This window comes from Thamnophis sirtalis, unplaced genomic scaffold (genome assembly GCF_051295495.1).
Source record: "Thamnophis sirtalis isolate CommonGarterSnake01/CBP01778 unplaced genomic scaffold, rThaSir2_p1.2 scaffold_7, whole genome shotgun sequence".
Lineage (NCBI taxonomy): Eukaryota > Metazoa > Chordata > Lepidosauria > Squamata > Natricidae > Thamnophis > Thamnophis sirtalis.
The window spans coordinates 29,298,699-29,358,339 of NW_028261387.1; the positions used below are offsets into that span (position 1 = coordinate 29,298,699).

At 41.0% G+C, this 59,641-nt stretch overlaps 1 protein-coding gene across 3 annotated transcripts; it reads right to left on the minus strand.

Moving 5' to 3' along the window:
• Nucleotides 1-491: 491 nt before the first annotated feature.
• On the minus strand, nucleotides 492-39,901 carry PRKAA2 (protein kinase AMP-activated catalytic subunit alpha 2). 3 transcript variants are annotated; one of them, XM_087719616.1, is made up of 10 exons: nucleotides 39,726-39,901; nucleotides 31,965-32,106; nucleotides 29,919-30,012; nucleotides 25,570-25,714; nucleotides 21,859-21,946; nucleotides 21,174-21,398; nucleotides 19,076-19,577; nucleotides 3,863-3,989; nucleotides 2,398-2,636; nucleotides 492-2,172 (listed from the first exon to the last, which is right to left on the minus strand). In XM_087719616.1, the coding sequence occupies exons 1-9, from the start codon at nucleotides 39,826-39,828 to the stop codon at nucleotides 2,401-2,403; spliced, it is 1,662 nt and encodes a 553-aa protein (XP_087575742.1). In that variant the 5' UTR covers nucleotides 39,829-39,901; the 3' UTR covers nucleotides 492-2,172; nucleotides 2,398-2,400. The 3 variants fall into 3 exon arrangements, with proteins under 3 accessions (XP_087575742.1, XP_087575741.1, XP_087575743.1); XM_087719615.1 differs by having other exon boundaries at nucleotides 492-2,636; XM_087719617.1 differs by lacking the exon at nucleotides 39,726-39,901 and adding an exon at nucleotides 33,059-33,622 and having other exon boundaries at nucleotides 492-2,636.
• Nucleotides 39,902-59,641: the final 19,740 nt, after the last annotated feature.

Sequence of the window (59,641 nt, forward strand, 5' to 3'; positions counted from 1 at the left end):
AGCAGCAGTCCCCAACCCACTTTGCGGGGACCATCACCAGCCCACGGCATGCCAACAACCTGCACAAAGAAGCAATGCCCCTTCTGTAGTATGCAGACAGCATGCAAAACCACACCCCCTCTTGTCCATGAAAAATCGTCTCTCCACAGAACCAGTCCCTGGTGCCCAAAGGTTTGGGGGCTGCTAACGTACAGGATTACTCTACAAGTGAATGAAATATGCTGTGTGTGTCAGTAAACTTTTCTTCTCAAAATCTGCCTAAAATTAGCACCTAGTCAGAGGTGGGTTCCTACCGGTTCGGCCGAATAGGTGGCAACTTGGCGGCCTGCCACACCCCCGAACCAGTTCTCTCAATGGCGTCATAGGCGCCACCATCTTGTTTCTGTATGCGCAGAAGCATTTTTTTAGTACTGCACATGCACGCTCAGGGATGCAGGGTGCATCCCTGAGTGAATCAGCAGTAGCAGCAGCCGGAACCCACCCATGTGAATATTGTTATAGACAACTAAAGCTACAGAAGCATTTAAATACTAGTTAGCTTTTTAAGCAAGAAAAACTTGTCTTGAGTGCCCTGTTCTTTTTTTCACTTTTCTTGACTGCTGCTAATGTTCTCTGCTATCCTTTCTCTGAAAAAATGTGGCTAGCCTGCAATTACCTTGCTTTATCAGTTTATTACCCTTTTTTTCTGAAAGAGAACATTAACCAAAGGAACTCACCCCTGAAGGAAAACATTTTTTTCTTCCTTTCCCCACAATTCTGAGTTTTATATTGCGGCTATAGACGTTTTGATCTGTTGCTGCCATGAGATTAATAAATATTACTAATTTAAATATGCAAACCTAGCATTTTGATATATTTGATGCAAAACGCAGCCTGAAATGATTGATGGGAAAACTAATAATGAGATAAAAAGCAGAGTGCAAATTTTGTTTATGAGATATATTAGATGGTCTGAATCTAACAAAAGCTGGATGATGAACAGCAGAAAGGGCAAAGTGGTTATGAAAGGCTGCGTTGAAAAGAATTCCTTCAATGAAAATGGAAAGTCCTTAATAAAAAACAACAACTTTAATTAAAACTGGGGAAATGTAGCTGCTGGATAGTTTGCAAAAAGAATTGGTAACCCTGACTACCATCCACCACTCGAAAGAATTGTATTGAAGTGATTTCTGAATTTGAATGGTTTTCAACATCTAAGTTTGGGGGATTTCATATATTGAATCATTTAGTTTAATTCATCTCTGAGGATATTTTCTCTACTTGGGTGAAAAACAGATATAACGTACAATCCAGCAGCAACAAAAATGTAATAAAAATGTGTTGAGATCAGGAAGAGGTTACTTACTGCCTAATAACTGAAGTAAGAGATGTCTCTGCATTATTTGACACTTGCTACCTCTAATAAAAGCAGTTGCTTTATTTAATTTTACCACAATGTCACAAGAATTGCTTTATAATGAATCATCTAATCTCAGATTTGGAGACATCTGATGCTCCAGGTGCTTAGCTCTATATCTCTGTTTTCGAGTCAGTAAGTCTTGAATGCTGTCCTATGCTATTTAGGAGGTAGACTGCAATAATTATTTCAGATGAATCCATGAGTAGGATATAAAAGCGCTATTGACTTCCATGCATTACAAAAGCATTTCCATAGCAGAAAAAGAATATATGAAGTTTGGCCAAAAGGCTTACCATAATATATTTCCAAACTTAAATATCTGTCTAAATTATAATTATTTAAAATCTGAGATTTAAAAAAATCAAAATTCCACTTTTCTCTGGTCTACAGTCCTACTCTATGGGTGATTTCTGAATGTTATAATACTTGGAAGAACAGCAGAGACAACCTTTTCTTCCATGAGTATAAATCTAAATTAATTGGATCTAGGATTCTATTGCTTTTGTTTTCTAAAGTAAGTTTTATTTATTTATTTATTTTTAAAAAAACCTTTTGATGGTCAAGTTTTCAGGAATATTATTGCACTGTTCATTCAACATGGCATGAATGTTATGAATTCTTCAATTGTAGAGTTTTTCAGATTTTTGGCAGCAGTGCAGCATCTGATTTTGAGTGGCAGCGAGTAGAGTCCAATAGCTACCAGCTTTTGGCTGAAGTCTTCAATCTTCACTTCTGTTAAGCACTAACTCCACTGCTCATCATTTCTACCATACCTATGAAATAACACCAACAATCCCAGATTACTGGCAAAAATTCAGCAAAATCTGCAGATAGACTTACCTAAATCGAACACCTTTGTCTTCTCTCCTAAATACCGTATTTAAAGTAATTTCTGGGTACAGAATCTAATATTTGTATGTTCAAAATGAGGCTTTCTTTGCCAAATGGCATTACCAAGGCCTATGCTCATCCACTGAAATCAAACCTCTGAATTATACCTGTCAGCCAGCCAGTGCAATAATGAGACTGGCACACATTTCAAAGAAATCCAGTGTATGGCTCCCAAGACGTGGTGTCACAGAGGACATGCTCCCAGTCAAAGAACCAGTAGGGGATCCGGGAAGTGACTGGCAATCAACAGTGGCGGAGTCAAGACTTAGTCTTGGTCTGTGCAAACGAGCTGCTGAGCTTGAGCGTTGAGGTGTAGAAGAACCCGATCTTTGTTCCATGACATCATCTTGAAAATACAGAGAAATGATTTAAAACTTCTTGAGCTGGCAGGAGGCTAAAATTCCCCTCTACTCTTTCATTTTACTTCTGACTTGGCTTTTCTGATGGTGGACAATTCACTTAACAAAAGCTAGTTTGAAGAATAGACTGAGGTAAGCTCCTGCTCTTATTTGATACCTCCTCTTCCCACTCACCATCACCATTGTCACCCTCCTCTTCTTCCTCATCCCCATTTCCATGAAATGGAAGCTGCTTCTACAAGCAGCCTCCTACGCAATCTCCAGACTTCTCAGACCATGTGTCAATAGTCTCATGTAATTCCCATTCCTCTCCATAAGTCCTATACTTCTGATGTCTTCTTGGGAGGAGGAGAAGAAACTGTTCTGCCTTAATGTCCATTCTACAAGAGTAACATGAGAAGAGGTTTTTAACTGTATTGCTACACTTACTTCTTTCAAGTCATGCTTTTCTTCAAACATTTCACCATAATTACCCTGTTTCCCCGAAAACCTCCCCAGATAATAAGCCCAATCGGCTTTTGAGCACACATGCGCTAAAATAAGCCCTACCCCCTAACTATTGAAACTGGACTGAATTTTTAACAGATTTTGATCCCTAGTTTACAAATCTGGGAAAGCAGTGTGTGAATCTTTTATGAAACAATTTTATGAACAAATTGCATGCATATATGTTTCTCTAATTCCGTTCAGCATCTATGATTTAGACATCCCACCGCATTCAAGAAAGGGGGGGGGGAATCACAAAGGGGTAAAAAGAAAACCAAGGAATTGAGGTAGTTTTTGGAGATAATGAACTGAAAGTGATACTAATGATATAGTTTCAACTTGTAGAAACAAGAATAATGGAATCATCTGGGTGAGGGTGGGGAGGAGGAAATTCATCGCTTGTGGAGAAAATGCTATTAGGAGTTCAGAAATGGTCTGTGATCAGAAAAGGCTTGCTAGACTATTTCCTGCTGAGGGATTATTATGAATCTTGAAAGAAGCAGAAATCTTTCTTTTTACCCACGTGTATCATTAATCTGTCACAGTGAACACTAACTGATGACAAATGGACTGAAGAAGTGTGGCTAAACAACAATTGTTCTGACTAGTAGAATCATAAAGTAGATATAAAGTGTGATGGGGGCGGAGAGAGAAGATGGAGCTGTTTGGGTTTCTTTTTTAGTCTTCCTTCAAGCTTGGGAGTATTTGTACAGAATTTCCCACATACCATCAATGCTTTTAAAGTCCAACAGATAGCTGCGATTGTCCACCTGATAGAGCTGCAAACTCATTTTCACATAATTTCCTGTAACTGGATTCTTTCTACGCACTCGAAGGTGATAGGCATTCACCACCTAAAACACATAATTACCATTTGAGAAAAACATAATTATGGAAAAGGAAAAAGAATTTTGCATAAAACAAAGGAATGTAATCTCAAGACATTTCCCTTCTGTAATAAATCCAATCCAGTTCAGTGGGATATACCTTTCAGGAAATTTTTTTAAAAAAAGCATGTTAACTAGTTTAATCTCAGTATTGCAGTTTGAGAAAAAAAATATGAATAGGGTTTTCCACAATTGTGCAAAAAATGATCAAATAACCTTTCCTTACAGATATTTTTACAAAAGTCTCTTAAACCCTCTCAGAACCTGCTTTCGGGTTTTTATCACTAATATTTTCTGTTTTAGGCACTGCTAGTATACAATGAAAAATGGTTGAGAAAGATAAGTTATTTATTCTATTTGAAAATTCTCCAACCAGCTTGCTTAATTATAGTTTTGTTCACACCGAACTTTAGCATGTTGCTACTCTGTATTGAGATAAAAGTTATTGGTAGTTGGGGGATTTAGAAATTTTATAGAGATAAATTAGACTGACAGACAAGACAGATGAGAGGGAGACAGAGAGAGACAAAGACAGACAGACATAAGAGGAGGAGGGAGAATGAGAATCCCCAAGGTGTTTTTTTAGGAGGCAACTGGACTTTCTGGTTTTTCTTCATCCAGGAAGCTTCTTCAGCTCTGAAAGAAAGAATAAGAACCAAAAAAAGAACGAAAACACATCAAGGAAGCCTTCAGAACGTGTGGCTATCCCAAGTGGGCCTTCATAAAATCACATACACAGAGACCCTACAGGAGCTCCTCCACAATACATTGCAGGCATATTGGAAAAGCTCAGGAGGATCTTCAGTATCATAATATACGTGCACACTTTAAACACAAGAATACACTATGGCAGAAGCTTGTCCACCCTAAAGTCATTTTTTTTTTTAGTCATTTTATTGACATTTATAGGCCGCCCTTTTCCCTAAGGGGACTCAGGGCGGCTTACATTTCATAGGAGGGGAGTGTAAGACAGGACACAAAAGAAATGTGAATAAAGGAAAATAACCAATAAAACACAACATTCATTCAACATTCGGGCGGGGCGAGATTAGGATCTTATCCCCAGGCCTGACGGGATAGCCAGATCTTGAGGGCTGTGCGGAAGGTCTGGACGGTGGTGAGGGTGCGAATCTCCACGGGGAGATCGTTCCAAAGCGTCGGAGCTGCAACCGAGAAGGCTCTCCTCCGCGTAGTCGCCAGTCGGGACTGACTGGCGGATGGAATTCGAAGGAGGCCTACTCTATGCGATCTGATGGGACGAAGGGAGGTAATTGGCAGAAGGCGGTCTCTCAAATAGTCAGATTTAAAGATAAAACACCCAGACATAAACTGAGCAACATCGTATATGCAGTACAATGCAGTGAGCCCTGTACAGATCTGTACATTGGGGAAACAAAACAACCACTTCATAAGTGCATAGAAGACTAGCACATCAGGACTAGATTCAGCAGTCCATCTGCATTTAAAAGATACTTTTGAAAACAGCAAAGTCCACATTTTGGACAGAGAGGACCGATGGTTTGAAAGAGAGGTCATAGAAACCATCTATGTCAAAATTGAACAACCCTCTTTTAACAGAGCGGGATGGATACAATATCATCTATCTCCAGTCTACAACACAGTCATTTCAACAGTTCCAAGAAGGCTCCATACCAGTGGTGGGTTTCAAAAATTTTTGGAACTTACTCTGTGGGTGTGGCCTTCTTTGTGGGAGTGGCTTGTCGGCCATGTCACCGAGTGGGAGTGGCTTGCTGGCCATGTGACCGGATGGGAGTGGCCAACTTGGAATATGTGATGAAACTCACTTAACAACACTCTTGCTTAGCAACCAAAATTTTGGGCTCAATTGTGGTCATAAGTTCCCTTTCTTTCTTTCTTTCTTTCTTTCTTTCTTTCTTTCTTTCTTTCTTTCTTTCTTTTATCTCTCTCTCCCACTTTCTTTTTTTCTTTTTTTCTTTCTTCCTTTCTCTTTCTCTCTTTCTCTTTCTGTCTCTCTCTCTCTGTGTCTGTCTGTCTCCCTCTGTGTGGATCTGTCTCTCTCCCCTTCCTTCTCTCTCTGTCTCTCTCTGTCATCCTCTCTCTATGTCTGTCTCTCTGTATCTCGCTATCTCTCTCTCCTCCCTCCCTCATCTGTTACTCTGTGTGTATGTGTGTCTGTCTGTCTCTCCCTCACTCTGTGTGTGTCTCTCTCTGTCTCTCTCCCTCCCTGTCTCTCTATCTCTCTCCCCTCCTTTCCTCTCTCTCTATCACTCTGGGTGTGTATGTGTGTCTGTGTGTGTCTGTCTCTCACTCACTCATTCACTCACTCACTTAATCACTCACTCTGTGTGTCTCTCTGTCTGTGTGTCTCTGTCTGTCTGTCTCTCCCACCCTCCCTCCCAACCCGCAGATGGGCTCTGGAGCAGCAGAGCCTCTTTCTTCTTTTTAACCAGGTGATCTTTCCTAAGACATAAAAAAGAACCTTAATTGCAGGCTCAACAAAAGAAGCTGGAAAGAGATACTGAAATCTGGGACTGGAGAAAAACCTTTTCTATCCCCTTACCAGCCCATCCGGGAAGACGAGTAACACGAGGGTGATCCCTCCCCCCGCGGATGGGTTCCAGACCAGCGGAGCATCATCCTTCTTTTTAACCAGGCGGTTATCTTCTTCTTAGACAGGCGATCTTTTTAACTAGGAGATGTTTAACCAGGTGATCTTCGGCTGCTGCACAAGCACACGGGCACGCACTGCCCTTTTCTCTCTGATAGCCGCCTGGTTAAAAAGAAGGAGGAGGCTCCGCTGGTCCGGAGCCCATCTGTGGGGGGAGGGATCTCCCTCGCGTTCCTCGTCTTCCCGGATGGGCTTTGGACCAGTGGAGAAGAAGCAGCGGGGGCTGTTACGCTGGAAACTCAAGTCCCATTAGCCCCAAAAGCCTCTTCTGGATGTCTATTGCAGTTGTGAGGAGCCGAGGAGAGCGTGGAGAAGGTTCTCAGTGCTTCGGGAAGCCGGGAAAGCGGCTGGAAGAGGCGAGCGGCTTGGTTTAGCCTCCCTGGACGTCGCAGCAGCAGCCCCAAATGCGCCAATCTCGGCGTTTTTCATATTGGGACGTGCTGCAAGAGGGAGTGAGTGAAGACCTTTTCCAGCCGGCGCAAAGGACTTCCCTGGACTTGCTTTGCTGAGCAGGGGTGACGGGCCCACACCTCCACCACCAGCAGTCCGGAAAAGGTCTTCACTCACTCCCTCTTGCAGCATGCCCCGATGCGAAAAACGCCGAGATCGGCGCACTTGAGGCTGCTGCTGTGACGTCCAGGGAGTCTAAACCAAGCCCCGCGGCTCTCCCTGCTGCTTTCGCGCCTTCCCAGAGTGCCAAGAACCTTCAGGCTCTTCTCCGTGTTCTCCTCAGCTCCTCGCAACTGCAATAGATGTCCATAAGCGGCGGGGGCTATATGCTCAGAAAAGCAACTTCGAGAAGATCCTTTGCTAGGAGGCAGGTTCTAGGATGCCTGCCGCCACCAAAGGACCTTCCCGAAGTTGCTTTTCTGAACATGGGGAAAACGGACGGTATTTTGTCCCTTCTGTCTCCCCGTTGCTCAGAAAAGCAACTCCGGGAAGGTCCTTTAGTGGCGGCAGGCGTCCTAGAAAGAACGTTGGTCTTACCTGAATGTGTCTTTTGGGTGATGTGGAGGGACGGGTCACGGCAGGGTCTTATCACAGCCTGATTGGTCTGTTAGACTGAGAGAAAACTTCTTAGCCTTCAGCTATCCCATTGGCTCCCAGTTTCCTCGATGGCGAAGTGTCCTTATCTGCGAACAAAACAAACAGAGACCCCAGGAGAGACCTCCTGGCCCTCCCCAGGACCCTAACTCAACTAGCTAGGGTGGGAACGTGACCCTTCCTTCCACATCACCTAAAAGACACGTTCAGGTAAGACCAACATTCTTCTTCCGGTGATTTAGAAGGAGGGGAAACGGCAGGGACATACTTAAGCTACAGTCCCAGGGAGGGAAGAAGAAAGACCCGGGGAACGGGCAACTGCCACCTGTTGAAGGACCCTTCTACTGAAGGACGCCTCAGCCGAGGCATAAATGTCCAGCCGGTAGTGTCGTATAAACGGAGTCGGAGAGGCCCACGTGGACACTCGGCAGATGTCTTCAAATGGGGCCCTGGTGGCCCAGGCCGCAGTTGTGGCGGTGCTGCGCGTAGAGTGGGTGGTGATACCTGCAGGGGAAGCCTGACCCGATGCTTCGTAGGCAGTCATGATGACCTGTCTCAGCCACCTCCCTATGGTGGATGAAGAAACCCCAGTCGAAAAGAAACAAACAAAGCCTCAGACCTGCGTATTGTCGCAGTCCTTCTTAAGTAAATCCGCAGAGCACGGCGCACATCCAGCCTATGCCAGAGCCGTTCGCGCTCATGGGACCGATCCGGGCAAAAATTAGGCAGAATAACCTCCTGAGCCCTATGGAATGGGGTATTCACCTTCAGGAGGAATGTGGGATCTAAGCGGAGGACCACTCTGTCATGATGGAACTGACAGAGGTCGTCCCTAGAAGAGAGAGTACCCCACTCGGATATACGCCTGGCCGAGGTGACAGCTACCAGGAACACCACCTTAAGGGTGACTAGGCGCATATGAACCATCCTGAGTGGCTCAAATGGTTCCCCTGTCAATGCTCTGAGGACCAGTGGGAGATCCCAGGTGGGGAATCTATGGACCGGTGGCGGACGAAGGTTTGCAGCCTCTTTTAGAAAGCGCTTAATGAGGGGCGCATGGGTGAGGGTATGAGAGCCCTCCCCATCCAAAACCATGGCTAAGACTGCCACCTGTCTGCACAAAGTGTTCTGGGACAGACCGTTCTCGAAACTCTTTTGCAGGAATCCAAGACGACGGAGATTGAGACCCTGGGGGGATCAAGGTCGTGGCTAGAACACCACTTTGCAAACGCCTTCCAAATGGAGTTGTATATTCTGGTGGTGGAAGGCCGCCTAGAAGCTTCGATGGTGGCAATGACCCCCTCGGACAGATTAACGCTCCTCAGGAGTCGCCGCTCAAGTGCCAGGTGGTCAAATGGAGCCACTGGAGCTCCGGGTGTACCAGGACCCCCTGACACAAGGCAATTTCCTCCCGAGATATCCTCCAGGGCGGGGAGACTGACAGTTGGATTAGGTCCGCAAACCACGGTCTCCTGGGCCAGTAGGGGGCAAGTAGGATGACCTGAGCCCGTTCCCTGACTATCTTCCTGACCGTCCCGGGAATGAGGGAAATGGGAAGGAATGCCTAAAGTAGGCCCGCTGGCCAGTGGCTCCTGAGAGCATCCGTGCCCTCTGCCTCTCAGGACCAGAACCGGGAGAAGAAGCGCAGTAACTGGGCGTTTCTGGGTGTCTGCTCAGCCAGTCTGCTTGGTGATTCGCCTCCCCGGAGATGTGCTCTGTGGCTATGGAGGCTAGGTGTCGCTCCGCCCACATCCCCAGCCATAAGGCCTCCTGCCACAAGGCCCAAGAATGTGTCCCCCCCCTTGGCGATTTACGTGTGCCTTTGTGGCCACGTTGTCCATGAGAAGTAGGATGTGTTGGCCCTGAAGTTGAGTGGAGTGCTAGCTGCGCCGCCTTCAGTTCTAGCCAGTTTATGTTGTGGCGAAGATCCGCGGCAGACCACCGACCCTGGGCCATGTTGGAGTCCATTGCTGCCCCCCAGCCGAAGAGGCTCGCATCCGTTGTTACGGTTACTCTGTCTGGCTCCCAGAATGAGCCCCCCCATTGTACCGCTGGGGATAGCCACCACAAGAGGGATGAGCGGACTTCTGGTGTCAGGCGTAAAGTGTGGTTGGAATTGCTTAGGTGCTTCTTTTGGAAGGGGATCAAAGCCCACTGGAGTGGACGTAGGTGCAGCCTGGCCCATGGAACAATCCCTATGCAGGGTACCATCTTGCCAAGTAGCCACCCAGAGCAGGTGGCGAGAAGTGACAGATGTGGCTAGGGAGCTAGAGAAAAACCTAACCGTGTCTAAGGTGGCATCAGCAGAGTATTGTGAGGCCGCCATAATTTTGGTGATGTCCTGATCGAATCGCTCGTCTTCTATCGGGATACGGTTCTGGAGTTGGCACAGCCACATCACCGTAGTACGGTTAAAGTACGATGCTGCGGCCCTAATTGCCCAGGCCGTGGCATTAAAATTTTTCCTGAGGGTAAGCTCCGCCCATTTATCTTCGGGCTTCATCTTGTCCGCCGCGTCCCCTGATACGACCGGGGAAAACGAGACAAGAGCCGCAATCGGAGTGTCGATCGCGGGCAACTGCAGGGCCTGAGTTAATGCCTTCTCCATGTTATAGACGCGACGATCGTTGCTGCCAGTGTGGAGAAGTTAGTGGGGTGAGACCAAGGCCCTTTGAGTACCTCCAGAAAAAGGGGAGGAGCCAGAATCTCCTCTTTATTGACGGCGGTGTTGGAGAACATCGCCATGTCAGGATCCCTGGCAGGTGGAACAGTGGGATCCCCGGTCCCTATTTTAGTGGTCTTGCGTGCCTTGGGAAGCAAGGTCTTGAATGCTGCAGGTGGAAGAAGGTTAGAAATCAATTGTAAATTGTAAATTTAATGAATTTATATGCCGCCCAATCCCGAAGGACTCCAGGCGGCTTACAAAATACAGGACTAAAAAGATAAAAAATTAAAAATAAAGAAAGAGACAAACAGATTAAAAAGCAACACATCATACACTCAATCTAGGTGGGGCTGGACCTCATTTGTGAGGTCAATAGCCCCAGGCCTGTCGGAATAGCCAGGTTTTTGTGGCCTTTCGGAAGGCCGAGGAGTGGGAAGGGTCCGGATCTCTGGGGGTAGATCCTTCCACAGGGCCGGAGCAGCTACAGAGAAGGTCCTCCCTCAAGGAGTCGCCAGCCGGCATTGTCCGGTCGACAGCACCCGGAGAAGGCCCATCCTGTGAGATCTTATCGGCTGTTGGGAGGTGGGTGGCAGGAGGCAGTCTCACAGATATCCGGGTCCAGGGCTTTAAAGATGATAACCAGCACCTTGAAGCGCGTTCGGAGACCAATAGGGAGCCAGTGCAGCTCGCGGAGGATAGGTGTGACATGGGTGTATCTAGGTACACCCGATATCGCTCGCGCGGCTGCATTCTGGACCAATTGTAGTCTCTGAACACTTTTCAGGGGCAGCCCCATGTAGAGCGCGTTACAGTAATCAAGCCTTGAGGTGACAAGGGCGTGAATGACCATTTGAAGTGCCTCCCGGTCCAGGTAGGGCCGCAACTGGTGCACCAGGCGAACCTGGGCAAAAGCCCCCCTGGTCACAGCTGACAGATGATGTTCTAGTGTCAGCTGCGAGTCCAGGAGGACACCCAAGTTGCGGACCCTCTCTGAGGGGTTAAGATTTCACCCCCCAGGCTAAGGGATAGAATATCTGGACTGTCCTTGGGGGGCAGCATCAATAGCCACTCGGTCTTGTCAGGATTGAGTACAAGCTTGTTCACTCCCATCCAGGCCCTGACAGCCTCCAGGCACTACAGTTAGTCCAGAATGCAGCCGCACGAGCGATACTGGGTGTACCAAGGTACACCCACACTACACCTATCCTCCGCAAGCTGCACTGGCTCCCTATTGGTCTCCGAGCACGATTCAAGGTGCTGGTTATTACCTTTAAAGCCCTACATGGCCTAGGACCCGGATATCTACGAGACCGTCTTCTGCCGCACACCTCCCTACGACCGATAAGATCGCACAGGGTGCGCCTTCTCCTGGTGCCATTGGCTAGACAATGTCTGCTGGCGGCGCCTCGGAGGAGGGCCTTCTCTGTTGCCGCTCTGGCCCTATGGAATGAACTACCCCCAGAGATCCGGACCCTACCCACTCTCATGGCCTTCTGAAAAGCTATCAAAACCTGGCTATTCCAGCAGGCCTGGGGCTGTTGACCTCTTGACCGAGGTCCAGCCCCGATTAGACTGGGTGCATGATGTGTTTCTTTTAATCTGTTTCCTTCTGTTTGTTTTTAACCTTTCTTAAAATTTTATTTCTGTAAGCCGCCTGGAGTCCTTCGGGATTGGGTGGCCTTTAAATTTAATAAATAGAATAGAAATAGAAATAGAATAGAATAGAATAGAATAGAATAGAATAGGAGAGACATCCCTGGACCGAGTCCTTGAGGAATAATGAGACTTGGCATGGTAAGAAGGTTTATCCCTCTGCGCAATGCCATGAGTTTCAGGATGTTGCCTCTGGGGATGTGGACAAGGCCATTCGAGCTGTAAGTGCCTCCACCTTTATTCTGGACCCGTGTCCCTCCTGGCTGGTTGCCAACAGCAGCGAGGTGACACATGGCTGGATCCAGGCGGTCATGACCGCCTCCCTTCGGGAGGGGCACTTCCCCGCTGCACTTAAAACGGCGGTGGTGAGACCCCTCCTGAAGAAACCATCCTTGGACTCAGCCATTTTAAACAATTATCATCCTGTCTCCAACCTCCCCTTTATTGGGAAGGTTGTTGAGAAGGTGGTGGCCTTCCAGCTTCAACGGGCCTTAGAGGAAGCTAGTTATCTTGACCCCTTCCAGTCCGGCTTCAGACCTGGTTACAGCACAGAAACCGCTTTGGTCGCATTGACCGATGATCTCTGGAGGGCCAGAGATGGAGGCCATGCATCCATCCTGGTTCTCCTTGACCTCTCAGCGGCTTTCGATACCATCGACCATGGTATCCTTCTGCGACGACTGCGGGAGGTGGGGGTGGGAGGCACTGTTTTGCAGTGGTTCTCCTCCTACCTCTCGGACAGGTCGCAGTCGGTGTTGGTCGGGGGGCAGAGATCGTCCCTGAGGCCCCTAACATACGGGGTGCCGCAGGGTTCGGTCTTATCCCCCCTACTATTTAACATATACATGAAACCCCTGGGCGAGATCATTCGGAGGCACGGGATAAAATACCACCAATACGCGGACGATACGCAACTGTATCTGTCCGCCCCGTGCCAACTCAATGAAGCGGTGGACGTGATGAACCGGGGTCTTGAGGCCGTTAAGAACTGGATGAGCGCTAACAAACTGGTACTCAACCCGGACAAGACCGAGTGGCTGTTGTGTTTCCCTCCCAACAATTTGGCCAATGTTCCAACACTCAGGCTGGGGGGTCAAATTTTATACCCCTCAGATAGGGTCCGTAACCTAGGAGTCCTCCTGGATCCACAGCTGACTTTTGACCATCAGTTGTCGGCTGTGACCAGGGGGGCATTTGCCCAGGTTCGCCTGGTCCGTCAGTTGCGGCCCTACCTGAACCGGGAGGCTCTCGCAACAGTCACTCGAGCCCTTGTGATCTCTAGGCTGGAATACTGCAATGGGCTCTACATGGGGTTGCCCTTGAAGTGCATCCGGCGACTGCAGTTAGTTCAGAATGCAGCCGCGCGAGTGATAGTGGGCGCACCGCGGTTCGCCCACATTACACCCATCCTCCGCGAGCTGCACTGGCTACCTGTCGATCTCCGGGTGCGCTTCAGGGTACTGATGACCACCTTTAAAGCACTCCATGGTAGTGGATCTGGGTACTTGAGAGACCGCCTTCTGCCGATTACCTCCCTCCGACCGATCAGATCGCACAGACTGGGTCTCCTCCGAATCCCATCTGCCAGTCAATGTCGACTGGCGACTACACGGAGGAGAGCCTTTTCTGTTGCAGCTCCGACCCTGTGGAACGACCTCCCCGTCGAGATCCGTACCCTCACCACCATCCAGACCTTCCGCACAGCCCTTAAGACCTGGCTCTCCCATCAGGCCTGGGGATAGGTTCCCAATTTACCCGCCCGAGTGTTGACTGTTGAATGCAAGTTGTGTTTTATTATTTTATTCTGTTCACATATTGTTTGTCTTTTGATATTGCACCCCCTTCCCTGCGATTGTAAGCCGCCCTGAGTCCCCTCAGGGAAAAGGGCGGCCTATAAATCCTAATAAAATGTCTAAAAAAAATGTCTAAATGAGATATGGCAGTTGAGATCAACCTCTTGATACTCTCTGGGAGGCGTTCTAGATCCTCCATGTCCTGATAGGGATCTGGATCACATTGATGAGACCCAGGACAGTCACCTCTAGAGGAACCCTCCAAGAGGTCTTCAGGTTCATGCACCTGAGGTAGGGGGAACCCTGGCAGGGAGTAAAGGGTCCCCTCCCTCCTAGAACTGATGTAAGATCTGGAGGGGGAAGCTGATGGGAAGGAAGGACTGAAGCAACCCCGAGGAGAAGGTGAGTGTCGTGGATCGGGCCCTACTGGGGACCTAGACCTGGATCGGGGCCTGCTGGATTGGGCCTGTTTCTCTGCCCTAGCAATTGACTTCTCCAAGGCCTTTTGCCTTCTAAGCTCATCCTTTTCAGCCGCTCTGGATGGTCTTGTGCTAGCCCATGGCTTAGGTGCAGTAGACTGGGACCTGGGTTGGTCTGGTGTAGTAGACCGGGACCAGTGTTGATCTGGGAGGCTCTCCATGCCCATGGGGGTTAGGGTGTCCTCCGCTGGCAGAGAGTCGGCCCTGGCCGCCATTTTGTGGCACTCACGCGTCCTGAAGAACTGCTCCAAGGTCGACAGTCTCCAGCCGGTTCTTCTTTAAGACGGTCTGGCACAGTAGACCGGGACCTTAAACATGTCAGCAGACTGGGACCTTTCTTCAAGCTGGCTTAGGTGCAGTAGACTGGGACCTGGGTTGGTCTGGTACAGTAGACCGGGACCTATGAGGCACGGATGAGTGTTTGGGCTAGGCCATGTGTCAATTTATAAAATGGCTGCCGGAGCTCCATTGGAGTTTTTAAAATGCTCCGCTTCGGCGCCGCTTGAGAGGCTAGCCGCTGGTGGCTCACTAAAGCCCCTGACGAGCTTCTGCAGACTCGGAGGGAGCCTGCGACGAAGGAGCGGCTGGAAAATCACTGTTAGGCTCATCTGGGTTGCTGGTAAGCGCGAGGAGGTCACGTCAGCGTGCGCGATGTGCTCGGCACCCCCTCGCCTCTTTCGCACCAAAAGCCTCCAAATCGAGCCGTCTGTGCTGTGGGCTCTTCCGTGGCTGCGAACGGCCCCCAGCACCCCGGCAATGGCCCCGGGGATGCAGCCGAATTTATTCAATTTAAGTAATTTAGACAATTTAGAATGGCCAATAATACGAATTTAAGACAGGAATTGTAGAAATATCACTAGTAAAAACGTTTCTTACCTAGAGAGCCAAATCAACAGTCCTAGGACCAGAAAGACTGAGAGGAAACTGGGAGCCAATGGGATAGCTGAAGGCTAAGAAGTTTTCTCTCAGTCTAACAGACCAATCAGGCTGTGATAAGACCCTGCCATGACTCCTCCCTCTACATCACCGGAAAACCTGCCTGCTAGCAAAGGACCTTCCCGAAGTTGCTTTTCTGAGCAACAGGGAGACAGAAGGGACAAAATACCATCCGGCCGGGACTGGTATACATGGCCGGGGGCGGGGCAGGCTTACTTCCGGGTCCTGTCACTAACCGGTTCGCAAGAACCGGCGGGGACTGACAGCAACCCACCCGTGCTCCATATCCATTTGCACCACTCGGGTCACCGATAAACCTCCAAGTGGCCTCAATGACTCTCTAAAAGAATGTAAATGATCAGGTGTCTGCAAGGAGTATAAATCTTTTTATTCCCCACCAACCACTCAGACCTGAAGAAGTTTCTTGGATAAGAAGTGAAACATCTTCAAAGAAAAACCAGAAAGTCCAGTTGCCTCCTGAAAAACCACCTTTGGGACAACCATGACCTGAATGACTGAGAATCTCCATAGACAGAGAGAGAGAGAATAAATAAAAAGTTAAGCTTTCCTGAACAGATTATTGATTCTAAGACTTAGCTCTCTAGGAAGAAAAACTGTACACCAAGATGTAAAATATTATTTGGGGGCAGTCTATGCATGCTATTAAATAATGTCAGGGGAGAAAGTCAGGAGGAGCAGAAATAAAGAAATATACTGCCTCTGTTCAGACTCTTTGTCCATGAGATTTTAATCAATTAGACAATAAGTTTAAGTTATGTTCAAGGTTTATTCCCATGTGATACATGATAATTTTGAACATATAAACAGCCTGATTCTTCATTAGTAGTTTTCAATGAAGATATTAATAACTATAGAAAAGGGATTCTTCTCCATTATGTTTATCAGGCAGTGGAACACAAATGCTAGTGAATGGATTGGCCATCTCCTCTGCAAAAGGAAGCTATGATGCTTGGAAATCCGGATCAGCTGCTAAGTGCCCGGATTGCGTGTGACCTTTGAGGTGCTGCAATGGTCAGAATTTTGAGACCGGCTGTATTACGAGTATTACTCGTTTGAATGGTCACTGAATGAGTAATGGTTAAATAAGGGCCACATATATTTAACCATTCAAAACAAGAGATAGGCTTGGCACAGTGGTGGCAGCATGTGTGTGAAAATGGGATGAGCTCAGCCTCTACCATCTGCCCTGCTCAACGCCACTAACCCTGAATGTCTCAAACAAAGCTGCTGCCACCAAACAGCCCATGGCAGTAGCAGCAGGGGCTGTGAAAATGGAATGCACTCAGCCTCCACTGCTGCCTGCCCAGACCTTAATTGGCCCAAACACCACCTTTGTTGCTGAATGGCCCACAGGGGAGAAGTGTATGAAAATGGGGCACCTCCAGCTACTGCCACTCTGCCCTCTGCCCACCTGGCTCTCCTTCCAGCTGCCATAACAAGTTGTCCCCATCGCGAATTGACCGTATTGAGTTATCCTGCAACAATTTGGTGGTAGTGAGCTGGCCACGCCGAGCTGGCCATGCAGAGTTACCCCAGACCCGATCATATGGGTAAAAACTCACTTAACCACTGTTTTGCTTAGCAATGGAAATTTTGGGCTCAATATATGTATACAAGTAGTGCTCAACTAACAAGTTTGTTTGGTAACGATTTGAAGTTAGAACGTCACTGAAAAAAATGATTTATGGCCATTTTTCACACTTACGACCATTGCAGCATCCCCTATGGTCATGTAGTCAAAATTCAGATAGCTGGCAACTGACTCATATTTATGACAGTTGCAATGTCACAGGATCATACGATCCCCTTTTGTGACCTTCTGATAAGCAAAGTCAATGCGGAAGCCAAATTCACTTAACAATCATGTTACTAATTTAACAACTGCAGCAATTTAGACAACAACTGTGACAAGAAAGGACATAAAATGGAACAAAACTCATTTAACAAATGTCTCGTTCAGCAACATAAATTTTGGGTTCAATTGCAGTTGCCAGTCAAGGACTACCTGTAGATCATAAAATTTATAAAAGTAGGAGAAACAGGAACCTCAAAAAAGATCTCTGCCTGATGCTGACTTTACGTGTCAGAAGATTGCAAAAGCATCACCCCAGTATACTGTAACCATCCTAAATACATGCCAGTTGCCAAGCATCCAAATATTGATCATGTGGTTGTGGGGATGCTGCTATGGTCGTAAGTGTGAAAAATTGTCATAAGTGTTCTAATCCCAGCCTTAGCAAGTAATCAAAAGCTACTTAAAGGTAAAGGTTCCCTCGCATATATATGCTAGTTGTTTCCAACTCTAGGAGGCAGTGCTCATCTCTGTTTCAAAGCCAGAGAGCCAGCGCTGTTCAAAGACGTCTCCGTGATCATGTGACCGGCATGACTAAATGCTGAACCACACAGAACGCTGTTAGCTTCCCACCAAAGGTGGTTCCTATTTTTCTACTTGCATTTTTACATGCTTTCGAACTGCTAGGTTGGCAGAAGCTGAGACAAGTAATGGGAGCTCACTCTGTTATGCGGCGCTAGGGATTCGAACTGCTGAACTGCCGACCTTTCTGATCAACAAGCTCAGCGTCTTAGCCACTGAGCCACCATGTCCTTTGATGATAAACTGCTTACTCGCCAGTAAATACAAACCCCTTTTCAAACAGGGTAGGAAGTCTTTTATTCACATGGATAAACAAAGAAAAGCAAATGTAATTAGTCCCAGCAGAACCTGGTTCTGGCCTAGAAATCCGAATTGCTTGCTGTCTCCTAAAAACGACAACCAGCCACTCCCAAACCCCTACTATTTTTTCCCCAGCCAGGGAGAGGCTGGCTATCGTCCACATCTGCTTTCCTTTGCTCTCCTCTCTTTTCTTCTCTGCTCATACACACATCTGGGATGGGCCCCATCTGTTCCTCCCCCTCATTCAGCTCAGGCCCCCGAAGACAGCTGCCTCTCCACCTGGGGGAGGACAAAGACTACCTTTAATATACTATATTTAATCTGTTTTATGGGCATTATACTGCAATGTGCTCTACATGGGGCTGCCCTTGAAGAGCATCCGGCGACTTCAGCTAGTCCAGAACGCGGCCGCGCGAGTGATTGTGGGTGCACCTCGGTTCGCCCACAAAACACCTATCCTCCGCGAGCTGCGCTGGCTACCTGTTGATCTCCGGGTGCGCTTCAAGGTGCTACTTGTCACTCATAAAGCCCTCCATGGTAGTGGATCTGCGTACTTGAGAGACCGCCTCCTGCCAATTACCTCCCTGCGACCAATTAGATCGCATAGATTGGGCCTCCTCCGAGTTCCATCCGCCAGTCAGTGCCGACTGGCGACTACACGGAGGAGAGCCTTTTCAGTAGTAGCTCCGACCCTTTGGAACGATCTCCCCGTGGAAATTTGTACCCTCACCACCGTCCAGACCTTCCGCACAGCCCTTAAGACCTGGCTAGCCCATCAGGCCTGGGGATAAAGCTAATTTGTCCCCACCCGAATGATGAATGAATGTTGCTTACTATTTTACTTCTATGTATTGTTTGTGTCTATTGTTTATACCCTCCCTTCCTTATTTTATGTAAGCCGCCCTGAGTCCCCTCAGGGAAAAGGGCGGCCTATAAATACTAATAAAATCAAAATCAAAATCAAATTATGCCTTAGCTGATTTTTGACTGTAACCAATAAAACTAAATTAAACTGATACAAGCCTCCCTGGACATATCCAAAGGTAGCATTCACATGCTTTAAATTAAAACGTACATAAATACATAAAGTTGCTCATCTGAAAAGCCTTCAAGAGCCATATGGCACTGCTACTCTTACCTTCCATTCAAAATCCAGATGTTTCATTGCCCGGTAAACTTCAGCCATGATATCGTAAGGCTTGCTTTGACTTCGTATTCCTAAATGCCACTTGGCTTTTTTCACAGTCGACGGTTTTGGCTTAGTGGTGTTCAATGCATCCAAAGAGCTTTTTGCTTTGGGACTATCCGCAACGAGAGGCGGCATCCTTTCTGGATGAGGTTTCACCCCTGGGGGGATATGCATAGAGTCATCCATAAAAGAGCCACTTGGTGGGCTGGAGGCGAGGTAGAACTCACTGGCCTGATTCATGATTCTCCGGTTGTCAATGATCAGGTGATACGCAACCGCAAGCTGGTCCTGAGGATCTCCACTGTACAAGCTGGCCATCACTTCTGACTCGGTGCATTCAAATTTCTCACAAACTTCCCTCACAGCATCATCATCCATGACATTGGCATCATACGATGGGTCTTCTGGGAACAAATAACTGGGCAGATCTTGCTTGAACCATTCGTGCTCTCTAGAAGAAAATAAAAATGGTACTCCAGTTAGAACAATGCCATTTGTTAACAGTGTATTGAAATCTCTTTCAAATTCCCAAGTGGTCTTTATCACGTTATACAACTTTTCAGGACAGTTGGGGGAAATTGGAAAGTCTTCTTGAGATTACTCAATTGTGGGGAGCAGCAGACATGCTATTCTTGTGGTATTTTTTTCTTATTATTATCACATTAATCATCCCACATCCCTGAACCATTCTGCAGTATTCTTCACTGCCCAAACTTTCTGATATGAAAAAGTTTCTGTCTAAGACAGGGGTGCCAAACTGGATTTCTTCGAGGGTAGGATCAGCATTGGAGTTCTACTCCACAGGCTGGCCGGAGGGGGGGAGAGAGGGGACTGACGCCTCCTGCTGGCACACACACACACAGATACACAAACACACAAACACACACACACGCACACACACACACACAGAGTTTTGGCCAGCAGGATACAGGCTGTCCAGGCCAAAAAGGGGTGCGGGAGGCCACATGTGGCTCCCCACGACCCTTTTTGGCTGCCAGAGGGACCAAGGGCCGTTCCTTTGCTTCTTCCAGACCGGCCCCATGGGCCAGATTTAAGCACCCCGTTTGACACCTTTGGTCTAAGGTCTCCCACTGGAATTTAACTGAAGTATGAAAACCCAGAAATACTGCAGAATGCTGGAAATATGACTTTATATTAAAAGATATGACATTTAATCATCTTGTAACTACATTAATACAAGTTCTTCCATCTCCCTGAAGATGTTATTCTTTGCAAGAAGAAAATGAAAACTATTTCTTTTCCATCAAATTAAGACAGAATTGTAAAGCAAACCAGTCATGGAAGAGAAAATGTTAAATGGTGATAACAATTATGTATGCTTGCACACTTTCAGTTGTAATGACCAGAGGGTTATGACTGATTTAGGACTGATTTAGGACTGATTTGTGTGTTCTTGATAAACCTCTAGATATGAAAAAATAATTGTAGAATATACTCAGCCAAGAAACTGTTGAATCCAAGGAAAGGGGGAACTTTAATTTGACAGACCTAGAGTCTCCTATGAAAGAGATCCTGTGTATCCCCCAACAGAACATACATGCACAATCAATAGTTCAAACCACATATTGCATGAAGATTTCAGAGTTTTGGAACGTGGCACACCTGGAGATATTGAAATAAGGCTGAAACAAAGGACAGAAATCCAGTCCATGGAGTGGTATAATAGTTGTAGAGTATCATGATATAATTAAGGCTCTTATACATATTTTTATAGCTAAACAGTTTTGCAATTTATTAAAATGTACCTTTATTACATGCTACTTTATTTACATTCTATTTTATTACTCAAGATTATTTTAAATCTCATCTCAGGTTTTCTAATAACTGTCTGTGGAGAATCCAAATTCAATTTATTTTAATTTAATTAACAATTTTCAGCCTACGTTTAATCAGATTGGGAAATGATTGTCCAATCTCTTTCTAATCATCAAATTACCCAATAAACACTTTTGTCTGGCATTCCTCTTCTTTCTTACTTTAGAAAAATGTTAACCAGCAGCATGTTAGAATTTTGGCCCAGGCTTACCGTATGTCTTTGATGGTGGCTCGTTTGAGTGGATCAACCTGTAGCATATGCATCAGCAGGGTTGCTATTGAATGGTTGAGGTATTCAGGAATGTAGAAGACGCCTCCCCGGATTTTTTTAAACAGGGTTGGGACATGCTCATCATCAAAAGGAAGAGTCCCACAGAGGAGAGCATACAGAATAACACCACAGCTCCAGATATCAACTTCTGGGCCAGCGTACAATCTGAAGAAAAGAAAAAATGTCATTAATCTATGTCTTAATGTAATATTAAATAGTTGGGAGAAGAAGAGGAAAACAGTGCTAAATAATTGCCTTCATTCAAAATGAAGATCAGAAATTATACAACCCTCCTCCTCCTTCTCTTGATCATTTTGTCCTGATTCCTCTCCTTTTTGATCTCTCTTCAAACCTTCTCCAAGTATTCCTAATATATTCTTTGACACTCCAGGTTGTTGATACTTAGCAACGTGGCACAGAAGAATCTGTTTTATCAGCTAAATTGAAATAAAATGTTTCTACCTATTGGTCAACACATGGTATCTGTCACCCTCTTTTTTAGGCTGCTGTTTCTTTTTAAAAATAAAATCATGTAGCTCTCATTACCTAATTAAATTAATAACATAAATCATTTCACTTCATTCCCCAAGCATTTCAATATGCAATCATTTCTTTCATCTTCTACCTTCCAGAGATTACTTCTGGTGCTGCATAGTTGGGTGAGCCACAGCTGGTTCTCAGAAATTCACCATCTGACATCATATTGGATAGCCCTAAAAAAAGAAAACTGTTTAGGTATTCACCTATATAAATGAACCAAAAAGGTAGAAGAACTCAAACTGAGAAATTACAGTTGGAATGCAATAGAATGGAATGGAATAGAATAACCAACTATAGAATAATAAGAAATGAATCCTAGAGGTGTGCAACTTTTTTTCTTTTTTTTTCCTTTTTATAAATTTTTATTTTAAACACATAAACACATCAACAAAAACAAACACATGATATAAGACGACATAGGAACAAGAAATTCCATCATATATCATACAGCAGTTCCGTATCGGTTTCTTTGCAGTTAATGTTTTCCCTTCTATACCTTTCTATCTTACATTCATTGTCACCTTATTCGTTATCCATTTTTATGTAAAATTTTATATTTATTTATACTTAGCTATTTGTAACCAGATATTATTTACCTATATTGTGCTATATATTCTTACTATCATTTATTCTCTTACATACAATTCTAGGTATACATTCACATGGATATTCTTTTTCTTTGCCATTCTTATACTATTGTTATTCCATTTAAAAGATTATAAGGTACAGTTTGGATTGTTTTGTTTACCAACCCTAGCGCCTGTTATGACACCACCTTATTTTCTCTTTCTTTTCTCTTTCCCTTCCTTCTCTACTTCCTTTCTTCCTCATCTCCTTCCCCTTCTTTCTTCCCTTACCTCTCCCCTGCTCTTACCCTCTCTTCTAGTTTGTATCTGACTTTTCCCTCTCGTGCGTTTCTTCTCTGCTCTCTCTCTTTCTTGCCTCTGTTCTTCTCTCCTGTTTCTTTCGTTATGTTCTGATGTTTCTTCCTCTTGACCTCTACTTTCTAATTCCTCTTTGCTTCCTTGTTCTATTTCCCTCTTGCAGTATTCTTCGCAACTTTTTTCTTACAAACTAGTCACCAAGCACTCCCCGCCCCACAAAAAAATCTGCTTGGCTTGTTTTGCTGCAAGGATGTCAGCTTCTTCTAGACATTTCCTTCATATATGCAGTCGGTGTTGGTCGGGGGGCAGAGATCGTCCCTGAGGCCCCTAACATACGGGGTGCCGCAGGGTTCGGTCTTATCCCCCCTACTATTTAACATATACATGAAACCGCTGGGCGAGATCATCCGGAGGCACGGGATAAAATACCACCAATATGCGGACGATACGCAACTGTATCTGTCCGCCCCGTGCCAACTCAATGAAGCGGTGGATGTGATGAACCAGGGTCTTGAGGCCGTTAAGAACTGGATGAGCGCTAACAAACTGGTACTCAACCCGGACAAGACCGAGTGGCTGTTGTGTTTCCCTCCCAAAAATTTGGCCAATGTTCCAACTCTTAAGCTGGGGGGTCAAATTTTATACCCCTCAGATAGGGTCCGCAACTTAGGAGTCCTCCTGGATCCACAGCTGACTTTTGACCATCAGTTGTCGGCTGTGACCAGGGGGGCATTTGCCCAGGTTCGCCTGGTCCGACAGTTGCGGCCCTACCTAAACCGGGAGGCTCTCGCAACAGTCACTCGAGCCCTTGTGATCTCTAGGCTGGAATACTGCAATGGGCTCTACATGGGGTTGCCCTTGAAGTGCATCCGGCGACTGCAGTTAGTCCAGAATGCAGCCGCGCGAGTGATAGTGGGCGCACCACGGTTCGCCCACGTTACACCCATCCTCCGCGAGCTGCACTGGCTACCTGTCGATCTCCGGGTGCGCTTCAGGGTATTGATGACCACCTTTAAAGCACTCCATGGTAGTGGATCTGGGTACTTGAGAGACCGCCTTCTGCCGATTACCTCCCTCCGACCGATCAGATCGCACAGACTGGGTCTCCTCCGAATCCCATCTGCCAGTCAATGTCGACTGGCGACTACACGGAGGAGAGCCTTTTCTGTTGCAGCTCCGACCCTGCGCTTCAAGGTGCTACTTGTCACTCATAAAGCCCTCCATGGTAGTGGATCTGCGTACTTGAGAGACCGCCTCCTGCCAATTACCTCCCTGCGACCAATTAGATCGCATAGATTGGGCCTCCTCCGAGTTCCATCTGCCAGTCAGTGCCGACTGGCGACTACACGGAGGAGAGCCTTTTCAGTAGTAGCTCCGACCCTTTGGAACGACCTCCCCGTTGAGATCCGTACCCTCACCACCATCCAGACCTTCCGCACAGCCCTCAAGACCTGGCTCTCCCATCAGGCCTGGGGATAGGTTCCCAATTTACCCGCCCGAGTGTTGACTGTTGAATGCAAGTTGTGTTTTATTATCTTCTTTCTTTTGTTCACATATTGTTTGTTTTTGATATTGCACCCCCTTCCCTGTGATTGTAAGCCGCCCTGAGTCCCCTCAGGGAAAAGGGCGGCCTATAAATCTTAATAAAATGTTAAAAATGTTAAATGTTAATATATATAGAATCTCATTTTTTCTACAGATTCCTGCATCCAAATTAATCCTACCAATAATTAAATCTTGCACACAGAGACCTAGAAGAGAAAGTTCTGGATATCAGACAAACAGTATAAAACTTTGTGTTTTATACCTGACCTGGAATATTCTTATTTATCTAGCATAAAGATGAGCATTAGTTTAAGTGACATATTTTTATTTTTTGCTGTTTCAATTTGAAGGGGAAGTAAAACAAATGAGAAGGGGAAAATGGAAATTATTTATTTTAAAAGTATATACAGTATACTACATAGATTGTGTTAAAAATGAATTTGTTATTTTGCTCACTTAAGACTGGTGTTATGACAAAAGATCTATCACTAGAGCAGATATTTTTGTAAATATATTTTCTTCATTGTGGTAGGAAAGCAAAGAGAGCTAGGAGAAACACCTGCCACCACTGATAATTCACAATGTATTTTCCAATGAGTTTACTAACAAAAGCAATTTAGGTTATAGTGAACTTCACATGGCTGAATATTACTCCCCATAAAATAAATAGTAGAAAGATAGTTGTTCTAGAAATGGCTCAGAAACGGCCTGGAATCTAACTTCCTAATTTTGTTGTTGTTCTATTGAAAACCTTTCAGACATGGAGTTTCTTTACCTATAGTTTACTACCTTTGGAGAAGACTGAAAGCCATCTTTTCTTTTGGGTCTCAGGCCTGCCACACTTTCTATTATTCTACTATGCATTTTCTATTGTGGAAAAATGGGAGGGGGTATTATGAGTTGTGTGATATGTAGTCATAACAAAAAAATGTCTAGAAAGCCAAGGTGAACTTTTGTCTCTGCACCTCTACACCTGACTGGAACTGGATGTGTGGAAGCTGCCAGCATGGCAGTGGAAGATTGGACCATGTGATGGACTTATGGGTGTGGGGCAAGATCTTGAACTTTCAATTGGGTGGGAAAGCTGGGAAGCTTTCAGATTAGGGTTTTCCCAGATGTGCCAACATGGCTCTTTTAATAAATTGAAACTTTGAGGAATCCTTTGCCTCAGACTCCGATTTACTTTTGGATGCTATTTGGAACCCTGAGATTAAGCCAATGTTTTCAGTTAAAACAGCTCTTCACAGTAACACAGAAGCTTCTAATGTTGATGGAAAATAACACTGAGTTCCCTGAAAGACATTGACACAGTCCAGGGAATGGCTCGTAGCCAATTACATTTTTGGAATGCTATTAGGGTCACATACCAAAATCAGCTATCTTGGCATTCATGTGTGCATCCAGCAGCACATTCTCTGGTTTCAGATCTCTGTGAACTACCATATGCCTATGGCAGTAATCCATAGCTGACAGAATTTGCTGAAAGAGGCGCCTGGCTTCAGCTTCTTCTACCTGCAACAACAACAACAGCAACAACAAAAGCTAATAAATGCTCTAGGACACGGATGTCAAACTCGCCGCATCACATTGTCATCAAGTGATGTTTTACGACATTTTCCCCATTTGCGGAGCTGGGGTGGGCGTAACCAGCATGTAACACATCTGCCCCATGGGCCGCCAGTTTGATATCCCTACTCTAGGATTTTCTGTATACCACTCAACAATGCAGCAATCCTTTCTTGGATGAACCACAAGACAAATTTAGAATTACAGTATGGTTAATAGCACTAAATTGAAAAACAAGAAGTGATATTTTTACACAGTTTCTGAAAATTAAGGCTGTCCAAAAATTAAGCATCTCCTCACCTGGTTCTCTCTGAGTTTTCCCTATATGGCCTAGATCACTTCATTTAGAGACCAGTCTAACTTTGGATTAAATTTAGATTTTTTTGTCACAAACTCTGGCCTTTTTTAACCGTATATATACTGTATTTTCTATGAATCCTAGAAACTGAAGAAACAGTGAGAAATTCTCCAACTGCTAGTGGGAATGAGTTATGATCAAGCAAGAAATTTGCTGATGGGGATACTCAGGAGAAATAAGGTAACACTTCTGCAAGGGCAGGATTTGATTACACAATTTGCAAACAACACAATAAAACAAAGAAGCAGATTTCTTCCCCAAGTAATGCAGTGTGTTTACAGTGAAAAAGATGAGATGGGATCAATGCCCTAGAAGTAGCAAGTGGTGTTGTCACATTGAAGATAGTCACCAGGGGCCTTTCCCTTTTATTTTTGTGTGAAACTATATTTTATACTGTTTTTATGTAATTTTATGTAGCTTGAAAATCTTTTATTTTATTATAATCTAAAACAACATAATGAATTTTTGATACTGGTCTGTGACTGTAATAAAACTGATTGATGAACTGACAATTTCAGTCATTCTCAAACCACATGCCCACTAGCTCAGGTGAGCTGGGATGAAAGATATAATAAAACACATCTGGAGGCAAACTAGACCGAGGTTTTAAAACTGTGATGATCAAAGAATCAATGTATTACTGCATAATCCTCTCCAAGAACTTTCCAAAGATCTATAGACATTCATAAATGATCTTGAACATTTTTGTGCCTATTCCTTATCCGACCCCTAACATAAGTCACAGTTGGCAAAAATGCAGGGAAGTGTTTTTACATCAGTACTGGAGTCCCTGATTGGCATAAAGAGGCATTTACCTTGCTGATACTGTTGCTTCTATCTATGGGCTGCTTCATCCTTTCACACAGCAACTGATGCCTTATGCTTAATCCCATTCTTTTGAGTGCACAAAGAATATTGAAAACTTTTCCTCCAGAACCAACTCTAATGCTTTATAAGATCTAATCCCAAGGTATTGAGTTTTATTCTAACTATGGCTTTATCCTGGCTTGATTTAGGAAGCTTCTATTAAACCAAAATACAGTTTCCTGAGCTTAGACAGCATAAGAAATCCTTGCATTTCAGCTTTGATGCAATTGTTGATTTTAAAATACAGGAAAAAAACGGAAGTGTAAGCTCTAAGTCTGATACAATTTAAAAAAAACTAAAATGACATGAAATCTACCCCTTTAAAAATGGGAGAAACCACACAAGTGATTCAGATCTATCCATTTCTCACGCACACATCAGAACAAGTCTGGTGTTCCTACAGCTTGGTTCCTGGAACATTTTATGTTTATAAAAATAACTAATGTAAATTTTCAAAATGAACTCTGCATACATTTTATATGTGGAAATAATAATAAAAAAATTACATACTCCAGTGTTCTGAAGTAGAACTAGTACATGAAGAGTAGGATGAAGAGATAGAGTACTGTGATGGTAGAAAAGGTGTGTGAGTTCACATTTTTAAAAAATATTATGCATAAAACCTAGAAGCAATTCCCGGTGTGTGTGGGGGGGGGTGTCAGTAAAGGTCATTTTAAGTCAAATCCTTCTAAATGATGTATCTGCGGAGAGAAGTTAATTTTCACACAAGAGACATTTTTTAAGTATACTATTGAAACTTCAAGCTACAAGATGTCATCAATTACAACAAGACAACCTAATTTGGCTTTGTCTGTTTATAGAGAATGATGTAGTTGAGTTCAAAACTAAAGTGGAATTACTTCATTAATTAATGAGCCTTATCAGCTGATTATAATGATAGAATAATCAAAATAACTGCATACTTTACATTTTATAATTAACTATTATGTAACACATTCATCACTGACTAAAGTTATAAACAGTAGACTAAACTACAAAAATGCAAAATAATGGTAGAAAATGTTACTCCTATATTAGATTTATATAATATGCATGAGGAAGCATTTTGCTCTCCTAATATTTTCCAAAGATTAAAGAAAAATGGTTTACAGATGGCACCTGGAACCAACAAGGTTAGCTAAAAACTCAACAAATACCTCTCCAAAATGCTGGAAATGTGAATCAATACATGGAACATACTACCACCTATGGTGGACCTGTGAGGAGGCTAAAAATTCTTGGAAAAGGATCAAAAAAGTTCAAAAAGTAGCTAGAGGTAATAACAGGTGTTAAAATAGAATGAAAACCTGAAGGTTTTTTTATTAGGAATAATGACTGTGAAATATAAAAAAGAAATTCAGTATTTAATATTACATATAATTACGACGGCGAGGATTGCCTTTACCCAGAAATGGAAAAACAAATTAATTCCAAGTGAAGATGAAATAATAAGAAAGGTTATGGACTGTGCTGAAATGGACAAATTAACAAAAGAAATCCAGGGAAAGAAGAAACAGAATACTACCAGATATGGGATAAATGGTATAGGTGGATGGAGGAAAGAAATAAGGATCAATGAAGAAAGACAACAAAGCCCAAAAATAGTAGTTAAGGAGAATTAACACCTATATATGTATCCAAATGGTTTAAATTTACTAGAGGTAATCAGCCAATATAGCAGACAGATGAGTAAGATAAGAGGGTTAAGAATGGTGAAACGCAAATGAAATATAATAGAAGGGGAAACAATGTAAGGTGAGCGATATCACTTGGCAATTGCTCTTAGAAGGAACAGGAAGCTCCTGTTCGTATTGCATTGTGTAAATGTGGTGTATGTCTAAGTTTTGTGTGTGTGCATTTTACATGTTTGTAAATAAAATTTAAAAAAAAATTAAAAAAGAAAAAGAGAGAAAGAAAGAGTAAAAATTAAATCTGCTTTTACTTTACAAATTACTTAGATTCTCTTATAATGTTCATCAATAACTATTTTGAAAAGAAAAATAATCCAAAGAATAAAGTACTTTGAATTGTATTATTTGTCTATAAAACATGTTTTTGCTGAAGCATTTGTGCTGTTCTTAGCCTAAATTCTTATTCATATTATTGGCTAGTAAGCATATCACTAACTAAACATACCTATAAATCTTTCCACAACACCAAATAAATTCTTATTCATATCATTGGCTAGTAAGCATATCACTAACTAAACATACCTATAAATCTTTCCACAACACCAAATAAATTTTAAGATTGTGTGTGAAATGACAGCTGTATCTATGTTTGCATGTTTCTACAAAATCAGATGAATTACTACCTCCAAATCACTGTTACTGTGTATATTTGGTATGGTGTAAACCTTGGCCACTTTAAAAGGTCTTGCTGGCTGGGGAATTCTGGGAGTTGAAGTCCAGGCCTCTAAAAATGACCAAGGCTGAGAAACTCTGATCTAAAGTCAACCATTGGGCTGTAGAAGATTTAAAACAAAATAAGGTGATGGAGATTGCTTCTGCTTAGCGCTTATATTAATTTCCAATTATTTAAGATATATTCGCTTTGAGCCATGATGATGATTAGACTTGCTGAATTGTAAGACTGCATAGCAACCTCTCCCAATTTAAAGTTTATTTGATGTGTTGGATTTTAACATCATTATCCAAGTGAAAATGGTCCAATTGTTAAATGCAATGCATCTGGTGGGCACCAGATGGGGAAGAGTATTGTAGCCAATAGCTATAATAAAGGAAGAAATATACATCAGTGATTTGATTCAATAATAAGCCATTTTACATATGTCTAATAGGCATGGCCTATTCTTGATCTTACTGACTTAAAAGAATCCAATTTAGCAAAGCAACTCTATTTTCCACTATTGTCTCTTTGTCCTTTTACCACATGCATTTTATTCCAACTGGATAAGACACTTACATGTCCATGTTTACAGATATAATCAAACAATTCTCCACCAGACACATATTCCATCACCATGAAAAAATCAGTAGGGGTGCTGATCACCTGATACCTATTGAAAACATACAAGAAAATAATAGCATCTTAAATGTTTTTGCTAGATGAAGTTCGTAAGAACCCTTGTCGAATCATAAAGCAGTCCTTAACAAAATCACTGGAATTTACTTTCTATATCATTGCTTTTCAATTCTAAAAGATAAATTGTTCTCTTTTTTTTTTTGCAGAGCAAATATAAATTCCTTTGGGACTCTGCTCAATTAAAATGTTTGATAGATCTTCATTCCTCCTACTCCACCCCCTACATTAAACTTCTTCACTCCTCTAAGATCTTTGTTCAATAAATCTTCTCAGAACTAATATTCTGAACATTGATACCAAGAGAAAATTAAGACACTTTAGACTCAAAAGTCAAAATATGTTAGTATACGTCTAATGGTTACATAATAGGAACGGTTCCTTCACCTCACAATGTAGGACTGGTGGAGTTTTCATTAGCTTTCTCATTTAGTCCCAAAACATGGTGCAATAATAATTATTCCTATTTACAATCTGTCTGGATCCATAATACAGATAGTTCTCAACTTACGACCACAGTTGAACCCAATTTTTTTGTTACTAAGCAAAATATTAAGTGAATTTTGCCCCCTTTTATTATCTTTCTTGTCACCGTTGTTAAGTGAATTACTGCATTTGTTAAATTAATAACACGATTGTTCAGAGACTCTGGCTTCTCCATTGACGCTGCTTGTCAGAAGATTACGACAGGTGATCTTTATGACCCTGGGACATTGCAACTGTCATAAATATGAGTCAGTTGCCAAGCATCTGAATTTTGATGACTGTGGAGATACTGCAACAGTTGTAAGTGCGAAAAACAATCATAACTCACTTTATTTAGTTCCGTTGTAACTTTGAATGGACACTAAATGAATTGTTATAAATTAAGGACTACCTATATAAAGCTATTATATATATTCACTATTATTAAGAGCATACAATATGTCTATACCAGTGGTGGGATTCAATTTTTTTTACTACCGGTTCTCTGGGCGTGGCTTGGTGGGCGTGGCAAGGGAAGGCTACTGCAAAATCCCCATTTCCTCCCGATCAGCTGGGACTTCGGAGGCAAAGAATAGATGGGGGCGGGGCCAGTCAGAGGTGGTACTTACCGGTTCTCCAAACTACTCAAAATTTCCGCTACCAGTTCTCCAGAACTGATCAGAACCTGCTGAATACCACCTGTCTATACATGTATTTACAATAATGCAGCAATTTTAATGGAGGTCCAAAATGGACAACCAAGAAAGATCTCAACCATGCTATACGAGGAAAAAAAGACTTGCTTTTTTTCTTTAGGCATTGCTCACAGAATTGCACAGCTACTGTGCTTGAATAAACCGAGTACTTTCTTTTTATGCATTATTCAATGAAATTGAAAGACATTTCAATTTTGCTCTTGAAATTTTAATACATACATATACTATTGAAATAGTCTATCTAGACTAAAAGATCTATTTCTCACTTCATGAATCTAACATGAACACCTACAATATGTGCTTCTTTGCTTTTATCAAGCAACTGTCCAATCTTGTACCAGTTATCCCAGAAAAGTATACTGTACTGTTTGTTACAGAGCAAGAAATATAATCTAGTTTGAAACATTTTGAAGAACATTTTATAATGATCCAGAGTCATCAACCGTGATATGGGTGGCATGTAAATTTAATTAATAACAGCAATTAATATGGCAATAATAACCTAACTGAATCTCAATATATATTTTGCTGATTGAGTTTCAAAAGGAAGAATGTCCATACAAGAATTCTATGGACATGGGAGTAAATTCAATATAAGAGCAATAAAACTTACTTTGTGATTCCAACACTTAATTTATATTATTCTTAAACATATTAGAAATACAGCAAAATATTTGCAATACAGAAATACATAGTTCACACTTTTTTTGTATTTTGCTACAAAGAGAAAAAGAGTAAGTACACTTACAGTTTGATAATATGGGGATGCCTGAAAAGTTTTAAATTTTGGATTTCTCGTTTGATCTTTCCAACAACATCCAAACTACGAATTTTTTGCCTGTTTAAAATTTTCACTGCTACTTTATGTCCAGTAAGCTGGTGTTCTCCAACTAAATAAAAGAAAGAAAAAGTTGAATGTTAATTTCTGCTTACATAAAAGAGGTTACTGATTTGTGAGATGTGTCATTTATGCACTAAAACAAACCTCCCTTTTTATGACCCTTTAATCCCTGAATTCAGAGTAAAGCCAGGGCGACTGGGTGGGGCTGAACTGGCTGCATGCCTTTCCTGATGCCACACAGAATCCACAAGAATATTTCTTTTTCTTTATGCCCTGGGAGAGAAAAAACTGCTGCTACCTAGGATTGAACTCTCGACCTTCTAAACAGGAGGCCAGAGTCTTTGCCACTAGGCCATCATGTTGCTCAGTGTTGTATTAACACTACAATTTCTACTCAGAAAAAAGTTTCCCTGGGTTTTTCAAGACTGTGCTTCATGTACATTTTTTAGACTGCAAGACTGCAATCTCTGCAAGGCTATGAAATCCTACCAAAATAATAGGAGTTAATGAAACTTATTGTATTGTTGAGTTGGTATATATGGAATTGCATTATTACAGAAATATGAAAATACAGTTTATTCCAAATCTGCGTATCTATCTTTCTGGAAGTTACATTATTCCAAAACCAATAGTTAAGATATTGGGTTGTGGATAAATTTGTCTAATTACTTTTACAACATTGATAAAAGTAGTAACAAAAATATAAATTAAGTCTGAGTTGAAATGCTTTTTCTTACATCGAGGGCAGCATAAGTTTTAAAGAGTATTGTATCATGATTTTTTTTTTATATGTGCCACCAAAAGGAGCCATTTTTTTTCCAGTTCACTCACTAGCAATGACAACTGTGCACTGAAGGAAAGAACCGGTAGGTACCAGTTTGCCTCTCTGTATAAATGAGATAAAGGACATGTCGCTGGTGACATGTCATTGTTAAGAGCTAAGGCTGAATGCCCCAAAAGATTTGCCACATGATGACTTCTAAAGCTACTTTAATACTTACTGCTTTGACTCTAATAAAACAAAAGTAGGGAAGGACAGTATCCTGCAGCAATCTGGTTATCGCCACTCTCAAAATCACTAATGAGAAGAGAAAGCTTTCATCATTTCTTCTTTTGTGAATGCTATTTTCAACTAATTATTTGCATTAATTAGGGCAACCTTGCTTTGCCGACCTTCTTCAATAATATTTTATATTATACCCCAAATCCCGGATCAAAATTGGTTGTGCTAGCTCAACCTGACAGGAGCTCCAGTTCAAAATCATCAAGATTTTTGTACATTTCTGTCCACCTGTCTTTCAACAGGCCACTTGCTGCATAGAATTATTTATAGCATTTCATTATTTAATTGAGTTCTATTAAAAGCTTTCTCTCATCCATTTGCTATTGGTTGCAAAACTTTCTATTTTATAAGTTTTGAAACAAAAGGATGGCATGTTTCGCTTGCATTTAACATACACAATTAAGAAAGAAAAATCAAAATTCTTACAGTATGTTTATTTAGAAGTAATTCTAAATAATTGCAAGGAACTCACTTCCAAGTAAAAGTATATAGATGAGACTGCAATCATATGTGATTGTTCTGTAGATGTTTATTTGACCTTTAGCAAAGAATCAACTTTTCTAAATAAAAATTTTAAATATTTAGTTTTTAGAGCAATATTTTTTGGAGGGGAAATAGAAGATACAGAAAATGAATCAAGCTGAACTAAATCCAAACTACTTCACAATAATAAGTATCAATACAGATAATCCTCGATTAACAACAGTTAATTTAGGGACTTTTCAAAGTTACAACAGCACTGAAAAAAGTGACTTATGACTGTTTGTCACACCGACGACTATTGTTTTCCCATGGTCATGTGATAAAAATTCAGATGCTTGGTAACTGGTTCATATTTATGACAGTTGCAATATCCCATGTTCATATGATCACATTTTATGACCTTCTGACAAGCAAATTCAATGGGAAGACAGATTCACTTGACAACTTTGTTACTACTGTATTTTTCGGACTATAAGACGCACTGAAATATACGACGCACCATCATTTTGAACAGGTAAGTTTTTTTAAAAAGTTTTTGTACTCTACAGGCCTCCCAAACCCTGTGCATGCCTCGTTTTTTGTGAAACGAAGCCTGCAAAGTGCTCCTGGGGGGCTGAGGGGGCAAAAACAAGAAACAAACGGCCTGTTTTTTGCAAAAAAGGGGGGCATGCAGAGGCTTTGGGAGGCTTGTAGTATGTTCCTGGGGGCTGTGGGGGACATAAACGAGCAAACACGGCCCATTTTTTGCTCATTTTTGTCTTCCCCAGCCCCCAGGAGTACTTTGCAGGCTTCCCAAACCCTCTACACGTTCATTTTTGCGAAGGGGCAGTGTTTTGGTAGGCCAAAAATGCTGTATTCAGTGTATAAGATCCACTCAGATTTTCCCCCTTTTGGGGGGGGGGGGGAGTGTGTCTTATACTCTGAAAAATACGGTAATTTAACAACTGTGGTGATTCACGTAACAACTGTGTGATAGGAAAGGTTGCAAATAGGTGCATAACTCACTTAACAACAGACATTTGTGAGCTCAATTATGGTCATAAGTCAAGGACTTCATATGTTCATTTCAAAGTCTATCCTGAAGGATCAGACAGTCATATCTTATTAGTCTTTCAGGCCAAAGAAACCAAGGTTCAAGTTCACCTCATCATCGAAACTCCCTGGGTGATTTGGAATAGTCACTCTCAGCCCAGTATTTCTCACCTAGTTTTGCTATTCACTCTGCCTTGAGCTCCTGGAACAATAGAATATAAATATAAAAAATTATTACAAATTATATTATGACTGAAATTCTAGATAATGTAGCCGAGAGTCTTATCCATTTCAGGCGATATAATATATTACTGCATCACTATAGTCTTGTTAAGCAATTGATTTAAAATTTATCATGGAATATTTCCTTTTTTCTTCAGGAAAATTACTGCTTGCTCATTTTCCTTTTAGAAATTATTTATCTATTCCTTATATTTTCAGACTAATAATAATATTTCCCTATTCCCACTAGAACTATCCATCTAATGTGCAGTTTATTAGCTTCCAATCCAGTATTTTTGAAACAACTGTTTTAGGGGGGAAATTAAGGCAAAATTTAGCAATTAATAATAATTGTTTTTAAAAGATCTAAGCCAAGAGGGAGATTTCTGTAGAATCACCCATGGTTGTATTCCATAAAGTAACAACAAAAAAGGCACACACTTGGAGAAACATACACATTCAATTATATGTATAGATTTCCAAGCATGCATTTCCTTCTAGTATCAGATTTATATATTAAAAAAAAACTAACATAATATTTATCCTGGAATTCAAAGAATCCTTATGATATTCTAAAAGGAAGAAGTAAATAAATAGGCTGCAAAGTTTAGCACCCCAGCTTTAAAAAATCATTACATTTTAAAACCAAGTGAACTATGAACTAGAAAATCTGCAATTAAGAGGTTGCCTGACTAAAGGAGAGGGTGGAGTGGTAATTCGGTGGCTGTATAAATTGAGCAAGTCACTATTATTAGCAGAGATAAGGGCAGCCTCAAATTCTTTCCTCAATAAGAGTGTTCTAAAAATAAACTGGCTTGCCATGCTTCAAAATGAAAATAGTTTCGCTTGCTCATTTTATGTTCCTATACAAATTCAGAATGAAAAGCAAATTTTGAGATAAATGATGCTTTATTACATGCAAGATATATAGACCAGTATCTCTATTTTACCTCTACTGGAACTATGATGTATAAGGATTTTTCCAAGAAATGTAAAGCAACTTCACAAATGGTCCAAATGATTACAGAGAGGAAACCAGCAATTTACAACATCACCCAGACACTGCTGTGGTGATAAATTGCTAATGCAGACAGGTTACATACCATCATGGCAATGCCTGAGTGATGCTGTAAGTTACTATTACAGAAACAAACACAAAGGCTCAGTAAGAACTATCATTTATTTTCCATTTATAAGAATTCAGAATAAAAAAATAAAAAACCACTATTTGATTACCTAGCTTGTGCTTGAAGTGCCAGAAAAGACCTGTATTAACCAGGCACAAAAAGTTTGCAGTGTCTTGAGAATTAATACAAATATGGCAGCATGTAATTTTGAATAAATGATAAATTATGAAATTTTGGATATCTTGAAGGCTCTCCAACTATCTTCACTGATTTTGTTTACTCTTAATTTTATATCACTTTTGGACTTCATTTTAAAAAGTGTGTTCTCCTTACTGGCTGGTATTCTAGAAATAGTAATAATATTGGGAAGGTATCAATAGATATGCTGGAGATATTTATGTACAGAAAAGGACATTTAGAAAAGGAAATACATAGCTTTTCTTATCCTGGAAATATATCCATTCACATTTCATTATGAAATGTAATAAAAAGTGATAAAAAGTAAAGAGTAATATCTTTCTTTGTATATAGTCATACCTTTATAATTTTTCTTAAACTAAGCTCTCTGAATCCTAGCAAACACTTGGTTTTAACACCCAAGTTGTAAATCAGTACAACCGCAATCTTCATATTGCCTTATGTACATGTATTTACCAATAATATGCATATGGGTTGCAAAATCCATAAGGCTATTAATTGACAGCAAATAGTTAATAATTTGCAGCTATTTAGTAAATGATTAGCTTTCTGCATCCCTGATATGGTAATTTTAATTAAGAATTACTTGTTTGGTACACATTAGCAATTGATGATGATCATCCCAAAATTTTTATGATTAAGTGAGACATTTGTTCAGTGAGTTTTGCTCTATTTTATGATTTTTCTTGCCACTCTTGTAAGTGAATCGCTGGAGCTGATAGGTTAGTAACCTGGCTGTTAAGAGAATCTGGTTTTCTTGTTGACTTTGTTTGTCAGAAGGTTGCAAAAGGTGATCACACAACCCTGGGACACTGCAACCGTTATAAACATGAACCAGTTGTCAAGCATGCAAATGTAAATCACATGACCATAGAGATACGGTCATAAGTCACATTTTTCAGTGCCACTGTAACTTTGACTGGTCACTAAACAAATTGTTGGAAGTTGAGGACTTCCTGAATTCTGTAAAATACTTCTACTAATTTTGGAATATTTTGTTTCTATTTCTGAGAAGAGAGACTAAGAGTGGAGAGGGAAGATTAGGGAATTCCTTTCTAGTAATCAAAACACTAATCTTTAGCTAAATATGTTGGGAAATGATACAACAAAGATGCTAGTTATATACATATCTGAAATAAGCTGTCTACAAATAGCAGAAATAACACTGAGTTATTTCTCAGTTAAAATAACCAAGCATTTCTACGTGTGTTAGCTTGAGATCCATCAAGGCCTCAGGCTAGACACTGGGAGACCATGAGTTCTAGTCTTATCTTAAGCATAAAAGCCAGCTAGGTGACCTTGGCATAATTTCTTACTCTTAGCCCTTGGTAGGAGACAATGGAAAACCAGTTTTGAAAACCTTGTCAAGAAAATTGTGGAAATCTGTCCAGGTTACTCAGAATTGGGAATGATTGAAAAGCAACTATAATCATCACCACTCATCCCCTTTTCCCAAATGTTTAACTGAGAGTCTGTTAATGATAATAATGCAGCAGATGTATATAGTTGTTTGCTATAATGTCAGAAGTAATAATAATATATAATTTATTAAACTTGTATGTCACCCGACTCTCAATGAGTCTGAGCAACTTGCAACAATCAAACTTCCACATTCCTTTGTGCAGCCCCATCAGATGATCTGATATTACCTCATGTATCTGTCATCTCCAGGAGCATTTATGGAAAAATATTCCACAGACATAACCAAGAATGAGGAGTCCCAGTTGTAAAAGCTGATGACAAGACTGGGCTCGGCCCAATTCTAGGGTGATTATTTGTGTTTTATTCAGTGACCTTGATTGAAATAATTTAAAAAATACATTGGCTAACTCCAGCCAACAAAATAAACAAGCTTGTATGTACATATTCCTACTGAGTAGTCCATTTATAAAAGATATGTGTCTACAAAATCTTTTCTAATACATTAATCATAAATAATAAACAGCCTGCTTTGTAATCCATCATTTGCTTACAGTAAGCAACAGATACAGAGATATTATTGTTTCACTCCTTTGGGACTTGTTAAGTCTACTTGAATATCTTTGTAGGATGAAGTCACAAGAGAGGGTATTATTTGTTGTGTAGTGTAACAGTGTAGGTTCCTAATATGGATGTTTCTAACTCTACAAATGTAAAAAATGGTTCAACATTTCCAAAAGGGTTGCCATATTCCTCTGTACATGTATGTATGCTATATATAGCTGAATAGTAAAAAAGTATGAACAGTGAAAAGACAGTATCTTCTTAATTAAACTCAATTACTATATTACAACTTTGAAAATTAAATTCTACTTAGTGTTCTGTTCTCTAAAATGCACACAAGGGCATTTCAATTTTGAAATGAGTTCAAACATTATTAACCCCAAATAAGTTTGTGTTAAAACATAATTCTAGAATTAGAAAATCAAATTAAAACAACTAAATCAATCATTTGTAATGCATTGATCAATAAAGCAGCACTCCAAAGTATACTATCTTAAGAGTATGGCTTTCTGAGCTCCCAAATCTCAGGAATGCTATAGAAATAAAATATATATTACCTAAAAGTTTGAGGAGAATAGTTGATTAAAAAAAGATAAAACAAATGTGGCTGCAATCCCGTGTCAATTAACTGTGAATAGCTAATGGATCAAAACAAAATTCATTCTAGAACACAACATGGTCAATTCTGATTCTGAATAAATAAACATTGAATTCCCAATAGCAGTGTTAGGAAATGCATTTCTTGAGGTAAAAGTTTTTCCATGGATTTATGGAAAATCAAACTGATCTGTGGGAGGCATTTTCTTCCCCAAAATCGGAATCACAACATTGACCCAACATTGTGTTACTGTCTTATTTCTCAGTGAGAAATGCCTACTTAAATAGTTGTGGTACTGTTGGAGCAAAAAAACGTTGCATTATTCTTCAAGTGGATGGTCCAGGTCTTAGTGCAATATTAGCATGCCCATTTGCTTTCATTAAATTTCTCTCCCCCTCCCCAATGTCACACTTATTGTATAATCAACCTATAGCATTGTAGGTTGGGTCTTCCCTCAAAAACAAAAACAAAAAAACAACCATTGAACTTGACTTCTCCAAAGTCTAATTCTGTGGATGAACAGATTTCAAGCCCCATCGTCCCCAGGCAGCAATTGCTATGCACTGGGGATGATGGAAGTCGTGCTGGGAGATCCACTCCAACCCGGTCATTGGAAGGTTGTGCGTGTGTGTGGGAGAGAAAAGATTCGAGCAGTTTAGTACACTCGGAGGAACAGACAGGTTGCTACGCCGCCTCGCAACTCCCAGCAGTGCCAAGCCCCGCAGGCCGCCTTTCCACCCCCGTTCCCTTCCAACGCAGCCGCCACCGAAGAGACGGAACCCCTGCAGTGGCGACCCTGGAGGATGGAGAAAGGGTGGTGGGGGCGAAGAGCCCCGGAGACGATGCCCGGCTGCTCGCTGGCTCCAATCCCGGGCAAGCGCTCCGGCTTGCTACTCTCGCCGCCGCCGGCCTGCAAACCGGTGCCCCGTCCTGCCTGCCCGGCCCCGTGCCCCGTACTCAGCTCTTGACTTTGCCGAAGGTGCCGACCCCCAGCGTGTCCCCCAGCACGTAGTGGCCGATCTTCACCCGCCCGTCGTGCTTCGGCGGCTGCTTCGGCTCAGCCATCTTCGCTTGGCTCGGCTCCGCTCTTGCCGTCGCCGGTCCGGCCGAACCACAATGCAGCAGGGCCGGGAGGGGAGGCGAGACGGAGACAGGCGGCGGGATCGGAGGCAGCGACGAAACGGGGAGGGGGGAGAGGTTGGACAGGTGAGTAAGGAGATGGGAGTTGGCTCCGGAATATGGGTCCAAATAAGTAAACCACTCTTAAGGAATGTCACTAACTTGGCGTGCGTTCACCATAAACCCAACAGATTAATGATCGGGCTGCTACGGTGCTGTGGGGAAAATACGGTAGAGGAGAATGTGGTACACGGGGCATGGCATAGTAGTGGATAGCAGTTAGTAACTATTATTTCTCCGAGTTAAAGGCTGAGAAGAAATGGTGGTAGTGGTAGGACTACAATACCAAACATGAATGCAAAACTTTAGACGATCGCTGGGTGGCAGTGAAGAGATTAAAGAAACCTTTAAATCCTTTGCTGCCAGCTATCGGTTGTCGGAATGATTGCAGTTCACCTTGGTTAGTCCTTTTGGTAAGGAATAAATGTGGAAGGGTTAATTGTGGGGGGAGATCCTTTTTTTACATTCATGTATGAGACCGTTTTTGGGGTAACTTATGAGGCAGGATATTTTTTTAAGAAGGTATTTTTAAAGACATACATGATAACAGATTACAGTGAAAGATATCTGCAAGGTAACATGCAAAAACTCAGAATAATGCCAAGAAGTATTTGAAGTTGGAAATCAAACATCAGAATAAGATGATCACAGACTGAGTTGATGACCTTCCAGAGCTGAACGACATATTAAGTGTTCATAGAATCACAGCGTTGGAAGGGGTAATTTAGCTTATCAAGTCTAATCCCTGGCTGGGCAAGGAATTCAAATTAAAGCATTCCTGACAGATGGCTTTATAGGCTTTGTTTGAACATGGTGGGGGTTAGGGGAACTCTCTATCTCTCTGGGTAATTGGAATCTGCTGTAATTTCAGTAAAGTACCTTAGGACACTTTGATTCACCTGTGGGTTTGATGAGATGACAGTTAAATGAATACATACCTCTCTCAAAAAGTCATTGAAAAAGTGCTCATCAATGGCTCCCCACAAGACTGGAGAGAAGTATCAAGTGGGCTGCCCAAACATTCAAGAATAGAAGCTAGTGCCTCTATTATTCAATACTTATATTAATAAATTGGATAAAAAGATGGCCAAATTACTTTTCCAATTTGCACGGGGTAGAGCAGTTCATATCTTGGAAGAGTGAAATGTTACTGCGTGGAAGATTTGATGGGATAGGCTACATATTTCTTAAATGATTTCTTTAATGTCATGAATATTGTTCCCACTGATGATCCTGAAAAATATATGTTAAATATATGATAAAGAAATAATGTTAATAGTAGCTTTTGTTCATATTTCCATTGAAATGAGCTGCCTATGCAATTTTACCATATACCACATGTAACTTGCTTGTAAGAGGACAAAACATAAAGTGCTTTAATGTATATATTTAAAATATTTGTAAGAAATTGAAGCTTTTCAGTTTTTCTTATACCCAGGCAGATACAGTCTAGGCATTTTTACTCCTTCGCTTGGGTGACAGTCCTAAGATCATGTTCCTAGGTTAATGATAGATACCTTGTACTCTGTATTAATTATAAGACTTCATGAGCATAGCCAAACCACTAAAAATCAAGTGACAAATAGCTGGCAAATCAAATACAGGTAGTCCTTAATTTATATTCATTCATTCTGAGACCATTCAAAGTTATGGCAAACATGAAAAGTGGGATTATGACTGGTCCTTGAAATTTCAGCTATTGCAATTCCTCCATGGTCACATAGTCAAAATCTGGACACTGGGATGACCACTCATGATTATGATGTCACAACAAGCTGCAGTCACCATTGGGGACTATCCTGCCAACTTCCCACAAACAAAGTCATTGGAGAAGTTGCCAGGGAATGTCACAAGTTGTTCCAGTAAGTCAGTCTCCCCTGACTACCCAACAGCCTTTCATAGGCATGCCGAAGATAACTTTTTCCAGTCATATTTTGTGGGGTTACATCATTCCCAGATTTAATAACAACAGGCCAGATATCATAGTTGTCAAAAAACCAAAATATATAATTTATTGATATTGCTGTACCAGGAGATGCCAGAGTCAAAGAAAATGAACTGGGAAAAATAAAAAAATATCGTGACCTGGTCATCAAAACCACACGATTATGGATGAAACATGTAACGGTGATACCCATTGTCATCGGGGCACTTGGTACCATGTCCAAGAATTTTACAAAACACATCGAGAAATTGCAGCTTCCTGCAATAACACCAGAGGAACTGCAAAAAACTGTGCTACTCGGAACATTGTACATCTTAAGAAGGTACTTGGTTGATACCTAGGACACTGGCAGCAACCTGTATGAACCATCAGCCAGTCAATGATATTTGTGATAGATTTTTAAATCTTCAGTTGACTGAGTTTCATGTTTAATGAATAAACGTAACAAAAATGACGCATTGGAATTTATGTACAGGTCAACCTTGCTTAATGACAGTCATTGGGACTAGAATTCTCATCGTTAAGGTGTCCTTGCAGTCCCCATTGCCATTGTTAAGCACGGATCACAAGTTCTTTTTTTTATTGAAAGTTTTAAAGAGTTTTACAAATATATACCTTCCCTCCCCACATCCCCTCCCCCCTCCTCCCCCCCACAACCTCCCAGAGCAAATACAGGGTATAAACATTTAACAACCATATACTAAAATAAACTAACTAACTTTAGCATCATCCCTCACTTGTACTTTAACTCCCCTTTTGTAAAGCTAACTTTAGGTAAGTTGTAACATTCCCTGCTCATTCATTCATAAGCTATCTGGAGTTTCTTAGTCCCCTATTTATTTTGAATGTAATCAATCCATCTTCTCCATTCCAGCTTGTATTTCTCATCTGAATGGTCCTTGAGAGATGCTGATATTTTAGCCATCTCTGCTAAGTTTGTTACTTTTAACGTCCATTCTTGACTAGTAGGCAAATCTTCCTTCTTCCAGTACTGCGCCACCAACAGTCTTGCTGCCATTGTTAAGTTCAGAATCAAATTAGTCTCTATAACTGTATAGTCTGTAATTATACCTAACAAGAATAACTGAGGAGTAAACTTTATCCTCTTTTTAAGAATATTTTGCATAATCCACCATATTTTTATCCAAAATGCTTTGACCTTTTTACAAGTCTACCATATATGATAATACATAGCATCAGCACAATCACATCGCCAGCATTTAGGTTGTAAGTTCATATACATACAAGCTAACTTTTTAGGATGTAAATGCCATCTATAAAACATCTTGTAGAAATTCTCTCTCAGGTTTTGGGCTTGATTACCTCACATGACTACAATTTGCTACTCCCTGCTACATAACAACAACAACAACAATAATAATAGGAAAAAGGTAGCAAAAATGATGCATTGGAATTTATGTACAGGTCAACCTTGCTTAACGACAGTCATTGGGACTAGAATTCCCATTGTTAAGGTATGTGTCCTTGCAGTCCCCATTGCCATTGTTAAGCAAGGATCACAAGTTCTTGAGTGAGACTCTCACATGACTATAATTTGCTACTCCCTGTCAACTTATAGCAAGCAAAGTCAATGGGGAAACCATCAGGAAATTGCAAGTTGTTGGCAGATCACAAGCAAGCCAGTTGTAGACTGGGCAGGGGTTGGCTGCTGGGGAGTGAAGGAGGAGACCCAGATGGCTGCCATGGTGTGAGCACAGCCTAACGAGGGGTAGCTGCTGAAGCTCAGTGTGAGTTGGCTATGTGTGTTGGCATGCACTTTGGCATGTGGGTGTAGTGTGCTGTGACCAACCCGTGATACAGAATACACGAGATCTCATCATCTGTAGCCAGCTCTGGAAGAAAAAGCAGCATTGTCTTACAGAAGCAACTTGCAGCTTTCCTTATCAGCTTACTCATTGACTTTGCTTCTGGGAAGCTGGCAAGAATGGAAATCATGTAATAGAGGCTGTAGCCACTATAAGTGAGCCAGAGCAAAGCACCTGGATCACCATTATGTGACTATGGGCTTGCTAGGAGCATCATAACTTCAAGAATTGGTTGTAAATATCATTTCTTCAGCCCTGTTAACATTTTGAACAGTTGCTAAATGAGAGGTCATTAACCAAGGCTGCCTACAATAGGTAGGGATTTGATGTCCCAAAAATATTACATCATCCTGATGTCAAAAAAGTTCCAGAATGACACATAAAACATTAAAGGATTCCCAAATTTAAATAGATTGATATCTAGAACACAATACCCAGGACGTTATGTAGTTGAAGAAAAATAATTTTACTTATAGTACAACAATACCAAATGACACAGAGAAGCTCAAAAGGAACTGGAAAAGCATTAAAACTTAACCATTTAAATTATGGAGTAAAGCAGCACACTTTTTCCAATATTTATTGGAGCATTAGGAGCTGTTACAACAGAATTGCCAAAACAGCTGACAAAACAAGAATTATTTGACCTCACAACATTTATAAAAAATAGTTTTACTTGGAATCTTATATTATGGTGCTTGGTATTTGAACAATTCTTATCCTTTGGGACAATGCTTGAAGCTGGGAAATTTTCAGCTTTTGCCAGCTATTCTTTGGAAGAGTAATAATACTTTCTCAGAAGCAATTAATCTAAGACATATATCACAGGAAAAAAAGAATTGGAAGAAATGTTTGGGAGAGCAATCTCAGGTCAGCATTATTAATTTGTGGACAGATAGACTCAATTATGATGGCAATGAATACACCATTGGAAGACCCGAAAGACCAGATTAGGAATCATCAACAGATTAACAGAGCTGGAAGGGACCTTGTAGGTCATCTAGTCCAACCCCTGCCCAAGTAGGAGACCCTGCATCTGCCTCTACCTAGGATCAAATTCACAACCTCCTGATTGTGAGGCGAGAGCTCCACCTCTAAGACACAGCAACAGGTCCCCTCACAGTAGCATACCCCAATCCACATTTTGCTATTGTTTCTAGCAGAAACTCACAGGACATGTGTTGAATTATTTGGTGAAGTCATGTGTGGCCACATTCCTGCAATCACCTAAACTGGTCATTGAATAAAAAAAAGAGATAAGTTTGGTGTGGCATGATATATTCAATCATACTAATTCTTCAAGCAGTGCATTCTTTTCTAAATAACAATAGTCACCAACTCAGTGCTTAATTTGTTTCAGAGATTTGCCCACCACCAACATCAATACATATATCCATACCAAGCTTGATTCCTGATGGTCTATCTATATGCTTACTAAGAGTTGACATTACAGCACTATTACAGTATTTGAGAGGCTGCCACAAAGAAGAGGAGGTCAATTTATTTTCCAAAGCACCAGAAGGCAAAGCAAGAAATAATGGATGGAAACTGATCAAGGAGAGAAGCAACCTGGGCTTAAGAAGAATCTTCCTAATGAGAATAATTAACCAGTGGAACAGTTTGCCTTCAGAAGTTGTGGATACTTCGTTGCTGGAGAGTTTTAAGAAGAGACTAGACAGCCACTTATCACAAATTGTATAGGGTCTTCTCCTTGAGGACTGAAAGCCTTCCAAGGTCCCTTCCAGCTTTATTCTGCTTGATTGAGTTGAAAATGGCTTGAGGCCCCATAATCAACCAAAAATCAATCAATTTGTGTAATGGCTAACTGAATATAGAATACAGAGGCAGCAGGAACTTGATGGAAGAAGCTAAAAATAATGTTTATTGCTGTCTTCCTGTGCTGCATCCTACTTTATTAGTTGCTTCTTAATAGCAATCAATAGAAGAACCTGGGAGAATTCGTGCTCCTGTACAACTAAGTGAATGGCACTCTTTTCCACTCTATGTTTAATATTATTTGTTTTTACATGGATAAACAAATCAGGCATTGTCTAGATGCTTTACCTTTGCATTCCCTGACTTGAACATATTAGAGGGAGCACATGGGAAGTTGTTGCCTAAGGAATTTGGAGGGCACCAGGTTGTCTACTTGGGTATTAAAATGCACGATAAGAAGTGTTCAGCAAAGAACCTGGAGTCAAAAACTATCACTCTGTCATAGGCAATAGGGAAAAGTGTGGTCAAGGTCTGCTCCATGATTTAAGACACAGAACTCAAGGTAAGCAAGTAATCCCAGGAGTAATCATGTATTTTCAAATGGATTGGTCAGGTGGAAAACACTGTTCCAAATAAGCATACTTTTGCTCCTTGCCTCTGGCTTTTGACATAGTAGGGTCAGTATTTTCAAAGGCTTGAGGGAGGGGATATGTGTTACCAGAATCAGAACTAGAGACAAGGCAGCAGAGTTCCGCCTATATTTCAGTACAAGATATTAGCAGCATTGGATCAGAATTCATTCAGATGATGGGCACTGGAGTAGCACGGTGGCCTAGAGGCGGAGCTCTCGCCTCACAATCAGGAAGCTGTGAATTTGATCCTAGGTAGAGGCAGGTATTTCTCTCTCTGAGCACACAGAGAATGTATTGGCTGAACAAAACTATGCACTGGCGACAGGAAAGGCATCCGACCATTAAAACACTCTGCTAGCTCTATTCAGTTCACCAGACTCCACCCCGCAAAGGATTATGGGGTCCTTAAATGATGATGATGATGGGCCGTAGCCCTGTATTTTTAGACAATGGTGATTTCAGCACATAGCAACATCTGATCAACCCTGGCTGGACATTGAAACTGAATAGTATTTGGATGGGTGAACTCACACATGGTTTCAGCAAATAATTCAATAAATCTCCCATGAGATTCTGCTGGAAACAATAGCAAAATGCAGACTGCACTTTGATATAGATGTTGCTGAAAAACCATATCCCACAAGTTTATGTTAGTGGTTTTATATCATGCTAATGGAAAATTTCAAGTAGTATACGCCAAGGCTCTACTCTAGGCCCTCTATGGTTCAATATATTTCTAAACATGTTGGTTGTATTCTTTGATTCTGTGGGATTTTTACCTAGATAATATTATTTGTAGTAGCTCTTGAGAACATTATTTGACCAATTGCCATGCGATGTTTATAACATGTCTTATTTGAAAGTTCTTAAAAACACTTTCTTTTTTATTCCTTTCAAGGGTCACTCCATGCCTCCAATCTTTATCACTACCAATAATAAGCCAAATATGAAAATTCACCCTTGATGAAAAAGGCTTTATGAATTTAAATATAATGCACCTGCCTTCCGAAAAGACACAATTCTACTCCCCACCCTGTTTAGTAAACCACCTTATTGTGGCAGCATGCCAGTATTTTTTTTTTTAAAAAAAGGAGCTTTACTTTCTTCAACTGCTAGGAATTAGCCTGAAATATTAATTAAAATGAAAACCTTATCCGAGACATTCAGGGCTATGCTATTTTTAGCCAGACACATGGCGGCTTGTAGCTAGGGATTGGGTGATTCTTTGAAATATTGTTAAATAGAAGAAGAACATATAATTATTTTGGGAATTGTTTCTAGTATCAGCATGGGCCTCAATGGATTGTTCTTAAAATAGCTGATAGGAAATATATTGGTGCCTGCTTAAATAATCAGTAAATATTTCATTGGTGATCTTAATAAGCAACCAGTCTCAGAATGCAGCTCTATTTTTAAAAAAATAAAAATACTATGTATAGTGACATTCACTGAACTGGAAACTGATGTGTGTATTACTTTTTCATGAGGCATGATTAAAATTGAACAGTCCCTATCTATGTTTCTGCTGCATGCTAATATACTTGGTTTTGTCCCCTGGAGATATGGTGGCAATTTTTAGTAAAATCCTGCTTTTACTAAAGCTTGGATAAGAACTCTACATTTGATGCATTTTTATTTTTTTCCCTCCACACCATGGACAAAAATACAATCTTGTCTAGAACAGGCAGTCTAAATCCTCACGTTAAGCACCCTCTCAATATTTTTTTTCTTATACAATAAAAACAAAACATGCTCTTTGCTTTGCTTCTCACACGGTTACATAATTTGCAATTATATACTATCACAGATTGTTTTTTAAAAATGCTAAAAAGTAAATTCAAAGGGGGAACCTCACTGAATCATTTGAAACGTCAGCGCTAAATGTGAGCAGCTCAGCAATTAAAGTTGCAGTAAAGACAAATACAAGCAGGAATACAATTTTAATCCCATTTATAGTTTACCCAGAGTACATTGAAAACATTATACATAACATTATAAAACAAGGGAGTGCAAAGAAATAGGAACTGTTAAATAAACATGCTAAATTATCCATCTTCTAAAAACAAATACAAAATGTAACAGCAATGTTTTTGGTCTGTTTAAAAGTGAATGCTGGCTGGAATAGCATCAGCTGCAAATCACATAGTGGCAAGAAGAATTAAGTTTTGTAAATTTCTCATGATAGAACATTTCTTCTTATAGAGGCCACCATAAAAAAATCTTTTAGGTTAATCTGCAGCACTTCTTAGACAGGTGTATATGAAAAATTATACTCTTTGCTTTTAGGCAACTAAAATTCAAATTAGCTGCACTTTTCCATTTTTTTCTTCTTCAAAGCATGTTCTTTTGAAATCCAACATGTTAATGTCTGCCTAAAGCTTCATCAAGGTCACTGCCTGATTTCAACAAAATCAAAACCAAAATCCCACGGGCTTCTGTGTAATCAGATTTGTGTACCAATTAAGGCTGAAAATATAGCTGTAATGAATAAGTAAGTAGCATCTTTCGCAGCTCTTAACTGGGATAAAAAGAATGGTGTAGTCACAAAATGTTTTGCAGAAGGGTGACTTATTTAAGGGACCTTACTCTCTCCTGCCAACCCCAGATTCAAATCATCTTGGTTGTTTGGCATGGCAGCCCACAATGCAAAGGTTTTGGTTAAAGTGACAGTTCAGATGGTGGCTTCTTCACCTAGCTCAGGGCTTCTCAACCTTGGCAACTTGTGGAGTTCAACTCCCAGAATTGTTCAGCAAGCATGGCTGGCTGAGGAATTCTGGGAGTTGATGTCCATGGGTCTTAAAGTTGTCAAGGTTAGGAAGCCCTGGTTTAGCTTATAACGTAGGACTCTGCACCTCATTCTCACAAACCCAAAGTATTGCCAGGATTGGCCAGCTTGTGCCTTAATACCACTTCTTTCTGACTTGCATACATCACTTCAAATACCCCTAGGACAAAAGGGACAATTTATAAAAATGACAAAGCATTATTATGCTGATCAAAAAATAATGTATGAGAATTAGCAAAAGGACTTGAATCACAGGCACATCCTTGTTTTCAGCAAAGGCTGTGATTCCAATCAAGGAGAATATTTGTAGGTCAAGGTTGAAGTGAGGAGTCCTTGGTGCTCTCTAAGCTTGATGTTTGATTTATACAACACTGGTATTAAAATAGATATTAAAACAGAAGCCAGCTTCTAGGTAATTTCTAAAACCATTCTCTCTCCAACCCTGCTTTTCGTTTAGAAAAAAGTAGCTTCTTATCAGCAGCAATCATCATGCATTTGTGTGCAAGTGAATATGGTAATGCAAATGTACATAGTAATGTAGGCAAGGAACTGTAATACAGTGATATAGGAATCATTATTTTGTATTATTCGTTCTGGTTTTCCTGGTTTTGTTTATCTATTTGTCTGCTTTAAATGTTTGGCGTGTGGCATACTGCAAGAGATATAAGAATGTACAGGAAGATGCAGCGAGCCAGTTTGGTCTAGTGGTTAAGGCACCAGGCTAGAAAGCTGGAAATTGTGAGTTCAAGTCCTTTGGGACTTACCCAAAGTGGGTAACTTTGGGCCAGTTGCCCTCTCTCAGTCCAACCCACCTCATGTTGTTGGGGAAATAGGAGAAGGAAGGAATTCAAGCTGAATGAATGTTGTGTTTTATCGGTTTATTTTTTTTATTCACATTTTTTTTCTTTCTTGTGTTTTGTCTTACACTCCCTTCCCATTGATTGTAAGCCGCCCTGAGTCCCCTCAGGGAAAAGGGCGGCCTATAAATGTCAATAAAACTATAAACTATAAACTAAAACTATTTGTAAAAATGGGATATAAATAAAAAAATAAGTGTGGAGAGTATTATGAGGATACTCAGGCTGTTCCTACCTCATTGTGGCTTGGTCTAACACAGTGGTGGCTAACCTTTTTGGTGCTGAGTGCCCAAAGCGTGTGCACGCACGAAACCCCAAAATGCAATGGGAGTGCTGCCCCTGCATGCACATCATTCCATGGATGTGCACACCCCCATGCATGTGCCCCACCCCATGCATGCACACACCCCTGAGCATGCACAGACCCCCATGCATATGCCTGCACCCTGTTTTGGATTCCAGGTTGGTGCAGGAGGCTTTCCAGGCCCAAAATGGGGCATGGGAGGCACACATGCATGCGTGAGAACCCCAAAAAATGTAATGTGAGTGCCCCCTGCACATGCTCTCCACCCCCCACGCATGTGCAGCAGAGACCAGCTGGCCGGGGGGAGGCATGTGCGCACACATGGTGGAGCTGCGCTGGGGCGATGGCTGGTGTGCCTGCAGAGAGGGCTCTGCATGCCACCTGTGCCATAGGTTCACCATCATGGGTCTAACAGAAGGAGAAACCAAGAACCCCCTACTTGTTTATTCCTTTCTTCATCATCTGATCTAACCTACAAAGGAGAAGGACAAAATTTAGTTCTCAAATGTGAGTGCAGGGAGACCAGATCATCACTTTTGGCAGTGGCCATGGTGAGCATGTGCACAGTGGTGGGTTGCTAACCGACTTACACCAATTCGCTGAGAGGGCATTTTGCTTCTCAAGATGTAAGATGATATGTATACTTTCTTACTTCCTTGGTCCCCATCACATTACCAATTTCATTCACTACACATGGAGTTAATGCAGAACATGTTTGGTCCTCGATAGGCACACTTAGTAATGCAATCTCCTTGTTAGTGTTAACTTTTCCATCATCAGATCATGTCACCTTATTCTGGGCGTAGACAAAATACTTCAAGGGTGGCACCAGATATGTTTTCTTGGCAAAGCAAAAAACCTCTCTAAAAACCTTTTCAGCTGAATCCTTACCATAATATTTTTAAAGCTTTGTTTTTCATTTCACCCTGACTAGCTTTTAGTGTCTTTGTAAGCATTTCATTTCACTGTGAATAAAAGTACCTTTGAAAACTGGAGCTTTGAGATGATAGGCAGCAGTAACAATTCCAAGATCCACTCAAGAAGTCAGAGGTTTCAAAAGGTACTGAGGGTACCCTTAGGAATGGAGCAGGAAACAATTTTTTTTTGAGGTTACCGCAGCCTTTCAGACTGGCACCTTCCCAATGAATTGGGAATTAAACTTAGATTCACAAGTCAGGATGACTGAACTGCAATCCAAAAATATAAGGGCCATGCCAGATCAGGAAGCCACACAATTACAGGATAAGTGTTTATGAAAGTAAAAGAACTGAAGTATTAATGCAGGATTCTATCCAATGATGGGAGGCTAATGAGATAATTGTTTATACTTAGTATTGTACAGATGCTTTGTTAATTATCAGTGCTATTCAGTAAACATTGGATCAGATTTTACACTCATCCAGTCTAATGCCCTTATTGTTATATCTTAAATTCTTAAAATTCTCCAAAGCACGTAAGGATAGGACAGGAAGTAACGGATAGAAACTTACCAGAGAGAGCTCCAACCTAGAACTATGGAGAAATTTCCTGACAGCAAGAACAATTAATCAATCAGAATGGCTTATTAATAAGCCAGAATGGCTTATTAATAAGCCAGAATGACTTATTCTGGAAGTTGTGGATGCTCCACCATGGAGTTTTTAAAGAAGAGATTGGACAGCCATTGTCCAGAACGGTACAGGATCTCCTGCCTGATCAATGTGTTGGACTAGAAGACCTCTAAGGTCCCTTCCAGAGGTAGTATTCAGCAGGTTCTGACCACTTCTGGAGAACCAGTAGCAGAATTTTTGAGTAGTTCGGAGAACCGGTAAATACCACTTCTGGCTGGCCCTGCCCCCATCCATTCTCTGCCTCCTAAGTTCCAGCTGATTGGGAGGGAATGGGAATTTTGCAGTAACCTTCCCCTGGAGTGGAGTAGGAATGGAGATTTTACAGTATCCTTCCCCTGCCACGCCCACAGAACCAGTATAAAAAAATTTTGAATCCCACTACTGGTCCCTTCCATACCATATTTTGTATTCTGTATCTTAATACATCTATAAAAATCTATAGAAATCAAAGCTATATGTACATAGTTTAACCCATGGGTTGTCAACCTGGTCCCTACCGCCCACTAGTGGGCGTTTCTGGATTCCAAGTGGGCGGTAGGGACTTTGAAGGTTAAAACCAATGTGCGCATGCACGCAAACAAGCAAACACGTGGAAAGAGGAAGGGGAGAAATGGAAACTGATAGCAGGGACAGGCAGAAGCGGAGCAGAGCAGTTGCAAAATAGGACAAAGAAAAGTTATAGGCAGGATAGAATTGTTGTTGGCTAATAATAATAAGTGGGCTAACTAGCTCAGCCTTACTTTTGTACATTGCCCTAAGGAAGGTAAAATAAAAGGAGATAAAAAGGAAAAGATAAAAAAAATTAACAAAAAAAGGGAAGAAAAATAGAGAAAAGGGGATAAAATAAAGGAGGAGAGTAAGCAGTGTTTAGTCTGGCTCATAAATTAAGTTTTGTTATCTTATAAAATAAAAGAAAGAAATAAGTAAAGGAAGGAGAAGGAGAAAATAAAAAAGGGAAAAAGAGATCCTTGATATAGTGAAATACTATAAGAAAGGTAAAGAAGAAGAAGGCAGGAAAAGGGGATTTTTTTTATGGTGACACTTAACAAAAATTGGCACCTAATACAGCATTGTTTTTGGTGTTTGTAATAAAAGGGAAAAGAGAAGGGGAAAAAGCACTGTGTGGAGTGCAGATCAAAACGTAAAAGTAGTTGTTAAATTGTGAAACAAATTTAGAACCCATGTCTGAAAAAAAGAAATATGCTCATGTTCCGCACTTGCGCAAAAACTGGTGGGCGGTAAGGAAATTTTTCCGTCAAGAAAGATCCATTAGTGGGCGGTAGGTAGAAAAAGGTTGACTACCACTGGTTTAACCCAAAACAGATAATCACTTGGTTTTTTTTTTAAGAAAAAAAACCCCAGTATGGCTGGGGAAAATGCCCCAAATCTAGTTTTTTTCCTCTAGTTATATGAATACCAATGACAACAGCAACACTTTGCACTTAAATAGGAAGAATGCTCATACATGTTCATACAGATATTCATATGAATTAATGAATCAGATTTGCTATTGTCTGATGCTGTTTTACAAGCATCTTCTTCTATCAATCAATTATGGGGCTTCCAAAATCTTTCAAAAATAACATGATTTAATTACACCTCAGATCCCATTGCTACTGAACACAACCAGCTGGCTGGTTTATTTATTTATTTATTTCCTGCCTTTATGATTTTATAAATAACTCAAGGTGGCAAATATCCAATGTTGTACTGTCACATAATTAAGGGGAAAGGGGGTCAATTTATTCTTTCTAGCACCTGAGAGCAGAACAAGAAGCAATGAGTGGAAGCTCATCAGAGAGAGATTCAACCTGGAACTAAGAAAGAATAGCCTGACAATCAGAACAATTAATCAATGGAACAGTTTGCCTCCCAGAGTTGTGGGTACTGGAAGTTTCATGAAAAGATTGAATGATCATTTGTCTGGGATGGTATAAGAACTCCTGGCTTGGCCAGGGAATTGGACGGAAAGATCTCCAAGGTCCCTTCCAGCTCTATGATTGTATGATTCGATAATACAATGGATGCCTTGTGCTAGAACTTACGAAGACTATAGCCCATCTACATGAAGGTGACCAGACGTCCCGATTTTGGCGGGACAGTCATGATTTATAACAATTTGTCCCATGTCCCGGGGCGTTTTAAAAAAGTCCCGATTTTCTGGCTTCATGTTGAAAACCCAGTGGATTTGCTTAAGAAATCCTAACCGGGGCAAGACAAAAGACACTCTGTCTAAACCCTCTCTCTGTCTCAGTACTTTCATTGAAGATATTAAAACGTTAAAGCAAGAAAATGGACCCCCCACCGCGCCCCTTTTACCTCATTTTATAAGAAAAGATGACCCAGTACCATAGAGCTGCAGGAAATACTTTGGCTAGAGAAGTCCTGAGTGTTCCTTCCTGGATTTTCCGGAGGGGAGGGGCACGGAGGTTGGAGGTCGGCTCATGTGGATAAAATGGTGGCAAAGTTTCTTTGAAAAATATTTCCCTGACTAATTTCACCATTTTAATTTGCTCAGTTCTTTGTATTAACATCTATATCATTCTGGATTGACTTGGAGTGCTCACTTGTACCTGCTGGTAAGTGAGCTGGGTTTTTTTCTTTTATTTTTTTAATGTATTTTAAAATAATATTTTATTTATTGTGCATAGGATTTTTTAAAATAGTTTTATTCTGTGTGGATTCTTTTTTTAAATTGTCTTAGACTATTTAAAAAAAGATTCTATCCAAAATAAATTGAAGTGAAATCATTTTTAAAAATTCTATGCACAATACTTTGAAATATATTGTGCATAGAATTTTTAAAAATAGTTTTACTTCAATTTATTCTGTGTGGATTCTTTTTTTTAATTGTCTTAGACTATTTAAAAAAGATTCTATCCAAAATACAAAATACCAGCTGCAGTTATTCACTTAAGAACTGAGGCAAGAAAGGTGGTATAGTGACCAAAGTTACAATGGCATTGAAAAAAGTAACTGATGACCATTTTTCACATTTAGTGACCATTTTCACACTTAGCGACCATTGCAGTATCCTCATGGTCACCCGATCAAAATTTTGATGTTTGGCAACAGATTCGTATTTATGATGGTTTCAGTGTCCTGGGGTCATTTTAATTGCCTTTTGACAAAGTCAAATGGGGAAACCAGATTCACTTACATTACTAACTTATCAGCTGCAGTTATTCACTTAAGAACTGTGGCAAGAAAGGTGGTATAGTGACCAAAGTTACAATGGCATTGAAAAAAGTAACTGATGACCATTTTTCACACTTAGTGACCATTTTCACACTTAGCGACCATTGCAGTATCCTCATGGTCACCCGATCAAAATTTTGATGTTTGGCAACAGATTCGTATTTATGATGGTTTCAGTGTCCTGGGGTCATTTTAATTGCCTTTTGACAAAGTCAAATGGGGAAACCAGATTCACTTACATTACTAACTTATCAGCTGCAGTTATTCACTTAAGAACTGTGGCAAGAAAGGTGGTATAGTGACCAAAGTTACAATGGCATTGAAAAAAGTAACTGATGACCATTTTTCACACTTAGTGACCATTTTCACACTTAGCGACCATTGCAGTATCCTCATGGTCACCCGATCAAAATTTTGATGTTTGGCAACAGATTCGTATTTATGATGGTTTCAGTGTCCTGGGGTCATTTTAATTGCCTTTTGACAAAGTCAAATGGGGAAACCAGATTCACTTACATTACTAACTTATCAGCTGCAGTTATTCACTTAAGAACTGTGGCAAGAAAGGTGGTATAGTAACCAAAGTTACAATGGCATTGAAAAAAGTAACTGATGACCATTTTTCACACTTAGCGACCATTTTCACACTTAGCGACTGTTGCAGCATCCTCATGGTCACGTGATTAAAATTTTGATGTTTGGCAACAGTTACAATTTATATTTGTAAATTGTAGTTATGTTGAAATAAAAAAAATATTACAATACTATTTTTGCGTTGTATGAAAATTTTTGTTGTTCCGTATAAAATTTTTAATCAAGCCCCCCCCCCCCCCCCGTCAAAGGTGTCCCTCTTTACCAATCTGAAAATCTGGTCACCTTAATCTACATGCATGTTTTCTTGTCCAGCTTGCTTCCCAGCTGGTGTGTGGCATTAATTTATGCTTGGATTCCTAGACTTTCATTGAAGGAACTCTAGGTGACATGTTACCTCTGCAACTGCTCTATAAAGCACCTTATTGAAAGAGGTTCAAGGTCATTAAAGCTTGCCTGAATTTGAACTGTAGTCTCTGATACAAGACTACTGTTGTATGTGCCTTATTCCCAATGGGTTTTAAAAATAATATCCCTGTGTTGATGCATGCAGCACTTGAAACTCATACTGGTTCCAAACACATTTTCATTTGAATATATGAATCTCACCTACTACTATCTGATGCTGCTACAGCATCTGCATCTATCGATTGGGCGCCTCCAAAAGTCTTTCAAAAAGAACATGACTTGATCGCACTTCAGATCTCATTATTACTGAATGCAACCAGCATATGTTGTCATGCACATTTCTAATGCCCACAAGTTTGTGTCAGCGCTCATCTGCTCCACTAGCACAGCCATGGCCTTGTTCAAAGAACAAATAAATACTGCCTTGCTTTGCCTCCCTATCTCTAGCTACAAGGATTTTCATATCCAGAAAACAGCAAGGTCTTTATCCTAAAACTGCTTGTGTGGTCAAGAAATGGAAAAGTTTTGTCCATGGAAAATTACAGAACTAAACTGGTCACACAAGAGGACACAGCTGTGAGTGAAGGGAGAAGTAAAAAAAAAAAACACCCTATTTTCTTTCCTTCCAGGGTAAGCAAAAGAAGAATGAGTTTGAAAACCTATTTATGGGAGAAAATCTCAAGGAAATAAATGGTTGCTTATTTCAAGGAAATTAATACAGGTAGTCCCCAACTTACAATACTTCGTTTAGTAACCATTCAAAGTTACAACGGCACAGGAAAATGTAACTTATGATCATTTTTCAGTCACAGCCTTTGCAGCATCCCTATGATCATGTGATCAAAACTGAGATGCTTGGCACCTGGTTCGTATTTATGACCGTAGCTGTGTCCCAAAGTCATGTGATCCTCTTTTTCATCCTTCCGACAAGTAAAGTCTATGGGGAAGCCAGCTTCACTTAGCAACTGGGTTACTAACTTATCAACTGCAGTGATTCACTTAACAACTGTGGCAAGGAAGGTGGCAAAAAGGGGCAAACTCACTTAACAAATGTCCAGCTTAACAACAGAAATCTTGGGCTCAATTGTGGTCGTAAGTTGAGTACTACCTGTATTTATTTATTTGCTTACAAATAAAAATGGGAACGATTGTTCCATAGGTCTTGGTGAATTGGTGCAACATACAGGATAATGAATGCAGCGCATAATAATGTTGGATTCTGAGGTTCAGTCTGCACAAAGGTAGGCATAGGAAGAAGAGTTATCACAAGAAAGATGGATTAAAAAAAACATAATGTATATAACTTGTTCCTGCACTTCTTGCTTCATGTCAGCTCTAATGAAATGAAATGGAGGAGTTTGCTAAATTTAGAAACCCACAGTGTTATATATGCTTATATATTAAATTGCCACAGTCTGCAACCAGGAATCTGGAAACAAGCCTCCACTCCACATTTTCTAATTATCATGCTGTACAGGGTGATCATAAGCATGCAATTTACGAGAGCTGCTACTTGTAAGCGTGTGGCTGTAGCTTGTCTATTGTAAGCTCCATTGAACTCGGAGGACTTGCATATAAATAAAGGTGCCCATAAGGCTGCATTGTAGAGTTACTTCGTTAGAATATGTGGTCTTAAAAAACACCTAAAGTATTTTGCTTCCATACTTTTAAAAAAAGAAAAAAATATGTTGAGTCTACTGTATTGATTTTTACAACCAGGCTGTATCTCCACACAGCTCATAAATCATAGTAGAGCATATTTGGACAGCGTAGTTATTGTTCCTAATAGGAAAAGGGAGAGCTTATTATCTGTGACACTTCATGTTCACTGACATGAATGGAAAAAGAGAGTGGGTTTGGGGGGAAATTTTTATTATTTTTTTGTGAACAAAGGGGAGGATTCAAAGATATAAGCTGTCTTAGAGAAATTTCAAGGACAGGGGTGTCATTTTAGATTTACAAACTTGATGCTGTAAAAGATTGATGCATTTTGACATGCCAGAGACAAATTAGCTAACATTACTATGCCTGTGCATTTAAACCAGCCTTTCCCAACCTGATGCCTCTCAAGATTTTGGATTTCAGCTGCTAAAATCCCAGTTATCTTGTAAAGTTGAAGTTTAGTATATCTAGAGGACATCAAACTGAAAACAGATGGTTTAAAGCTGCAGCGTTAGGGCAAAGAAGAAATGTGAAAAAGACAATTATTTTAGTGTTCTGTTCTAGGCAGCTAGCACTGCTTTGGCAATTTTATGCATAATTATTCAGGGATAACTCTAATTGCATTCAATGAGAATAGAGCTACACTATACAAAAAGATGTGTCCCAAAAGTATCAAACAAAAATGTAAATGTCATTAAGTTGTAGCAACATTCAGGACTTTGAATAATCATGAAGGTGGAGATTTGGAGATTTGGAAGCCAATGGTCATTTGTTATAATTTCCAGACGCTTTGTACAACAGTTGTTCAATGTGATCCCTCTCTTTTACAATTCATTAAGTGTCTGGTGTCCCGGTCCAACATTTAGGTCACTAATTTTGAGCATATACAATCTCTCCTGATTCATAAATTATCAGAAAATAAAACTGCTGTATCTAGGGGTGGGCTTCAAAATTTTTAATAAGGGGTTCTCTACTTGATTGCTGAGTGAGTGTGGCCATGGTGGGTGTGGCCTAGTTGGCCTCCTGCACCAGGGTGGGGAGGAGCATTTTTGCCCTCCCTGGGCTCCAGAGGCTTTCCTTGAGCCACCGGGAGGATGAAAACATCCCCCCGGGCTTTGGGGGGGCCCTGGAAGCCAGAAATAGGCCTATTTCTGGCCTTCCCAAACTTCTGGTAGGCCCATTTTCCACCCCTGCTGAGCTGCCGTGCGTGCCCTGCACTTACCTGCATCCAAAACCGGCCACGTGGAGACTGCTGGGAGGGGCGGGGTGGGTGGGGCCAGCCAGGAGTGGGATTTGGGGGTTCTCCGAACTGCACAGAATCTTAGCTAGAGGTTCACCTTAACCTCTGCGAACCCTCAGCAGCTCCCCACTGATTGTATCATATTGAGTTCTCAAACCCTGACATGAAATATTACCACACAAAGCCAACATAAAGCAAGTCCATTCAATTAAGTAAGATAATGCCCTAGAAAACTCAGGATGATGTATTTTAAAACCAGTATCAAACCAGTTCAAAGATGAGCACTTTTTAAAAAAATCCTCAAACCCTTCATAACTTTGTCACTGCAGGAGTGTGAGGCAAATCGGATTTTTTTAAAAAGCAGTTCACAAATAGCCCTGGATCACCATAAGGAGTTTTGTTAGTCAATGATTTGAGGGTGTCATGGAAAGTACAAGATAATTCTTTAGAGATTTTATTGCCACACAGTATGCATAACTAAGGTTTAACTGAATAATTCTAGTTACCCTTAAGATTAGTTGCACATCACATGATGGCCATCTCCTGACTTGCTTTATTACCAGGAATTCCCACAAAACCAAGAAGTGTGGCCTCCAAAGCGCTGTAGGAACAATTGGCATCTTATGATGGTGTTTTCTGGTTTTTGATCTAGTTAAATAAAATAATTAGGATTTTTTTTGTTATTTGTGGAATTATACAAGCAGCTAATAATAATAATAATAATAATAATAATAATAATAATAATAATAATAATAATAATTGTATTTGTATTTCCACCATTCAATGTTGTATTTTCACCATTCAATATTGTATTTCCACCATTCAATATTGTATTTCCACCATTCAATATTGTATTTCCACCATTCAATATTGTATTTCCACCATTCAATATTGTATTTCCACCATTCAATATTGTATTTCCACC

Excerpts from the sequence above, each read along its gene's own strand:
- PRKAA2 (XM_087719616.1), bottom strand. The coding sequence starts at position 39,828 with ATGGCTGAGCCGAAGCAGCCGCCGAAGCACGACGGGCGGGTGAAGATC. Across the intron at positions 25,715-29,918 it reads ATATCTGTAAACATGGACAT|GTAGAAGAAGCTGAAGCCAG; the intron begins GTAAGTGTCTTA and ends TTGTTGTTGCAG. Across the intron at positions 19,578-21,173 it reads GCCACCATCAAAGACATACG|AGAGCACGAATGGTTCAAGC; the intron begins GTAAGCCTGGGC and ends ATTTTCTTCTAG.